This window comes from Pyxicephalus adspersus, chromosome 2 (genome assembly GCF_032062135.1).
Source record: "Pyxicephalus adspersus chromosome 2, UCB_Pads_2.0, whole genome shotgun sequence".
Lineage (NCBI taxonomy): Eukaryota > Metazoa > Chordata > Amphibia > Anura > Pyxicephalidae > Pyxicephalus > Pyxicephalus adspersus.
Window position 1 is genome coordinate 51,210,179 of NC_092859.1, and position 72,089 is coordinate 51,282,267.

Below are 72,089 nucleotides of genomic sequence, written 5' to 3' on the forward strand. Positions count from 1 at the left end.
GCAACCAGCTAAATCCTTCTGGGGAGAACTAAATAAGTATACTACCGTTCAACTCAACCCTTCTAGTGTCCTACTGTCCTCTATCTAATCTCTCAGAATGTGCTTCCTGTTTCCACAAAATACAGGTAGTCCCCGGGTTACATACGAGATAGGAACTGAAGGTTTTTTCTTAGGGTAAATTTGTATGTAAGTCGGAACAGGTACATTATTTTAATAAATGCAATTAGGACAGATGTTGTCTCAACATATTATTAGGCAGCATGGTGTCAGTTACTGTATATATTCCTCCCTGTGAGGTAATCACAAACAAAGCAAAAAAAAAAAATTAAAAAATTATGGAGCCTAGACATTCATTAACTTCTGGAGCAAGCTGTGCTTTGTTATGCAAAGAAACAATTGGAGAGTTTGTCTTGAACATTAAAGAGTTACAAGAGGTTGCAGAAAGAGTTCACTCCCCCCTAAGATCACCCTCAACCTCAGCTGTGTTTAGCAAAAGACTTCTTCTGCAAGTCATGTGAACCACCCCCCTTTCCCCTGTCAAGCCTCCTTCATATGTCAGATAACCCGGGACTACCTTTAGTAACATCACACTTTGTACCAACAGTGATCATGTACCACCTACCTCTCTGTTGCCCTCTTCAGTGTGACATAACCCCTCTATCCACTGCTCTTCTTTGCAATCTTACATTTGCTTTCCATGTGGCTGTTTTTCATTAGTTGTCATAATTTGCTCCAAATCTAGTAGACTGATCTAGGGTGAAAGAATATCTTGGAGAGCTCCATCCTCCTTAAAGGTAAAATACACACACAAAACTCTCAGATTTGCTCAAGGAAGTCTATACCAAATCAACCAAATCAACAATGGCAATTGCTGATTCCTATCATGAAGCAGGTAGTAGGAAATCTGATGGTGTGGGTGTTTTTTTCTGGTGACACTCTTGGTGATTTCTTCAAAGTTCAGGGCACACTTAACCAGCATGTTTACCACAGCATTTGTCAGCCACATGCCAACCCATCTGGTTCCCCTAATGTGAACATTGTTTTTCAACAGTGACCCACAAACGCACCTTCATGCTAAATATAAGCTACTTGAGGAAGTAGAGGGCTGTGTCAGATGACATAGTCATCACCTGACCTATTGAGATGGTTTGAGGTGAGTTGGACCACAGAGTAAAGGCAAAGCAGCCACCAAGTGTTAAGGACCTCTGAGAACTCCTTCAAGACTGTTGGAAAAACAATCCAAGTGACTACCTCATGAACCTGACAGAGAATGCCAAAAGTGTACAAAGCGGTCATAAAAAAATGGATACTTCTAAAATATACAACATATTCATGGTTTGTTAAACACTTTTTTGATTAAAACATATTTTGTATATGCTCCTTCATATTTTGGACGTTTTCAATAGTAAATGTCCATGTAGAAAATATTAAAGATAAAGAAAACCCATTGAATGAGAAGGTGTGTAAACGAAACTTGCAAAAGTGGACTTTTGACTCTATATATAGTGGACTATACCAAAAACAATGTAAATTTTACAAAACACACAAAAGATCAATGTGTAAAAAATATGTAAACTCGAATGCGCGTCCTTAGGCCTTGGCCTGAAATTTAAAAATCAAATAGCATTCCTTTTGCATTAGGACATAATCCACTCCTCTTTTATTGGGATGTACCATTTGAGGGACAATACATCCTATTACATCACTGTGATTAGGACACGTGTCTAGCTGCTGGTTAAAAGACTGTATATTGTATATATGGTCCCTGATTCTAGCCCGGAATTCCCTCTTAGTCTTTTTATGTGATACCCGCTATATTGACAAATAGATCATTTCTGTAGTGGTACAATTAGCAATTAGTCTACACCACAATAGACTGTGTCCTGGGATTTCCAACAGTGGGCCTATTTTTTTTTTTTTTTAAACGTTCATTCTTAACCAATTCTTGATTCCTAAAATGTTCTGTATTTCTTTAGAAATTTTGTCTCAGTTTTGTCACAGGTACTGTGTACCAAGTCCCTTATGAATGTGGCTGTTCTGTAAGTGATCCATGCATTAGATGGTATTAAGTCTAATATTTTTTTAAAGGTAAGAATGGTATTCTGAGAATATTGTGCTCTTATGATTAGAGTAAAAGAAAAATAATTGTACTTCAACCATCCTTCTACACGTTTTTGGTTTATACACTATTTAAACCTTGGACTTGCATGAGGTTCCCACTGGTTCTCAGAGAAGTACCCACTGAGCTTCATTTTTATGGTAAAGGATGGCAGCTGGAAGATAAAATAGTGTTCTCAGCTGTCCTATTTTTATATGGAGTAGTATAGGCTTAAATGTATTCACCTTTGCAGATATAAAGCTCAAGAAAAGGAATCTTTCTGTATTCGATATTGATAGTAAATTTGTGGTTTGTACTTTTTATTCAAAGTGTTTATTGATGTCTGTCAATAAATAGCACAGGTGCATTAAGAGATCATCAAACCCCAATAAAAAATCTCCCCTAACCCCTCAGGTACAGGCTGGCATGCAACAGGTAGTCCTGTTGCAGCCCCCTATAAAAAGCCAACAAAGATAAATATATTAGGATGTAGGTAAAAATAATAGTTCTAACACAAATTCATTATACTATATATTCATCTCCATTGAAATACATTAAATGGCCCAAAATGTATTTCCTCTACTGATGCCTCAATTGTGCAGACTTGAGGAACACAAGGCTAGAGTTATTTATCTTAAGAGCAAGAGGATTTATGTTACTTTTGTAATATACTATTGTAAATACAAACAACAAGCTTTGTTACAGTTTTTACTTTTTTTTGTTTTAAATAATATTTTATGCATGAATTTTGATTCAACTCTGAAGAACCAGAAAGACTATAGAAGTTAAGCTGAGTTCAATCTGTTCCTAAAAATGTTTGCCAACCATGTCATTCTGCTGAATGTGCTAATGAAGAACTGACATATGGGCTGAATTATATTGCATAATTTCATACTTTCATATTCGTTTATGAACAAATGCTTATTTAAAGGGCTAAAAAATTAAATACATCACGTCTCATAAGTTTTTAATGCATTTTAAAATATTTAGCAAATATACCTTGGGTGGCTAATTTGAAGACCCTCCTGTGGAATACCCCCAGATAGCATTAATGTGGAGATGCATATATCCGTTATCAACATTCACCAAAACACAGGGACAGCATAGGAGGTCTCCTTACGGGCAGTATGATACAGGATGATAAAAGACTATATGCACTCTTATAATGTGTGTGTGGGATTTCCAAACTCAGTTTTCCAGACCCATGTGGAAGAAAGTAAGTGATGTCTTTCTACATATCACTTTTTACTGCACGTTGGCACTACTTTTTGTTCTGCTTGTACACAAGGTTGACAGCCAGAAGAAGAGAGGTTAACAGAAAGTACTGGATGATAACCCAGCAATAAAAGATTTCCTAGAGGTTTTCCGCTGGATCTTTGTCAGTACATTGATAAAATATACAATTACATCTACATGCCCATTTTGATGAGATTCTCAACATGCTGTGGTCTTTTTTCCATAGGCCACATACTTAAGTTCCCTCAATGCATTTAGTACACCTGCTGGTGACATTGAAGTGAGTACAGTTACTCTATTGTAGTTGTGACTATGTTACCATGTACTGTAAATGAATGTCTTATATTTTTTACTACCTACAGACTTTTGGCTTCGAATATTTGTCCTCCCTTAACTATGTCTTTGCATGGGCAAATTGACTGTCACCAGCATGATCCTTCACACCAATCCTTCACACTATCTATGAGGAACTTGAGGGGGAATTATGTTTACACCCCTTGAAAAGCTTTGGTGATAGATTATTAAATGGATGGCAATTAGCAATGGATGGGAAGCACAGTTGCATGTGTTCATTTTTTTTTTTCTAAGAGGACTGTCCATCGTGGACAGTAAATACACATTTGTAGCCATAGATGTGGAGTCCTGTGAATGCTCTGTGGAATGCACTCCATCTTCAGGAACTCTGATATAGTATAGCAGATACTAACAGGGCAGTTTGTAAGCCTCTCCACAGTACCATACCTGAAGTTGCACCCACAGAGAGGCCTAGACTGCACTAAAAATGTATTTAGTATTTTTACCTATCGCCTCAGTCATGAAGGATGCACAGTTGACTGTGTGTTTGGCATGACTGCCAAAAAAAACAGAGAGTTCAGAAATGCCATCATGCTGCCCCTAGACAATAGTGGACAAGGTTATGAAAGTTGCCTCTGCCTGTACCATATTGTGTTGCAGTCTGAAAGCCCAAACTTTTATTACCTTTAGGAATAATAATAAAAATAAAAATGAATTAGCTGACATCCACAGTATGGCCTCTGCTGCAGGAAAATACAAGGACAATGGCTCTGGGGAGCAAATTTGCCAAATGTTTTGTGTCGCTGTTGTAGAGGCTTCCTTATAGTACTTCAAATAATATAAAAACATATAAATAAATAAATAAATATATATATATATATATATATATATATATATCAATAAATATCTTATCGTTATTTAATTTTATGCCTCAAATGCCTAAAATAAAGTCTCAAATGTTATTGGTGCAGCATCACAACGAGGTCGTTAGACAGTGAGGTTATGACCATACACTGTTTTATTATGGAACTTGGATGTGATGTTCAACGACCACCAATGGTTGCAGAGGGGATTGCATCACTGTGATCTTTAGAGATGGCCATGAGAGATAATATTTAAATAATTATGGTCATGGTTACAATCTGACTGAGGGAAGTAGGGTATAATTAAAAGCTAGAGATGCCATCACACTGAGTGGTTTCTCCTTCCCCGGCTGATTACAGAAGATGATAGGAATTCTTGCTGTTATGGGCCAATAATAGATGAGTAAGAACTTGTGATTAAGAAGTACCTGGGTGTTTTGTTTCATTCTGTATCTCTACCTGCCACTGATGATCCCACAACCCTTTCACCTTGTTTCAAGGTTGTAATGTAGAATGTGACAACTGTGGGGAGAAGAAGTGAAATATGGTATGTGAAAGAGCCATGAAAAGAGTTTGTGGGACTGCAGTGATGATGTTGTGAACTTACTAATGTATGGAGTAATTAAGGGTTGGTGTAAACCTTATGTAGATTGGGTGATATATCAATGCACACACAAGTACAATGAAAATCAGGAGGGGTGTAAATTAAATGATAGTGGGTGAGGTGTTAATAGTGGAGGCAAGAGTCTATCATTAAAGAGGTTTTATACAGTAGAGGTGTGAAAAGCATCACCCTATGTCAGTGGTTGCCAACCTCTTTGGTCCCATGGACCGCTAAAAGTACCGGCTCTGGGCTCAAAGGGGAGAAACCTCCCCCATAGTGGCGTCAGGATGCTATAACCCCGCCCACTCTCCAGATCTGAGCCTGCGATGGGAGAGAGGACAGGTTGTGTCCAGACTCAACCCACCCACTTCCCTGAGCCTGGGATTTGTACAGGGGACGTGGTCCGTGGCTCTGGCCGGTGCACCCCGCTAGGGGAGTCCTTCTTCTGACCATGCTCGGGGGGGCAACAGCCAAAGCTGCGCACTACCAAAATTTTCTCGCAGACCACCGATTGGCGACCGCTGCCCTATGTGACTGAATGTCTGTCCAAATTATCTGGTATCTGTCTTCTAAAAGGAGTTGATTTGTATGTAGCACACAAAAGTAAATTATTTGTAAAAGTTCTGGCTTTCTAAAACTTAACTTGTATCTTGTATAAATAATGACTAATAATAATGGCAATAATAACTATTGTGTATATTGAGCTGCCATGTGTCAAAGTTTTTAAATAGTTGGTATTCTTTCCTGTGATGTGTTTGAAGATCCCTGTTTAAAGCGAACCTGTGTTACCTGTGTTAGCTTGTGTCAGCTTGCATCCATAAAAAAATAAAACATTATATTTATGGCAGCAGCTATCTTGCATAGGGGACTTTTGATCTTGTCATCTATTCCTGACATTCTGCACTGCCCTAACTCCTCCCCCACTACCTAAGCTGCCCACCAAGGCCCTCCAACCTAAAAATTAGTGTGTTGTCTTCTGGGATTGGTTGGTGCTGATGTTATAAATGTTAACTACAGATCAGGACCCCACATCACACTGCAATATTAGATCCCTTTCTCGTATCACCATCCTTCTCCTCACCACCCAGTATTATTATCCCCTTCCTCACAGCTGAGTATTGTCATCATCTTTCTCTGCGGATCTAGTTGTCCCATCTGTAAAACCCGTTGTCACCTTCATCTGCAAAGCCATTCCCACCCTCATCTATGGAGCCCATTGTCATCCCCATTTGTGTTGTCACTCTCATCTGTTCTCACCCTCATCCAAGGAGCCCAATGTCATCCTCATTTGTTGAGCACGTTGTCACCCTAATCCATGTCACCCTCCTCCACAAAGCTAGTTGTCACCTCCATCTGTGGAGCCTAATAAAAATGAAAATTAAAAATAACTAGCAGATGAACTCTCAATGGAGTTGACTCAATTGACTCAACATTAAAAATAAACATAGGTTTTGTTTCTTTCCTGATGAAGCAGGGATTGGCCTGCGAAACGCGTCGAAAGTAAAAAGATTTCATCTAATCTATGCGAGACCATGTTGTGAAATGGTTAATATACATGTTTTTATATTATTATGTACCCACTGTGGTGCAGTTTTTATGTATATTTTTAATGTTTAAAAATAAAGGTTATATATTTTTTTGATTTATTTTACAATTTGTGCCTAAAAAATCCCCTGATTGGTCTGTGATACTTGAAAAAATTAGGATTTGGTATCGGGATGTGGCACGTTGGAGTAAAAACTTTATGATTTGACCCCTAACTACAAAAAATATACATGTCACGATTTGGGGAGGAAAACACCCGTCAAAGGGGCCAAGTTATATGGTATATTAGTTTGTACATATTTTTTAATAAGTTTTGCTATGTATTTGTGCACGAATACCTATTGTAATGTACCTTTAAAAGGATATTTGTTCATTAGATTGACTGATATATTGGGCGATCTATGTTTTTTTGTTTTGTGTGTTTTGTGAAATCTCTTCTTCACATGCTAGAAAAGAATCTTAAACCAATGCGATTACCTATAAATTAAAGAGGATTATACAAAAAGAAATCTATTGAATATTGGCATATACATTTTTTTAAAAAATATATTATCGAGAACTATAACCCTTATTGGTTTGAGAGTACAGATTTTCCCTAATATAAAAGATAATACTTCAATTAGAAGTGAATGGGAAAATACTTTAAGACAATGTTCCACCCATTTTATGGAAATCCTAATAAAATACCATAATGCAGAGTTAATGAAGGTAGAGCAAGAACTGGATAGATTTTATTCTGAGTATATGGAAATTATATCCTCTGAAGCATTTGAAACAAAAAACACTGAAATCAAAGCTTTTCTAGACAAAATCAATTCAGAACTTTTTTCAAACAAAGAAAAAAAGTTCTTAAAGGACCAGCAGGCATTTTTTATAGGTAGGGCCTATAAATGGCAAAATCAATCAAAACATAATTTTAAATACACACGTAGACAAAGGGAAGAACAATCAGATAACATGGATGAAAGCAAATCTGAAAATTCTTCACAACATTCTTCTAATGCAAAAACACTAAGCACTTTCACTCTATCACACAAATGGGGTGTAAAAAGACAAAGGGTGATTTTTCTAGTCAAGAAAAACAAAAGCATAAAAAACGAACAAAAGAACAACAAAAGGAAGAAAAGAGATATACAAGATATTCGGACTCACAGTATGGCCTCACATATCCAACACAGAAACACTCAAACAACACTCACTTACTCCTTCAATGACAACTTCACCCCAGAAACCAGGACGTATCGACCAATATACCACGAAACGACTCACTCACCTGACACACTAAATGTGATAAATCTACCACAAAATCCTTTATCCACAATTGAAACTGACGTCCTACAATTAGGCCTCAACTTCTGTCCGACAAATGTATTTGATAAATTTGAGTTTGTAAAAGATGTTCACCTATTTGCACGAAGATTGTTTTATTGTGTACTTTTTGATAAAAAACCACAAATGGAGGACAGGGCCCCAAAAGATTGGGCGAACTTTGATTCCATTGATTTCAAAATATTAAAGGATTTGACCTTGCTATATGAGGAAAATCAAACCTGGGAAGATACTCACACAGTTGAAAAGAAAAGAGATTATGAAAATATAAATTTAAAGGGGAGATAGCTCCTAAGTCAACCAAATTCCCAGACTTCAAAACTCAAACATACATGCATTTGTACGACAAGTAACACAGACTGTAACTGAATTAAGCATCAAAAAAGATTGTCCAAATAATAATACTAAAAAAAACTGCAAGCCATTGATAATCTCCGAAAAAATAAAACAATAAAAATAAAACCATCGGATAAGGGCGGAATTGTAGTAGTACTCGATAAAGATCATTATAAAAACTTATGTTTAAAGATTTTGAGAAATGATGACTGGTATAAACCAATTCCAAAGATCTCAATATAGCTCTACTATGAAGAATTTTAAAATTTGATTGGTAAAGCATATAATAACAAGACAATTGATAAAAATATGTTTGATTTTCTAAAAATAGAATGTCCTGTACTTCCCACGTTTTACGGCCTTCCAAAAATTCACAAAAATGCTATAGATTCTCCGGGACGTCCGATAGTGTCTGGAATTGGTAGCAATTGTTGATAAATATTTGCATCCCTTTGTTCTAAGTCTCCCTTCATATATCAAAGATACACCAGAACTTTTGAAAATGATAGACGACCTATATGTACCCCAAGGACCAATTTTAGCAGCCATTGATATAGAGGCACTATATTCTACAATTCTACATGAAAAGGGCTTAGATGCCATAAAAACCTTTTTGTGCGAAATTAGCCGAGATACCTGGCCATTAAATCAATTTGTATTAACCTTGTTAGAATATATTCTGTTTAGAAATATTTTCACCTTTGATAGACAAACATACTTCCAGGTGCAGGGAGTGGCAATGGGGACACAATGTGCTCCCACGTATGCCAACCCGTACCTGGGGGTGTGGGAAAAAGACCTATTTTCAGATGAATCCTTTTCGATGTACCTTCCCCGTATTCTATTATGGAGAAGATACATCGACGACGTCATCCTCATATGGAGGCTGATTCATCAAGCAAAATCGGAAGCTCTCTCGCGCATTCGTATTCTCGATCCGAAATCGTACGCCGTCGCGCAATTCAGCAACTGAAAGAGCTCGCGGCCGGAGCCACGCATCGCCGGCAGCTTTACACTGGCGAGCTTGCATTAAAAGTCACTGTTCCCCTAAAAAATCATTCTTTCTAATGGCTTAATCGCGCAGCTGAAATCTAATGAAGCATTAAAGATTCTAATTGACCTGTAAAGGACTGTAAACAAGCACAGAACAGAGAGCAGGTGTGCGGTAATTAATTGCTATGATCTCACCATTGATCTTAACAGATCCTTCTTAATCGCGCAGCTGAAATCTAATCGCCTTAATTGGTGGATGCGCGACCCCTGTTGCCCATTTTGTTATGAAGGCAAGCATCCGGCTTGGCAGTGAGATGCGAATGAACGAGCGCATATGACTCCAGCCCGCGGTAAATCGGCTCGATATAACTGCGCGAAAGTACGCACGACCAGCGAGCACGGATTTCATTGATAAATTAGGCCCATGGACTGGGTCAAAGTCTGAACTCAAAGAATTTTTTCGTAAAATCCAATTGAATAGATATAATTCAAAATTTACGCTAGAAAGCAGTGATTCGTCTTTACCTTTTTGGAATATAATGATAGAAATTAATCAACAAAATACTCTTACAACCAAACTACACCGAAAAGATACAGCAGGCAACACAATTTTATCAGCATCTAGTGCCCATCCAACCAATCTAAAAAACAGTATCCCTTATTTGCAATATTTACGCCTGCGATGCATTTGTTCCCAAGAATGTGACTTCTTGAGTTTGGCAAAGGATCTGCAAAAGAGACTTCTCAGTAGGGGTTATAGTAAAAAAAAAGTGTTAAAAAGGCCTATCAGAGAGCTAAATCACAAACCCGATTAGAAGCACTATTTAAGAGAAAAGATGACAAAAAAGAACCCCGTATTATTATTATACCCAGGTACTCAAAAAATCATAAAACATTAGGAGATATTTTGGAGAAATTTTGGCCACTCCTAAAAGCAGATCCAGAAATTGGAAAACGTATTCCAAATTATTCTCAGATAACATAAAAAACTGCTTTCACTTAGAGATAAGCTAGTGGAAAGTCACTTTTCGTCGACAGCAACTGTAAAAAAAAGAGCAGTCGCATTGGGCACTTTTGCTTGAAAAAAGTACAGACAAAGATCATTTTGACATACCTGTCCACTTTGCCCCTCGCTCACATATTGATTGTAACTCCATGGGAGTGATTTATTTAGCGTTTTGTAGCTATGGCAGATTCTATGTCAGTAAAACTTAAAGAGTGTTCAGAAAAAGAATTTATGATGTCTACAATATAACCAGTGGAAAAATTGTTACACCATTAGGTTTCCACATGAGAACCTGCCACAGCTACAATTGTAACGAGATGAGATTTGTAGCTCTTGAGAAACTTTTCCCAAAAGAAAGAGGTGGGATTTAGATAGAGAGTTGCTGAAAAGGGATGCTGTATATATAAACTAAAAGCCAATAAATTCCCAAGGTTTAAATGAAATTATTAGTTACAAACCATTTCTAGAGTAAAAACCTCTTAAATTAGATCTAGAACACTTCACATTATTTTGCCCTCTCTCAATAAATGACTAGGGAAGGCTAGACATTAAACGAAGGTGCACACAAGTAAGAGTGGATATGACATACAGAAAGGATACTAGAAATCTGTTCCCAGTTACATTTTTAGTTTTGTAGTTTGTGTTATTTTTTCATTTGGGTGTTTTGTTTGTGTGTGTCTTCTTTGTTATTTTGCTTTTTGCCCTTCGGTACACTTTCTATGATTGTGTAATGAATTGATAGATGCATCAGATATTTCCAGTCAACAACACACTTTATATTGTCAGGATATATCTGATTAACAATCGTATCATCTATGTTATCAGGATAAAATATCTGTTGACCTTTGTGTCTTTTGTAATAATATACAAATAATTCATTATTGTTATGCTCAACTAATACTTATGCTAAGTATATTACCAGTACTAAATATTTGTTGATGCCATAATTACAATGTTTAAATCACTTAATATCTCTGGTGCATGGAGAGCGCAAAGCCCCACAGTTGCCCACTATTTATATGGCCGACTCTGGGGCTTTAGTTTTACCAATGGCAGAAATCTTATTTAGAGGATCCTGCCATGGACTTGTTTTGCACCCCCTGTGTTCCCTAGGCATCTTCCCCCCTGTCCCCCTTCCTTCCGGATTTGGAAGTACCGGATTTGGGATATGTACCCACTGTTGTGCAGTTTTATGTATATTTTTAATATTTAAAAAAGGTTATATATATTTTTTTATTTATTTTACAGTTTGGGGCTAAAAAAATCCCCTGATTGGTCTGTGATACTTGAAAAATTGTTATCTTCCTTGTTAACTAGTAATCCCTCCACCTTCCAAATAATTAAGATCAGAGAGAGGAAACATATAGTATCTGAAATTCAGCTTATGTGACAAACATGGATGAGCAGGAACTCAGGAGAGAACCACACACCTCCAAGCAGAGAATAATAACCGCATGACCTGAAGTGTAAGGCCAGGCTAAATAGAGGAATAGTAATGATAACCAGCTGCAGCTGAGACCAGAGGTGTCATTACCAACAACAACACTGAAACAAGTGAAAGCAAAGAGACTGTCATATAACCTCACGTGCAACCGGTCTCTCAGATCTTCTAACCTCAGTCAGGGGAGGGACCGTGACAGGTAGACAACCCTTCTAAATAAAGTAAAATTGTTGTTGTTCTTCCTTCGACATCAAGGTTTTCTTCTTGGACATTTTGCGATTAATTGAAGATACTTCTGCAAGTTAGGAGGCCCTCTTTTCCTCACTGTCAGCTTGCAATGCTTGCCTTGAAAAGGTGACCGATAGGCAGTCCAATGTGTGACACATGTCAGACCAGGCCCAGAAAAGAGGAGGGGTAAAGTACCTGACACCTGTTGCTGTGTTACTGTCGTTGTGCCACAGGGCAGGATGGTGGACCTGGCGCAGAGACCAAGCATCTCCTCGGTCTTCACTAGAGCCTTTAGTGGTGAGGATTTTACAGTCAATCTGACATTCCCTCAAACATTCTCTGATAGGAATTATTTATTGCTGTTGAAACACATGGACCTGGAAGATGTCCACGAGAGAATGTTTGAAGGCATGTCAGATTCCCTGTTTTATAAATAGAGCCCTTTGTGTCAAATGTGTATGTCCAACATTATTGATAATTATCTGTGTAGAATACTGTGCCTACAGTGCAGCCCACAGTCCTGCAGGCTAGTCATTGGGAAAAGTGCAGCATTTGTTGATTAACCACAATTCTCTAATATAGAAGAACCTGCATGCTCTGCCGCTATTCTCCTGTCTATTCCATGCTCATTTTAGAACTGAAAACTGTAGTATTTTGACCATTGTTTTTGTTTGTTTGGCAAATGTTACCTGACTAAACAAAAAGTCTACTCAAAAGCTCCTGGCTTTGAGCTCAACAATCATGTATTTTTTCTGTTCTCACCAACGTCATTGTGCACTGATATTTCTGTTGCATAATATATTATTAAAACTCCAAGAGTGAAAGCATTGTGCTATTGATGGAACTAGGAAATTCAAAGCAAAAACTGAAGTGTTTCATTGCCTGGCCTATAGAAAACCTCACTTTGTAATATTGATTCTAAAGGACAACTATAGCCAAAATCATTTTATGTAATATCCTACTACAGATTTCCAAAGTGTTGTATTGTGTAATTTTGCCTATGAACTAATTTTCATGAATTATCCAGACTAAACAATTTGTGCTCACTCAAATTATATAGTGAATGTTGTTCATCCTATATGGTATAAGCTTTGAACCTTCAATCATTTACAATAAGTTCACTTTTATAAGTGCTGATTAACACACAGAAATGTGAACTGCAACAAGGGATGAGCCAGCTTTACTTAGGTAAAAAGCCAACTGCACAAACTATTGCAGCTGCACAACTCTGTTTGATCATACAGGTAACTGGTGGCTTGCTTAAATCTCACCTAGCCTAAATCATTCCTGATGTAGCAATACCATACAAACATTTCATGGTGCCTGTAGGTACCAATGCCAGCTTTAAAAGGACTGTTTACCTAGGAATAGGCTGTGTGTAAGCATAAACTCCTGATGTAGTGCATGGTAACCCCTTGCTCTTCAGCTGCCAAATGCCAAGGCCTCCATGTCCAAGGGGGGTAAAGTCATAAAGGGTCTAACACTAATGTCATTCATAGTCTAACACTGTATAGGCTGTGCTTAAGCCCAGCACAGCCTATACAGTGTTAGACTATGAATTCCTATAGGGAGCTACCTATAAAGGAACAAAAAGGCTGTTCACCAGACAAAACAAGCATTAATTATATACAAATAATGCCCTATTTCAGTTTCCTCGTGTATTCATTAAGCCAAATCCATTACAAGAAATTTGTCTGTTTTGTTAATTTGTTATTCACGATTTATTAGGTATTCCACATATATGTAAAATAGAATGGGTGCATCGTCTGGGTCCTTTTTGAAATGAAATCAAAAAGGCGAGACCTGTAATAGCAAAATATCTGGATTTTACAAAGTGTACTTTGATTTTTCAAACATATGAAGCTAAACGAACTTTAATTCTGGATGGACACTCCTTGGTAATTTTTGCAGATTATTCATCTAAAATATCACGTAAACGTAAAAGTTTCAGTATAATTTGTTCAGATCTTTATCATCATGGGATCCGATTTACACTAACATATCCGGCTACTTTGCACATTAAAGATCAGCAAGGGCAGAACCATGCTTTTACATCAATTTAAGAGGCAAATGAGTATAATAAAGATTTAAAGCGGGTAAATCTGGAAAAAAGCACAAGTTGAATCACAGGAAGATATACCTCTCTCTCAAACCTCTAAAATATCTACAGAAGTAGAGGCCAAACATCAAAGATTGATGGACAGAGCTACCTCCCGCAAACAATTAGGACATAATTCAGAAATAAAGTCTTTAAAATAGAAGGGAACACCTTATTAGAAGAAAATATGTAAATTTTATGCTATAATATTGAAGTGTCTATGTCAAAAGAAAAATTATTATATACGACCAGTGTATTTTAATGTAACTCTATATATATTCAAGCTAATGTAAGTAAGTGAAGATTGATGGTATATTAGTTATGTGATATTACATTTTTTGTGGGTATCTTGCTGCAAATGTTTTATAAATGCTATGGCGAGTGCTCTTATATGTATATAGAAATGCCTAAGGGATTTTTGGGGGCCTTTAATATGCAAATTATGATTTTGTTTAATGGTGGATATTTCTATGAGGAAAAAAGGAAGTCCATTAGATAGATTTTGTATGTTTGTATGTTTATGAATTATGTTAATAGCATCATTTGGGTAAGGTTTTATGTGTTTTTTTCACTGTTTCATACCATTGCCTAGGAAATTTTTTAAAGTCAATCAAAGATAGATGTCTTTAGACACTACTTGCATTGTTTATATTGGTCATTTGAGAATAAGATATGTGAACAGATATACATACGAAATGTGAGAGAATATAATATAGAGGATAGAATATACATTGGGATACACTCATTTTATGAAAATAGTCTCATGGAATGTTAAGGGGTTAAGATTCCCACATAAAAGAATGGCTATATTAAGACACCTAAAAAAATTATGTGCTGATGTAGCACTACTACAGGAGACACATTTAGACACCATAGATTTTCATAGAATGAGGAAAATATAGGTGGGAGAGAGGGATGGGTAACCAGCTTTCAGGCGAAAAGCAGCAGTATTGATGTTCTTGAATAAGCAGATCCAATATACAACGCTATCATGTTCCTCAGATCAAGAAGGTAGAATAGCAAGGTTGGTACTGGAAGTAGCTGATAAGAAACATTCTATTTATAATATTTATGCTCCTAACGCTCCAACCTTGCAATTCTTTTAAATGATATCTTCATGGTTTTTACAAGATCAAAATCAAATAAATTACTTGGTGGCGATTTCAATATGATTTTGAATCTTAGAGAAGATAAAACACTGAAAATTTCAGTGGATAGGTTGCAGAGACAAACCTTAGCACATAGTAATGAAGCAACGTATTTAACGGACTTTGTACAATCCATGGGTTTACATGATATATGGAGGGAGAGATACCCGATTGAAAAGCAATATAGCTTTTATTCACATGTACATGCTTCTCATTCATCATTAGATTTTTTCTTTTGCTCCATGCCACTACATTCTTTGATTAACCGCCCTGAAATTAGTACAATGGTAATTTCAGATCATGCTCCAATTTTGCTAGATGTCATAGATATGATACCTAAGGGAGATACTTACCTATGACGATTTCCCCTTTTATTTATATAAGGAACCAGAGTTCCGGGCAGAAATACAAACTGCTTGGAATGATTTTAAGATAAATATTACAAACATGTATCACATTTAGCAAATAAAATGTTGAAGGATGAGTGGTCCCCAGTTCTGTATGAGTTTACAATAACATGCGGATTTCGGGTAATTATTTTCATACGGACAAAGAAGCCTACAAGTTTTGCCAAAAACGGATAGAAATTCTACGTTGTTAGAATCATTTAGGCCAATTTCATTGATAAATGTGGATGTGAAAAATTTGTTGAAAATCATGGCTGAACGGCTGGCTTCAATACTACCACAGTTAATATCCCCTTCCCAAATGGGATTTGTGCGGGGACGCACAGCAGTGACAAATATCCGGAAAGTACTGGCAGTCTTGGAAATTTCCAAAATACAGCTGGACAATGATATCGCAATTTTGGGGATCGACGCTGAAAAAGCGTTCGACAATGATAGTATAAAATGGTTGTTTAAAGATCTGCAAAAAGTTGCTTTTAATGGTGCATATCTGCAATTGATACACAATATATATTCCTCACCTAAAGCATGAATACACACACCAGGATATATATCAGATACATTTGATATTCAAAAAGGCACACAACAGGAATGCCCATTGTCACCTTTGCTTTTTAATTTAGCCTTGGAACCTTTAGCAAGTACGATTGAGGTGACATCTGAATTTCATGAGGTAAAGATAGGGAAACAAGAAATAAAAGCTGCTTATTTTGCATATGATATTTTGGGGGCTCAAGCTTCTGTCTCCAAGCGCCCAGCGCACGCCGGGTGCGAGCCGCTCTGAGGACAGTGACAGGTGGGGAGTTTGACTGGGGCGGTACACCTGTTAAAAGGTAACGCAGGTGTCCTAAGGCAAGCTCAAAGAGGACAGAAACCTCCCATGGAGCAGAAGGGCAAAAGCTCGCTTGATCTTGATTTTCAGCATGAATACATACCGTGAAAGTGGGTCCTCTTAATCCTTCCCATTTTTGGATTAGGAGCAGGAGGTGTCAGAAAATTTACCACAGGGATAACTGGCCACAGAGTGGCACAATGGCAGAGTCTGGAGGTGGCGGCAGCAACAGGAGGCTACAGAGTGGCACAATGACAGAGTCTGGAGGTGGCGGCAGCATCAGGAGGATACCACAGACTGGCAAGGTGACATAGTGTGCAGATGGCAGCAGCATCAGGATTTTAAGAATGAATACAGACCCGGAGGTGGTGGCAGCATCAGTAGGCCACAGAGTGGCACAATGACATAGTGTGCAGGTGGCGGCAGCATCAGTAGGCCACAGAGAGTGTGGAAATGGCAGCAGCAGCATAAGGAGACCACAGAGCGGCAAGGTGATATAGTGTGGAGATGGCAGCAGCAGCATCAGGAGACTACAGAGCGCCAAGGTGACATAGTGTGGAGATGGCAGCAGCAGCATCAGGAGACCACAGAGCGGCAAGGTGACATAGTGTGGAGATGGCAGCAGCAGCATCAGGAGACTACAAAGTGACCCGGTGACAGACTGGGGCGGTGGGTGGCAATACCAGTACCCGCTGACAAAGGTGGGTGAAAGAAGGAGCACTTGGCATCTGATGTGTGGCATCAGGCGGGTGGCAGCATCAGAGTAGTAGCTGAGGCAGGTAGCCAGAAGAAACCTGTCTCTTTTGTCAAGGTTTGGGTCAGGCGCCATGGATCATCTAATCAGATGCATCAGGCATTGGTGGGTGGAAATCCTGGCTGATCCACGCCTGATTCATCTGGACAAAGGTCAGTCTCTCCACATTTTGGGTGGACAGGCTTCTTCTTGGGGTAACTATGGCCCCCCCCCCGCACTAAACACCCGCTCTGATGCCACACTACTGGCCGGGCAGGACAGCTTTTCCAGGGCAAACTCGGCCAGTTGCAGCCACAAATCAAGTTTGGCTGCCCAGTAGTCCAGCCGATCTTCAATGACGGCTGGCAGGGTGCACTCCAAGTATGCCACCACCTGCTGGTTCAGGTTCTGCTCTGTCTAGCTGCTGGTTAGTAGTTTCTGCACTATGCGGGTGTAGAAAGCTGCTCATCAGCAACTCTAGACTCAGGCTGCTGCTGATGGAGCTGGTACTGCTCCACAGCAGCCATGGCAATGGAACGTGAGTGCAAAGGGCCTCCCCGGTCAGACCTGCGAGAGGATGGACGATGGCGCAGATAGGCAGCAGCCAACTGACTACAAAGGATGTCTCTGTAGTAGTTCAGTTTGTCCTCCCTCTCAGTGGGTTTAAAAAAGGCCCCCATTTTGGACCGGTAGCGAGGGTTTACCAAGGTGAAAAGCCAGAAGTCATCCCTCTGCCGAATCGTGACAATTCAGCTGTCACTGCGCAAGCAAGTGAGCATGCAGCGGGCCATTTCTGCAAGTGACTCGGAGGGACTCCCTGCTTCTATCTCCACTGCATACTGCCACGGTGTGTCTGGGTCCTCTACCTCGTCCTCTTCATCTCCCTCTTGCTCCTCTGGCTGCTCCTGCTCCTCCTCTCCTTTCACCTGAGTAGAAAAACTACCCATTTCGCTATAAATTGCCTTTGATCCAATGTCCTCCTCCTCCAGTTCAGCCCCCACAAGGCTCATGTGGCCGTGAGATCTAGGCGACACGTCTCCAGTCCCCTGACCAGCCGGATTTACCAGCATCTGTTCCAGGACATGAAGTAGTGGAATGACGTTGTTCATCGCGTAGTCCTGGCGACTGCCATATAACGTGGGAGTACTCCTATCCGCTTGGATCATCAAGAATTCCTTGATGGCCTTTCTCTGTGTGTATAGTTGGTCCAAAATATGGAGGGTAGAATTCCAATAGGTGGAAACGTCACATATCAGCCTATGTTGGGGGATGCCGTTCTGCCGCTGCAGCTCAGGGAGGTTGTGCTTTGCGGTTGAAGTGCATGCAAAGTTTCCTGGCCATTTTTATGATGTCTTGCAGATGGGTGGAAGACTTCAGGAACTGCTCCCAGGCCACTTTATGGTGACGCTGCATATGTTGACGCAGGGCCGTGGTGCCAACATTGGCACCCTGGCCACTCTTCACCTTCTGCCCACAAATTTTACATATGGCCATGTTAACCTCCTCTGGCGGCTTAACAAAAAACTGCCACACCGCCAAGTAGGTGATTTTCCCCCCAACACTCCACACTGACTGACTGCTACCGCCGCTGCCTCCGTGAACCCCTGCACCACTACTACCCGGGCAGGTAGGCTGCTGCGAAGCAGGTGGTTTACCCTGGGCATGTTTGGCTCCTGACCTCCCACTGCTGCCACCCTGCTGACCACCAGCCATGCTACCACCTTGCTGGCTCAGCCGCTGCCTCACGGGCAAGCTGCCACCCTCTTCTCCTGATGATGATGAAGCCCCTTCTTCAACCCGCTCCCAAGTGCGATCGGCTTCATCAACGTCGAGTAGTGTATGCACGTCACTGATGTCCTCCTCAACGGTCTCTGGGTCAGGAGCCTGACCGCTCGCAACACCACCTCCCACATCACTCTCCTCATCACTACTTGCCCGCCTAGTGGAAAAAGCGGCGGATGTCTTCTCCAGATCTTGGCTGGGCAGTAGCTGCTGACTGTCCTCTACTAACTAGTCCTCGCTGTATAGTGGAGCTGAGCCCATAGCAAACAATACTTCTGTGGCTGAGGGAACAGCAAAGGACAGAGGCAAGTTGAGGACAGGTGAGGGCACAGGGTCTGCTCCCAGGCCATGCCAACTAAGAGTTGTGTCTGACGAACCCAACGACTGTCGCCTGGGGGTGTCTGATGTCACTTGGGATGAAGTGGATGACCGAGTTAACCAATCAAGAATAGCTGGGTTGCTGGTCAAGACACGACTGCTAGATGACACCGGGAGCTCAGGCCTCTTGCTGCGACTCCTGCTGACACGCCCCCTTACTCTGCTGCGACCTCTGCCTGCGCCAGAAACATTTAGGCCTCTGCCACTCCTCTGTGCATGGCCTGCCACTTCTCTGTCTGACATACTTTTACTTGAACTAAATACATTTAAAGCCAATTAAAACACACCTAAAAGCGACGAATATATTTTTATTTTTGTACAGAAATAGGCCACTAAACGCTTTTAGCACCAATAACTGCAACAGGGAACTGCGTATATATTTTTCTTTTTGTACTCAAATATGTCACTAAATGCTTTCACCACATATAACTGCAGAAGTGAACTGAGAATATGTTTGTACTTTTATACTGAAATATGTCACTATATATATATATATATCACGTCAAATTTACACGTGGATGTATATTTTTCTGGATATATAAATTGATGGAATAACAGAGCTGTATAATGGGTATTTGGATCCCCAAATAATCTTTCCCTGCACTTGTAAATCAGTTTTCTAGCACTGTCCCTAGCGCCTTCTGACGTCTCTCTCTGCACTAAGATGCTGTGAAATTATCCCTTCCTATCCTTTCCCTGCACTTGTAAATAGCATTTCTAGCACTGTCCCTAGCGCCTTCTGACGTCTCTCGCTGCACTAAGATGCTGTGAAATGATTCCTCCCTATCCTTTCCCTGCACTTGTAATTTGCTTTTCTAGCACTGTCCCTAGCGCCTTCTGACGTCTCTAAGATGCTGTGAAATGATTCCTCCCTATCCTTTCCCTGCACTTGTAATTTGCTTTTCTAGCACTGTCCCTAGCGCCTTCTGACGTCTCTCCCTGTGCTAAGATGCTGTGAAATGATTCCTCCCTATCCTTTACCTGCACTTATAAATCGTTTTTTTTGAGTTTTTTTAACACAATCAGGTTTCTCCTAACACTCTCCCTAGCGCCTGCACATGTCTCTCCCTGCACTCAGAATGCTGTAAAATGTCTTAATTCAAGATGGCTGAGGCTATTTAAAGAGGTGTGACATCACAGGGTTAGCTGGCTGCTGATTAGGTGCATGCATGGCGTTATGGGTCATCCCACCTTCCCAGAGTTTCTTGCCCCATGTCCTCACATGTTTAGCCGCCAATTTTGAAAAAATTGCGATCCGTTTCAACGAATCGCGAGGAAATTCAAATTTGTTGCGAATCTCATTTTTTTCTGAAATTCAGATCAAATTCCACTTCGTCAGCTTCAATTCACTAATCTCTAACCAATATCATTGTTAGGCACATGCCAGTTAATAAAAACGGCCTCTTTTGGAAATTGCTCTATCCTGTGAAGACAATACCTCTGTTATTAAGGCATAAAGATATACAAATGTTGGATATAGAATTTAGTAATTTTCTTTGGCAAGGTAATAGAGCTAGCATATCGTTAGCTAAATTGAAATTACCAAAGGAGGAGGGTGGGGCCAATTTTCGCAGCATAAGATTTCACAATCTAGCGTGTCTTACGCGCCATGTAGTAGACTAGCTAATAGATACATCTAGATATTCCAATGTTGACTTAGAAAGAAATATGGTATTACCATGGGATTTTAAAGCTTTTTTGCATTGCAAAATAAGCCAAATTGCCAGACCATTTGAAACATAACTTGCTAATTAAAGATACAGTACTTGCATAGCGAAGGGTTGGGTGTAAAATTAAGTTACCCACAGGTGTGTCCAGATATCTCCCTATTAGTGAAGATGTGTGGTGTATTTCAAATATGGAAACAAAAAAGGGTTATATTATTGGCAAGATTTATTAGATGAGGATATGCATCAGGTGTTGACATCTCAAGCTCTTAAAGAGAAAAATAATTTGCCAGCTTGGTCAATTCATCCGTTAAATTATTTGCAAGTGGTATCTTTTTATAAAGCATTGATAAGGCCATACTCCCATGTAAACCCAATGCAGGGAGGTGTTTTTGAAAGTTTACTTACCCTGTCTCCTTTATCGATATCAAATTTCTATCAAAATTACCAAGGAAATTTTAATAAGTTATTGTTTCACACTAATGTAAGACAGTGGCAAAGAGACTACTCGAATGCAGAGTTGGTAGAGCAAATTCTACAAGGTTATTTGACAGTACGGATATGTATGAATAATAAAATTTGGAGAGAGACCCAATTTAAAATAATGCATAGAGGGTATAAAGTCATTAGGAAAAAGGAACAAGTTGGGATGGGAAAAAACATATCTATATGCCCAAAATGTAGTGAATCACACGATACACTGATACATTATTTGTGGAGTTGCCCAGTGATTAAAATATTTTGGGAAAAAGTATAAGATTTGTAAATAAAACTACAAATCAATCATTAGTGATAGATTCTATATTGTGTGTTTTTGGCTATTGGAAGCAGGTATGCCCACCTATTGTGGGTACAAAATATAAGGGTTGGATCACTATATGTTTATTGGCAGCCAGGAGGGCTATCCTCACGGAATGGATTAATTCAGGTGCACCTACTTTGCAAGGGGTAATCACAATGTTGAAAACAGTTTTTGATAAAGAAAATTTTGAAGCAGAAAGAGCAGAAGATGCACAAATCACTTGTTTTTTTTAGGTGTGGTATAGGTTTATAGAGAAAGTATTTAGTGTTCAATAAAAAAGGCTTATATATGATTTATAAGATTTAAATATTCTTCTTGGGGTGTTACACATGGTTTTTCTTAATATAAAAATATAGTAATTACAATCAGTTTAATTTGGGTGTTATCTATAAAGTCACAGTATAAGTTTTTTTGGGCAATGGATTATGGTTCTTATTTGAAATGACCTTTGGATTAGCAACAGTATAATTAAAGGAAAATGCAAAGTTTGATGTAACATCTGCTATTTAGCAAAAAGAATAATGTAAATGTCAATGTTAATTTTGAAATACTGAAATTGATACTTATTGTATGTCTTGTATGTTTTTGCTATATTGTTTCTATATAAAAAAATTATTTATATAAAATGTAACTGTTTTGAACTGAGATTTCATATTCAGGGTTAGAGATCTCTAATTTGGGGGATCATTCATGCCAAGAGTAATGCGTGTGCCATGCATAACACACATTTGTAAATGTTGTGGTATGCTGTGTTACTAAAGCCCATTAGATTTTATTGAGCCCGCATGTAAGAAAAAAGTGATCTATGGAGCCCACATAAACTATATCTAAATCCAAAACTTTTTTAATTGTGGATGGCCTGTGGAAGGATAAGCAGTGCCATTGTTTACAGCACCATCTGCTGTATTCCTGCCTGCCACTGACCCTGTCCAATGGCCATCAGGAAGACAGAGCGCCGACAGATAGAGATGAAGCTGGAGAAAATGTTCAGCTTGATGATATATCAAGGAATCTGCTTGTCACTATTGGGAATCTGTTATTATTGGTGAATCAGCCTGTCACTAGGGAACACTGGTGATTCAGTCTATGACTGGCGCATCTAGCATTGGAATCTGGGTCATGATGATATATGCCTATTCTTAAAATACAAATGTCTTTATTTTTGCCCACCCTTAGTAAAATCTGCCTGTTCCTAGTATTTTGTTATTAATATTTAGCCGTTCCTTCATTATCTGCAAGTGATTGGGACCTGGCTGTTGCTGTTAAAATCTTCTGGTGTTGATAATTGTGAGCTTGTCAGTGTTACTTGGTTTACTTACTTCAACTTGGCCACACCCATACATTGTACTTCCCCTCCCCCCATTACCTACATGACAGCATGGTCACATGCCCACATCTCCCTTACCTGTATACTTTGTAATAGGTGTGAGTGACAATAAACCATACCCATTTTGTCATATGACTGTATTTTTAATAGCAAAGTATCGCCTGTTGTATTATCTCGTAATAATATGTAATTTTAGGACCAAAACTTTGTTAGTAGGACTTGTAAGGGCAAAGACCACACAATGACCTCATCCAGCTCAGATTCAGATTTCTGCAGAAGCTACTGTACGTACTGACATGTTTGAACACCCCTCCCCCAACGTGCTAGCCCTTCCTAAATGAAAGGTAAAGGGGAGGGCGTGTTTCCGGGGGGGAGGCGGAAGTGACGTTCAGAGCGGGAGCGAGTGTTGGAGCGTTGGGAGGAGTGCGAGCAATAAAGGAGGGGTGTGTGACGTCACGGCCGCCATTACACAGAGCAGGGAAGGCTGGGAGGTGATGAGCCGGCTATTCGGGGAAAAGAAAATCCTGGCCATCGGGGAGACTAACGATTGATTTTATTTTTTCCTATTCGCTTCTGTTCGGAATTACACTCCTTTGGATCGGTTAGGATTTTCTATGTTTGGGTTGGTTGGCGGAGTACTGGTTTCTGGCGATTGTTTCTGCCATTGCGATTAGTGAGCCTCTCCCCTAACAGTGAGTGCGGACTATACAGCTCATCCACTGCTCTACATAGCCCGGCTGGCCTTGTAGGCCCCGGAAAATCTACAGAAAGTCTCAGCATGGACGAAAAGGCATTCACCAAGGAGCTGGATCAATGGATCGAGCAGCTCAATGAGTGCAAACAGCTGACCGAGAGTCAGGTCAAGACCCTGTGTGAGAAGGTTTGTATAGCCTGTCTTGTGTTCTGTACCGATAGATTGTATGTCTATATTCTAGCCTTGTGCCTTCTATGGATCTATAACCAGCCTGCTTGCCTATATGGGAGCCCAGGGATGGCACAGGTATCACTGGTGGGGGAAGTTTCACATTTAATACACATTGCAGGAGTTGGCCACTTTATTTCTTAATATTTTTCAAATTTGACATTTATGGTTCAGGGTTTGAGTGGTGGTTTCCAGGTGTTTGGCTTCTAAATAAAGAAAAAGGTGTTTGTAGAGGCAGCTTGGATAGGCATTGACAATTGATTGCCAAATCAGAAATGACAGAACAAATGGTCATGGTGGTAATGTCTATGGATGAATGTGTTTGAGAAGTGGTAACAGCATTGTTTCCCAACAATTTGTGTGAACTTTGTCTTAAATAGGCCTGCAATATTATCTTGTTGACAATACCACTAAGTAGATTGACACTATGGTGAATGTATACAAAGCCATATACCTAACTAATGAATGGTCAGACTGTTGGTGGTCCGCCTAGGTATTTCTAACTGAAATGTTGGTTTTTTTTTATCTCCAAACTCTTCTAATGGTCTCCATTACAGTTGGCAGGCATGGTCACTTCAAAGTCTTGATCCCTACTCTGTGGCTTCAGCCAGTTAAAAGGAGCAACTGACCTGACATTTAATGTTCTTGTGAAAATATTGCATTTTAACAGTTGTGTTGGTCTTATCCATGGTGCAATATTTGGATTGGTACATGTCACACTTGGTGGTGGTGGTGATTACAGAAGCTTTATTAGTCTCATGCCAATGTTCAAAGCAACTTACCTTTTTCTAGTTTTTTTCTAGTTCCCTGGGTGGCCATTTTATCCAGTACAGAAATTGATGGGAAATCAAACATTTCGGAGTTGTCACACGAGCTGTGAAGTGGAATAGCTTTGACAGCTATTCTGGTGACAACTATCTAAGGGTATTTTCCGTTGCTTAGAGAGCTCTTCTTGCTGTTACAGGAAGTAGAGGGAAGTCTTCCAATTGGCACACAGACAGGAATAAAAGCACTAGGAGTCCTATAAATATCTGGCACATTAATTAATTTCCTATCCTCCATTGTTGAAGGTTGCTGCAAGGGATGCACCAAACAAATGTGCATGGAGGCTGCTGGATAGCCAAGATTAATGGAAGTGGTTTCTGTCGCAGTCATGCGTTTAGACCTTACACTGCATTAGATGTTTGTGTGGCTTATTAGTGGATGCCTGCACCTAATATATTTTGCTGTTATTCTTGAAGGTTTATTTATGAAGTTACCAGCCTAGGTTATAAGCCAGGGTCACACATTTGCCCCCTTTGTATTAAAAACCTGATGTTTTTTAATATTTAACATTTCCTTTCCCTTATTAAATTTCACATATTTGACAGATCAGGGGCCACAGTCCATTGAGGAGAACTCCTAGATTTACACTTTACAAAGTTCTTCCTCCCATAACCATTCAACTTGACATTTACCTTTTTTAATGCTTGTACTGTAAGTTCTTAAAAAATAATCACTTGCATGACTATCAAATTGCCAACATTTTGAATTGTGGGCCTTAAAATCTGTTTCTTGACATAGCTGTGCAGTACTAGCACCATCATGGTATGGTCTAATCAACTATGCTTCAGGAACACCGGTGTGTTGGGTTCTGCCATTCTTGGCATGTGTAAAAATATTTGGAGTCATTTTGGGTGCATTATTGTGTGTATTTATTTGGAAATATGACATGACAAGTCAGTCTGTTTCTCTGAAGAGGTAGGACAGTAGCTGTTCATGGATACCAGCCATGTTGTATTCCAACCAATGGTTCAGGGTTGTGGAACCCATGAAAGAGACTGGGACCTAACCAGCTGGCCCATAAATACAATTATATATGGGCTAATGAGTGCACCACATAGGTGGCAATGGGCAAAGGTTGGCATTTTCCTAGAGGACATGATTTATAGTAACACACGGTGTTCTGCTTAAGGGCCCGGGGGATTGGTGATTTGTAAAGCAGGAAGTATTTTATAAGGCAACAAGATGGCTGCTGCATAAAATGATTTGGCTGTAACAAATGAGCACGTTCTGCATTCATTATCTTGGAAGCTAAATGCATCAGCAGTAAAGGAAGTCAGTGCTGCCATGTTGTGCAGTTCTAGATGTGACTGGGGTGCTAGTTGGTGGATGAGCAGTCAAACCTTTATATCCTGGCATGTGAGGGGGCAGAATACGTTCTATACTGCACGGAATAATATTCATGTAACACTCGGCGCTGTATTTTATAGGCGGCATTAAAAGCCATTATTAATGGGACCGCTCCTCATGGGGAATGACACGATGATAGAGGGTGATGACTCCCATATGCAGCCACTCCTAATTGTACCCCCTGCGGCCCATACAAGCCCAGCATACCTCTGCTGTGTCCGGGCTTGTAAGGGAAGGGGTAGCCGGTGTTTATCGGCCAGAGTCAGTAGCTAGGGCTTTCCTACTCCAGCTATAGTGCCAGCCGGCGTATTTCTGAGAGGCTTCCTACAATGACCATTCTCCGCGTTTTCTGCCATCTTAGCCGTGTGGTGGCCCCACACCGCGGGCTTCTAGTTGTCTGTGTCCTTGAATATGTTGTTCCTCAGTTTGTACATGTTGTAGTGTTTAGGTGATCTACTTTAACGTATCTGTCGTTCTTTTACTCATATTTTGTACAAAGCAAAGACTGGTAACACAGGACTACACGCCGTGGTGGTTGCCTTACACTGACGAAGCTATCGGCAGTCCGGCTCATGGCTGCGGCCCCTAAGATGGCGGCTGCTCTCTTTCCCCACCCCCTCCGCAGGAATGCACGGGTTGTGCGCGTACTCGTGAGATCGCGTCTACAGCACGTGCATTGCAGCCTGGTCTCTGCGGCTCCTCTCACCGGTGTCCTATGAGATAATCCTACCCCGCGATTTGTGCTGCTCCCCGCCCACCTTGTGAAATATTCCTACTCGTACAGCAGCAAGGATCGCTTGTGATCTATTACTATGCTAGAGGGCCTTGAGTAACCTCATGCCTTGGCAGACCTTCTCAAAAATAAAGTGAAACTTCAGGAACTAAATAAAACACTTCGCTACATGCAGTGAAAAATCTAAAGTATTATATGTACCGTACTGTCAGTGTTGGGTGAGCGCTGCTGGATGTCATGGCCTTGTGTTTATATTGTAGAATACCTGCTTCCAGTTTTTCTGTCCCCCAGCTTTCTGTGCAGACCCACTGCAGTCCAGTAATATGTGGTCTTGCTCAGTGTGCTATACCAGGTATCCTGGCATTCCCTTTCACACCAATGTGCTTGTGCAGATCCTGGAAGAGAACGGCATAAAGAGTATGGTGCAAACAACGGTGTGATAGTAAAATGTTTTTTTTTATTTTTTTATTGCAAAATGAATGTTACCTGTGCCTTCTGTGATAAGGAACCTTACTGTTTGTCATTTTTTAATTCCACTTTGAAGCCCAACTAATCAAACAAAATTGTAATATTGAGTCTCATCAGTCCTTAGATATAAGGGCTTCCCTAGGTTTGCCTTTTTAGTTGTTGTTTCATTTAAATGTACCTGGTAAACTTGCCAATACCTTGCCAAACACTGCTTGTCCAGTACAAATTGATGTTGGTTTGTGACTAAGGCTGCGTACACACGTGTAATAATTGTCCTTGGTAACGTCCGATCAACAACAGAACGTTCAATAATTGGTAACAAAAAAAAGTGCACAACAACTGTCCCAGCCGATCTGATTGGGCGAGGATCGTAATCTATTGTGTGTACGGTCGTTCAGTGATCATGGATTGTTCTGTGATACACTTTCTCCTGTACATATCACGTCCTGCATTGTTTGAATGATCGTATCGTTACAGCTTGTACAGAATTGTGCACAATACGATCGTTCAAAATATTCGGGAATAATAGTTGATTGTTCGTTTTCAAACAATAATTATTGCACGTAGTTACCTAGCCTTACATATAAACTGCAAAATAATACTTGTTTTGTTTTTTGTTAGAATTTGCAGTCTGGGTTTAAATATACTCATTCTCCAAAAATGTATGGTTTTAGCTTTGAACTGACCACTGAATATATTTGTGAGGTGTTTCCAAAATCTAAATGAGGATAGCAACAAACCATTCTTGGTAAATCCCGTGGCTAACTTGCCTTATACACATTGGTTCATCATCTGAGTACACGGAAATAGAATTGTATCGAGAATAATGTTTTAATGTGTGGGGACTTAATCAACTCAACTCTTAATCACTCAAAATTGAAACATTAAAAATTGATGCCAGACAGGCAAAACCTTTTCATCAGTGTCACCTCTTTACCATTTTTACAAAATATTTAGTATTTGCTTTATTAAGTGAATGTTTGTCTGACCCTGATTCACCATCAGACAGAATAAAAAAAGCTGCTGCTGCTTTTGATGTTTAGATTGTGCCTTCATGATTTGCTGCTGTGGTCACCATCGCCTGCCCAGTCTCCACTATTGCTTCCTAGTTCAACTGCATGGTTTCTTTCCCCCCTTAGGCAATGGTGGTGATGATAAATTTTCCACTAGCCCATGTCGTCTTAGAGAGGTGGCTTTGCAAGCTCCAATTTTAATCAGGCTAATAGTAATATGCCCTGGCTATTTATCAATGGTGTGCCATGCAGCACAACAGGCTCTATTCTTGGCTGCTATTTGGTATCCTTGTGGCTTCCTGTAGCACTGTATTTGGCTAGTGTGGTCCAGCAGATTGATTTTGGTAGTTTAAACCCCTCCTGCTAATTCTAAAATCATGTGGGTTAGTCACTAACTTTATTGATAACTAATTAGGAAGTTGCCAGCAGTGGTTGAATGTGTTGTGTGTGTTTTTAGCAGTGATTATCTGAATCTTTTGGTTGTCATTTTTTTCTTCTTTCTGTAATAATTCTTAATAACAATGATAATCTGGGTTTAAAAGTAGAGATGAGCTTTTCTATATGCGCTCTAATATTTACTACAAATTAAAAAACAAAAAAACAAAACATTTAATAACTCTGTTTTATCTTTAACAGGCAAAAGAAATTTTGACAAAAGAATCAAATGTCCAGGAAGTAAGATGCCCTGTTACAGTATGTGGAGATGTCCATGGACAGTTTCACGACCTTATGGAATTGTTCAGAATTGGAGGCAAATCACCGGACACAAATTATTTATTTATGGGGGATTATGTTGATAGAGGTTATTACTCAGTGGAAACTGTCACATTACTGGTTGCACTGAAGGTAAGAACAATAAAAATAAATGTTGGGGGGAGGGATCCAAGTTTAAAATCCAAGCGGAAGTAAATTTAAAAAAAGCTCACTCACCTATACTTTCACAGATCCCTCAGGCATGCACACTGAAGTAGCTTTACCCCCCTGTGTCTAGCCCACCCAAAAAAGTAGTTTTTACCTTACATAAAAGTGGCTTTCAATTATAAATTTCCAAGGACTACTATATGGTGATTTTGTTCCCATTAAGTATAGGAATACAATTTTTAACACACCTTTTCGAAAAAGAAACCATGCAACTTGGAAGTGTCAAATATGTATTGATAAATATGGCCACTACTAAGCTGATTCGTTTTTGGAACACTATCCAATAACTCAATACCTATTGTGTTCTAATAAAGTATTTTGGAGCAGTGATCTGTGTGCTAAGTCGGTGTTTGATTTAGAGAAGAAACTGCCTTTGGCCAAAGTAGGCACTCAGAACTGAATCATTAGGGATTTCAAAGAGAGTAACTTTTGCTATCTACACGTAAATTTTTATTGCCTTAGTTTATTGAATAATACTAGTCTGCTACACAAATGTTTCATAAAAGTGCTTCTTAACACTTTTACTTCCAGAGTTCTTTTTAGGCCTTTTTTTATAACTGAGTTTAAAAATGTTGGTAGTAGCAAGTTTGTGTTATACTATGAAATAATTTTTAATGTTCATCAAAATCTCCATTTTCTGCAAATTAAAAAACTGGATGAAAGGATACCAATTAATTTAGAACTTGAAACTGCATTCCACCTCAAAATTGGATACAAAATAGGATGCCCAACATTTTCCACAGGCAACTTTTAAAACCCCTTAGAACTTATTAGTTTAAAGTTAACCATTCACGATGGTCTTCAAGTTAGGTAGATAAGGCCATTGCATGGGCTGAAGGTAAGAATATAAATAGTCATACTTTAAATTAGACTTAAACACAAATTTTTTACTTTACGTAAAAGGATACAGAATGGGAGCGCAAAGCTGCCTGTGATACCGATGTCGCACATCCCGGGAGGCTCTTGGCTGCCCTTTCATTTAATGGAAGAAAAAATTGCAGATCTCACGCATGCGCAGTGAGATTGGCAATATTTTTTACCCCATCTATGTCACCCGATCTCGGGGCTGCACAGTGTGAGATCGGGTGATGCAGGAAGAAGAGAGAAGGTCAGGACAACATGGGACCCAAATAAAAAAAACCTCCTTATGATAGACGGATCCTTGGGATTAAAGCTAAATGCATCCTGGAGAAAAAGTGAAATTCAAACTGAGTTTGTATACATGAGTTTGTTTACATGACACTGATGTCAAAGGTACATTTGTAATGAAGAAAAAGTTAAAACAATCAATGCAGTACCAATTAATGTCTCTAAACTGTGGAACTTTGCCTGTAGAATGTTATCCTTGCTTTTTTATTTTTGCCTAAATTATTTATTTATTTTTAACAGGTTCGCTATCGGGAGCGTATTACAATTCTAAGGGGTAATCATGAAAGCAGGCAGATTACACAAGTATATGGTTTTTACGATGAATGTTTAAGGAAATATGGAAATGCAAATGTATGGAAATACTTCACGGACCTGTTTGATTACCTTCCTTTAACTGCTTTAGTGGATGGTCAGGTATGGATATAAACTAAAACAAAATGTCAAACACTAACCCATTACTTGGCTTTTAAAGCATAAGCACAGGAAAATAGTTATTCAAAGAACACAGATTGTATACCCATACACTTACATCTAGACAGCAAAAAAAATGTTTCAACCATTTGCAATAAATGGCTGGCTTGCATACATTGCTGGCTAGCAACACTAGCCCACCAAGGCATTGAATGAAAATTTATGAAATGGCTGCAAGATAAAAGGTATTGATATATCTACCCCCTCATCACAGATGGTCTGCATTTGGACTGCATGACAAAATGGAAAGGATAGATCTGCAACAGATCCCCATCCCCCTCCCCTTTTCTAGGTCCTATAGCTTGATAGTGAGTAAATTCAGCTCTTCAATCTACAGAAACATACTTGACATAAGTTAGCTATATGATAAACTCCATACCAAACTGAATAATCTCAGAGTAGAAAAAGTTTACCTCCTGCTATTTTATAGATTTTGCAGAATCCCCAACAATTATGCATTTCTAAGCTAATAAATATGTATGCATTTTTTTTTAATCTTTTAATCTTGGTATAGAAAGTGGTATGGTATATAGACTGTTTGGGTAATTTAGTGAAAGTGAAATGACTGAGCCTACTATAACTCCAGGGGTGAGCAAACTTGGCTCAGGCCACAATAGGTTTTAACATTTATTGGTGGGGCCAGGTTAGTATCAGAAGGATGGAGAGTGTTTGAAATTACATATAAAAGTCATTACCTAAAAGTCAAAACCCACATTAGTGTTGGGTATTTACAAAGGTAGAGTCAAATAAAACTAGACGAGTTTGATTTTGGCTCTGTAGCATTAAGTGTATGGTAACAATTGTATTTTTTTTTTTAAGACACATGTAAGCAGTATGCTGCAGATCCTGTAATACTGGCTTGGTGTTGGCTTGGCACCAATGTTAAGGGACAAAAACCAGTATAAGTGATACTTTAGATTCTAGTTTCTTAAGTTTCCTACATCTCTTTAGAGAGTGCATGGGATGTACTGCATTTGTTTTCAGAACTGGTATTTTAAATTTTGTCCTTTGTTCTGCAGATCTTTTGTTTACATGGAGGATTGTCTCCATCAATCGATACACTGGATCATATTCGTGCACTTGATCGTCTACAAGAAGTTCCACATGAGGTATCCGCATGTCTTTTAATGCAAACTTCTACTGCTAAAAACTCTTAGTTTAAAAAATCATACTTGCGTTTAATGCTGCAACCAATGTTTGAGCCAGTAACAAGACATCTGTAAAATAACCCAGAGATCTGTTTTCACTGGCTGGTATAAACAAAATGTTCTACCGAATTTATTGCAATGTTTTCTGCTGCTGAGCATTGAACCGAATTGGATGAGCTGCAAAGGTTGTTGTTTGATGGTAGAATTTTATGAAAGCCTAATTAGGCGTGCATGTAAATAGGTGTGTAATCTTTAGAGCACTACTTTTTGCCACAGAGCTGACACACACAAAAAACAAACAAATACAACAAATCATCACCAGTATTTTTCTGAACAAAACTGAAGATTTGATGTTTGTGTAGGGCCAGGTAAATTTGCAAAGGGTTTTGCAGGTATTTTTTGTGTGGTTTGTTTTTCTTATGTTTAATGCACGTTCAGTTTTGTGATGCAGATGGCCTTTAAAAAGTACAAATGAAAAGGATGACATTATTAGTTACATATGTGCTTTAATGCAACCAATACCTGAAGTAGTATAAATGGCTTTGAGGGTGATTTGGGAATTGGATTGAGGGCTAGTTATTCCAAAAGTTAAATCTTCTCCTGTTTTGGGTGTAAGTAAGAGTTTTTTTTCCCATTGCAGACCTTCCAATATGTACACTTTTCCTCTGTGTTTTGTGTGAAGTTCTCAAAACAAGTACATTGCTTTAGGAAGCACTTCTTTCAGATTTTTTTCCCACTCTGTGACTGGTATGCTGGGGCAATAAATCAAAGTGCAATATATTCAAATTTACTCTCTACTAGTCTACTGTATCCCCCCCCACACACACACACACACACTTTACCCTCTTATATATTTCCTTGGATACAATAGTAGTTGTATGATGGGAACTATTTTTATGAAAACTTATGTAGGAAATTATGATTTGGGTCCTCGTATTGTATTAGTGTGCTTACGGTTGACAATTCATGCTAATATTTGCATATGGCGACATTTATTTCTGTTTTTCAGTTGTTTTCGTCATGCTAATATATTTTACTAATATTGGTTTTAAATTGCTAAACTGTACAGTTTTGATATATTTCTAAAAACTTCAAGAAAAACAACACATGATAATTTTTTCTATTTTACAGGGTCCAATGTGTGACCTCCTGTGGTCTGACCCGGATGATCGTGGTGGCTGGGGTATTTCTCCAAGAGGTGCTGGATACACATTTGGACAGGATATCTCTGAAACCTTTAACCATGCCAATGGCCTTACTTTGGTTTCTAGAGCCCATCAGTTAGTGATGGAGGTGCGTGCTAATAAGTTAAAATCTCTTGTAACAAATCCACATGTTTACATTTACCCAATCATTAAATTCATTTTTATTTTCTAGCTTATTTTTTATGTTTAGCACAACAGTACGCCAATTATGTTGCTCCATAGTTTGTGATGTTCAGCATTCATATCATTGCTGCACAAGCTTTGAAAATATTAGCAAAAAATGCTACAGCAACTACATTTTCAGATTGAAACGTGTATAAATCTTGAACTTCAGATGAGCTGTTCTGCTTGTTTACAATTTAGGATTGCCAGGTTTTATGGCACTTATTACATTAGAATTATGTTTTCCTTTGGTGTTAATTTTTTATTCTCATACATTTATCTTGAGCGTACAAACTTCTCAAATAGAGAAGTTGCTTGATAATATTCCAGTCCCATCAGAAACTGATGTTTTAGCCTGTTGTGGTTTACTTTCTGGAAATTGGCTTTTGTTGGTCCACTGTTTTTAATGTTTCTTTTTCTGTTAAAGGGATATAACTGGTGCCACGACCGGAATGTAGTAACTATCTTTAGTGCTCCAAATTATTGTTACCGCTGTGGCAATCAAGCTGCAATTATGGAACTTGATGATACTCTTAAATACTCCTTGTAAGTAAAAATATATATGACTTGATGTATTGTAAATGTACTTTTTTTGAAGTGTAAAATGATTGTATCTTAAGGTTTATGGAGAACAATATTCATAGTGTATAGTCTATCCATAGACTAAACAAAAACTTTTCACCATAGCAAATGTTTTGGGAGACCCAAGATCTTGATCCAATGGTCTTTGTTGGCAAATGTATACATTCTTCCTGCCATACACAATGTACTTGAGGCCTTGACTGTGATCCCAATAAGTTGCCTTACCATCACATAGTTGCAACATGTCTGATTCTAAACATGAGGAAAGCCCCACTGTACCAGGTGCCTCCTACTCTACCAAATTCATTTTATTGTTGGACCATGTTCTTTGATTTTCTTCTGTTCGCTAATAGTGAGCATGCCCTAAAGAGCGGAGTTAAACTTGTGTGGGGTGACCTTGAATTGTCCAAGATAACTCTAAATATAGTAGTATAACCCATGTTATGGAATTTGTTGCTCTGTGTCTTTTCATTTTATGGGGACCATAAAAAATAAAAATCTGTGAATCAAAAAGTAATAAAAAGCCAGGGGGGCACCCTGCTACACTAGGAGCACAGAATACTCTGACACATGGCAAAACTATTAGAACTTATACATTGTTGTTAGCTTACAGAAACCATTCTAGTTTGTGTTCTTTTTATATTGCATTTAAATAAATGTTAAACAAAGCCAAGCATCTCACTGCATGCAACAGGTGACCTCTACTGCAACACCTTAACAATTTACAATGTTTGTTCATTCCCTGATTGAGTCCTTTGAAAAAAATGTTCTTTGTGGGGTTAGTTGATGGTTGGCTCATCAGTGACTTATCTCATGGGGTGAGCACTGTACCAAAGCCAGACTCTATAGCTAGCAGTAAAAAAAAAATCATTCTATGTAACTACAAAAGTAGTTACATAGAATCTTCACATGGCCCTGGTGATATGTGAGGAATAGTAGAAAAGTTGTGAAGTGTAAAATGTGGATCACTAGTTAAACTTACTCTTTGTGACAAATTATTTTAGGCTATAAGAAGGTGTAAGCATAGTCAGTCATTTTATCTGCATTCTGGTTGAAGGCTTGTGGCATTACATGTGTATTGGCTAGAACGAACGAGTAAAGCCCATTATAATCTTAAAATATATTCATATTAAAACTTTTGTACTAACCTGAATGTGTATTTTTAGCTTGCAGTTTGATCCGGCACCTCGCAGAGGAGAGCCACATGTGACCCGTCGTACCCCAGACTATTTCCTCTAAAGAAAATTTCACACTTGTACAGTATTGCCACAAGCAGGATATTTACCTGGGAGCCGAGAAGAAAATCAGAAATTTCAGTCAGGAGAGAGCATTTGTCACTCATGTACTGTTCTCAGATGGACCAAAAGATGTGCCATATACTAAAGCAAAGCCTCTCGCCTCAACAGCCCCTGACCATATTAATAAAGACTCAGGTCATTGCATGCGGAAATGACCTTGTCAATAAGAGAAAAAAAAAAATCAGTTTCCTGGCATAGCACTACTTGTAGATACTTTTTGCTTTCTCAGACTGCAAAAAAAATGTATGCGTTAACACCTCGTGAATACAATTTAACTTTCCATTTAGTAATTAGCTTTACTCGGCATGATTGTAGATAAGGATAGGAACTGTCTGGGGAAAACCCCTTTATCCTGATTGGAGGCCTGTTGCCTCAGTAATTGGTGTGAAGGGATTTTAAGGACCTTTTGGAGAATAAGTACTAAGGCCTACATTGCCTCTTTGTGACTACAGAAATGTTTATTTTCAGGGAATACATTCTAATTTAATTTTCTCACAAATGCCCAGTTTGTTTTTCTTCCAGTTTGCGTTCTTTCTGCCTCTTAAATCGTTTAATGTTAGTTTTGACCAGAACATTTTCTGTTGTTGCAGTCCAAATGCAGCATTTCTTTTTCATAATAAACTTGTGAACGAAGTACTTGGAAATGTGAAACTGTTAATTTTTTTTTTTTCATACTTGTACATGATCAAATGCAATGACCTGGTTTGTGGAATTGTAAACAAGCTCCAGAAAACCAATAAACTTCAGATCTTTTCAGATGTTCTAGGAGTTTGACTCAAAAAGGTTAGTAGTAATTTCTCCACTTCCAATTATTTTAATGATAAAAAAATCCCTTTACTTACAAGATTTTGTCTGGTTTTCAGCTCTTGCATCCTAAACTAGGTACAACAAACACCCTAACAACTCTTTCCTGGAGCCATTATTCAGGTTCTTTAAAGAGAGTAATTGCTGACAACCTGGTTAATACTTTTTAAATCTCATCAGTTGTATCTTGCAGATTAAAAAAAACAAAAGCAGTGGCCTGCAGCTACTGAGCAGTATATCGACTGTAATACAGTTAAAACTATATTAAGGGAAGAGGTATCTCTAACTTGTATCTAGAAGCAGGGAGCTCTTCCTCAGCTGGTAGATTAAGCAAATTGGTTGACCTATGATCACAAGTTAGATTCTCATCAGACAGAACAACCATTGGTATCAGGCAAGAATCGTAACCTGTACAGCAGTCCAACATCATTCATGGATCTATGAACAGCCCCTATAGAAATTGAGGCAGGAGAACACGGCGAACTACTGCTTGCTTGATTCTCCCCTCTGCATAGAATGGCGCTTGTTCATCTGTTGCTGGAAAAATTTGCAAAATATTGCCCTATTGAGAGCTTTTTGTCAGTTCCCATTTTTTGACAATCTGACTTCAGAACCCTCTAAAGACCCCCCCATTTTCTGGTGGAGTTGGACTGTAATATAAATCTTAGTAAATAGGGTGTGAGGCTTTCTGTAAAGCAAACCACTGAAACCAAATACCTTGCCCTCTTTTGACAAGGGAAAAAAAAGTGTGAACGTGAAATTGTTGAAAAGTTTTGACTTCATGAAGGTTTTATTTCCTTAGTGATGTGGTTTACAATAACAAAATTGATGCACCTGCCCCAATGTTGTTGGGTTTTGGTCTTGCATGCATAATGTGTTCTCACCATTGTCTTGTTAAATTTTTGAAGACACCCTGATAAGTAATTTCCCTGTTCTATATTTTTTTTCAAGAACTTTACAAAAAAACTTTTCCAATTTTAATGAATGGTCAAACAGATAAATCCTTGGACAATTATTAGTTTTAGTTTAGTGCCACACCCCGATCGATCATCTTGAATCCATACATTAAAACATTTTGAAAAAGACTTTTTAAGGCTCTTCCAATGTAAAAAAAAAAAAAACATTTTATCATTGTTAAAAGATATTTTTCATAGAGAAACAACAATGGCTAAAACAGTGAATAGGTGCAAAAAAATCAACTTTTTAAACTGCAAGATAGTGTATAGTACCTTACAAAATAATGTACTCCATCTACTGTGCATACACCAGTGCTGTACCATATAGTAAGCAGGTTGATCAATAGAAATCCAAAGGTGCATTCGCTGTGTTTCAATGTGCCGATTTCCCCCCCCCCCCCCCCCAAAAAAAAAAAAAAACAGACATTTATTTGTGAATAGGATAAATGTCTGATCAGTGATGTGGACTTAGACCCTCAAATGTCACAGGGATATCTTGAATACTACTCTTCCCCAGACTCCGTTTGAAGCAAAAGTTAACAGGGTAAGAGCAAGCCTTTCCTCCTGTCACTTAGGTGAAACTTTAAATCGCATAAACAAGCACACTGGAATGAGTAGTGTAAATTCATAAACAAATGCACTTTGGTGAAAAACATTGGAATGCATCATTAAAAGCCCATAAGGATGTCGCATGATTGCTGCTGCAATCCTTTTTTTTAATGATCATTTCCAGTAGTGAAAAACCAAGCGCAGTACACAGTGCTGTTCTTCAGAGGTGGAAAGAGGACCAGCAAATGGTGCTTACCTCCATAGGTATGAACTGCAGTTGTTCCTAATTGTTCATATGTGAATGTCAGTTTTTTGCCTGACACAAACAATTATTTGTCTTGGGTGTGTGTATGTAGCCTAACACTTCTATTTATAAAGCTTTGCTCTCCAATAGTCTCAAGTATGTCAGATCAAAAGGTTTTTTTTTGTTTATGTATTTCACTCCCCTTTGTAACCATAAATTTGTAGGTTTTCAGATTTTTATGTTGCCTGAAAAAGGTATCTATACAATACTAATAGGACCTGCTTCCCTGCCTTTTGTTGGCATAGGGTTGCTTGCAAGACCTTCTTACCTTGACAGTGGATGAATGGTGGAGATGAGGAACAGGTTTTTGGGTCATGGCACATGTAATGCATGGAGAGGTGGCAGAGATTGATGGCCACTCTTCGTTCCATGGTCAACATAAATTGTTGCAGAGTCTCAAACTTGTTTGGGTAATTAGTTCCTTATTTTGCAGTTGGATTCTGATGTAATGATGATAGTGGTGACAGCAGGCACCAATGGCACCATCACAGTCTAGGTAAGAAAACCTAAATTTGCTTCCTTTTCCTGTGGGACACCAGGATTGTGGTTAGTCAAAATACTTCATTATCAGTAACAGATGGTACTCTTTTTCCTTTGAGTTGTTTTTTCAGGTGAACCAATATGGTTCGTTTGTGTTTTTCAGACCAATGCCACAACTTATTTGGGTAACAGTTGAAAGAAATGCCTACATCAGGGGCATATTGAGAATATTATCAGTAATTATTTCTCAGTTGTTTGCAAGGATTACCTTTCCATTATCAACAAGGATCAGTCTTTCCATTTCTCTCTTCCTAAACTCAGACCAATAAACCAGCCAATTGCGGTGCCCTCAGTTTTTACTCCGAGTAGAAGATATCTAAATCCTTGTGTGAGCATGGTGGAGCTTGTAGGATAAGGACATTAGCTCAGCCAAATCTAAATTTTAAAACAATATCTGAAACACTTCATATCCAACAAATGTTCCTTCTTTTTTCTGGTCTACTGGTGTTCACAGAATCTATAGAAAAGTGGCCTACATCTCAAACAAGTTATTCTTAAGCATAGGTTTGAAACCGTTTTCTTTTTCATGATGACCCAGTGTTCTTGTGATAGTAGGGACTTGATTTTATTCTCCTGGACAAACCAGGAAGCAAAAAGGACTCGATAGGTGAAAAATTGGGGCACTTTGTACCTTTTGTAGGTCAAGATTTATCTTGCCCTTTTTATTTGGAGATTCTTGAGTGAGGGTTACATCCTAGTTTTCAGATCCACCACCCTCAAGATTTTTTCTTACTCTGAAGAATCAACAGCCTCTGCTCTAATTTCTTGGAGTCTAGTGGACCAGCATGTGGCAATTCTAGTACCTTTACTTGTGCATGTTTGTTTGCATTTTATTTTTCCTAAAGTTTAAAATGCTTCAATTTGCAAAAATTCACATAACTGTCATTCTAAGACATAGTTCCCCCAGCCTCTTTCTGGTAGGTTGGGGGCCTGGCAGTGGTGCCTCCCCCTCCCACCTCTTAGCAGCAGCTCCAATCCTCTGAACGGATTACCGAGGAACAGGAACTGCTGCTGCATGCTAAACTGTCATCTGTTCAGAGGAAAAGAAACAGGCCTGGAGGTTCTCAATTTACATTTTCAATTTTGTGCTCCCAGTCATACTTGCCTTTGAAACAGCAATCCTAAGGTTCAATTTTCACAAGCTTTTAAACTTGTGTCCCCATATCTTAAAATTCTTTTAAAAAAGTTGGTTACTAGTAGCTACGAGGGTCATCTGTATACCCCAAAACTTTCAAGTCGTGACCAATGGTTTAGGATATATGAAGGTCTGAACATGAGTTGTTAGGCTGTAGAGGATTTGAGCAGCTTTTACAGAGAAAGTTATCGCATGGTACTGCTGGTGATGTCATTACTCATGTCGACAAAATTCACAGGAAATTTTTTTTTTTGTTGTTGTTAAAATGGGGTCAGTGAAGAGGATGGGACACTGACTGTCCTGTCTCCATCAGCTAATGTGCTGGGGAGTGATTAGAGGGGGACACTGGCTGTTGTGACCTCATTTTACAATCACATGCTTGATGCCCTTAAATCACAGTTGTCAAACACAAGACCTGAATCCGGGCCAAATCCAGCACGTATGGCCGTTTTATGTTGCCCATAGTCACTGTGTCGCATCTAAGCGCCCGACATTTGCAGGCAGGAGGACCCAGAAAGCCAGGTAGAAGCAGGGTGGTCCACACCAGTGCCTGACCATGCTTTAGGCAATAGGAACCCATCCCAGAAAGCTAGGTAGAACCAGGGTAGCCATATAAGTGCCTGGCCATGGTGCAGGTAGAAAGACCCCAGTTGCATCTTCACACACCTGCCAAGACCCATCACTGCTCCTGCTGCCAGTAGTATGCTGCTGCTGCTGCTCCTCCAGGTATGGAATCTCAGTCGAATGCTACATTAGCAATGTCTTCAGAGACAGAGGCCTCCACCGCAGCACAGTCAGTGGCTCAATTCCCCTCACATAAACATGCCAGGATAGGTCAGGTACACTTACCTCAGAAAAAGCTGCTAAGAACAAAACAGCAATCACACCCAAAATGTCCAACAAGGAAAAAGTTGATGCAGAAGGGAGACAATTTAATGAAAGATGTGAAAGCGAATACATGTAGTCCCCGGGTTACATAACAGATAGGGACACTAGGTTTGTTCTTGTGTTGACTTTGTATGTAAGTTGGAACAGGTACATTATTTTATTAGATGCAATTAGGACAGATGTTTGTCTCAAGATATTATTAGGCAGTGTGGTGTCAGTTACTGTCTAAAATCCTCACTGTGAGTTAATCACAAACAAAGCAAAAAAAAAAAAAAAAAAACTTTATGAAGCCTAGACATTCATAACCCTCTGGAGCATGATGTGCTTTGATATGCAAAATGAAACAACTGCAGGGTTTGTCTTGGTTATTAAAGAATTACAAGAGGCTGCAGAAGAGCTCAGTTCTTAAGATCAGCCACAACCTCAGCTGTGTTTAGCAAAAGATTTCTTCTGTAAGTCATGCAAACTGCCCCTCCCCCCATCAAGCCATGTCCTGCACTTGAGCAAGCAGAGAAGCCCCATTCGTATCGACATGCTGTATGTCAGGTGTCCTTCACTTGGGGACTAACTGTAAATGTTCATGCTTCATGAAGACAAGAATGTTCTTATTTTCAGAACATGATTAATGCACGAGGATGGCATGTGATATAGTGTCTCATGGTGAGGAAGGATCTATACTGAGATCACCCTTAAGTGATTTGATATTGACACCCCAGCTCTAAAGCATCACCACATTTTTTAACATTTTATAAAGATTGACTTTCCCCTTCCCCGTTTTTTTTTTTGTTTTTTTGGGGGGACCCCTTTCCTTCCGTCTTTACTGCCATGGTGGTAAAGGCTAAAGGGGAAATCTGCAGACTCCTTGGATATTTGTGTCACATATCCCAGGAGGCTGTGGACTGCTCCTTCTGCACATGGCTGACATTGGGAATGCATCATCAGGGGTTTACCTATAATGTAAAAAAAGAAATGTTCAATTTCACCCATGTGCAGTGAGATCGACACTACCGGTAATTTTATTTTTCTTTAGGAAGATATGTCACTGGACCTGACACCTTCGCAGTGCAAGTTCGGGTGACATGAGGAAGAGCCTTGGAAAGAAAGCCGAGCCAGCCTTTTCAAATTTTTTGTATTATGCCCCAACTTTTGTGTTATGCTGGGCTCTGTTTGTGGATGGATCAAGTGAAAACATTTTTTTTTCACGGATGTCCCCTTTACCTAGATATAGCCCTAGGAGGCCACATCTGAAATTAGACCAATTTCACACTGGCTGCAAGGTTGCATTTCATGCTTCCTGATGCCAGGAACCATGGCTGCTTGAAAAACTAAGCCTGAAAAAGCAGTTTCCAGTAGTCACTCGAAAGCGGTAAATGTATGAACTATGCCTTAAAACATGGGGACACTAGGAAGTTTGACCAAAGTACATGGCACTGGACAGTTGGGGCATATTACAAAAAAAAAAACTGGACATGTTAAAGGGGCAGGCATTAGAAAGTTTGAACACAGTAGAGGGGGCAGGTAGAACACTGACACATTAGGGGTTGCTGGTGACTTGTGGCGTAAACAAGTAGGAGTACTAAATTTGCTGTGCCTTGCCTGCCCGCTTTTTGACCAACCAGCTGAAAAAAATTCTGTGGAGAACCTTGCTAAAGTTATATTTCTCCTTTTTCATTTTTTTAAATTATTGGATTCCAATCCAGGAAATAAATACCACATTGTCAAGAAATGAAAAGAAGAGGTTGGGCTATGGTGGAATAAACTAATTTTACATGTTTTAGTCCACACCTTGAGTGTAGTACCAATCAAAGTATAGTCTATAATTTTTCTTTGAACATTCTGGTTATCCCAGAGTGCACTGATCAAATTATTTGAACTAAACATACATTCTGTTAGCACCCAGCACCTTTTTTAGGTGATTATTGTCCTGATCAAATAATTTCTTCTTCTTTTAATTACAGTTGGGTTTATACTGAAGATGCCCTCACAGAACTGTTATTACATATACGTATAAAGCAGAAGCATATTACCTAGCCCTATACAACAAATAGGTGTTGAAGATGACAAGCCTGCATACTTGACAAGTATAGACAATGACATGGGAGAAGGAGATCCTTCCCAACAGGGCTTAAAGTCTAAGATTTGGGGGATCATACAGTAGTACAGTATATTGTAGGGGGAATAGAATAATAGCTAATTATTGATGGGTTTGAGACAAAATAAAACGGGTAGGCAAGTTTAAAAAGGTTGGTTTTATGTCCTTTATTTTCAATGTGCTGAAGGTAGAAGCCTAACAGGATGAGGAAGTTGTTCCAGAGAGTGGGCAGCTCTAGAGAAAGTGTGCATGGGAAGAGGATGAGTGAGGAAGTCATTAGGTTATTGAAGGAGTGGAGGGGGCGACTTAGGATGTATCTGCGTATCAGGTAGAAATGTAGGTAGAACAGGACATGTGGAATAATTTGAGAACAAAGTATATTAGCTTGAATTTGATTCTTAGGTGGACTGGGCCACTGCCACTTTAGAGACTGTCAGAGAGAGGGGCAGATAAGCAGTGGGAAGGATGGATAGGTCTAGCTTCAGCATTTATTTAGGTCTAAAGATGTGAGTGGAACTGGTTAGTGGAATGCCAAAGAACATATTCTTTTAGTAGTCCAGGCAAGAGATTAGCATGTGTATTAATATTTTAGTGGTATCTAAAGACAGGGTCACATTTTGAATATTCTGCACAGGTGGAAGTGGCAAGAGCTAGAAATGTTCTGGATGTGGTGAGTGAATGTTACCATGTTACTGTGCCTGTTGTTTACGGTTTGTTGTTGTTTACAGCTGAACTGATTTAAGTTAGATGAGATTATTATCAATTGAACCAGAGGAGCAGTAAATTTCATTTGTTCATTCAGCTGGAAGACTGAGGTATCTCTAGCTAACAGTAATTGTTTTATTACCTGGAGTAGCCTCTTGTACCTGTTCTAACCTTCTCCAAAAAGTTCTGTGTTTTCTTAGTTCTTAACTCTTGTATTTTTAGACATCCTATTGATGAGTCTCTCAAATCGTTAGGAGAGATCAAGGAAGTTATACACTTCAAAATAAAACCGTGCATATGTACAGCTTACACTGCTTTGCTTTTCTCAGCAGCTCCGCCTCATGACAGTAGCTGAGAATAGCAAAGCAGTGTAAGTGAGCTAGTGTGCACTGACAAGTGGCGGAGCTGCTGAGTAGGGCAGAGCAGTGTAAGCCCTAGATTTAATTAATTTAAGTCTCATTTAAGTCTCAGGGGGTGTTTCATTTTGGGACTGCATTGATTGACTTATAAAATAGAGTCAATCAAGTAAATATTTTGCTAAACAATATCTGCTCTTTCAAAATATATTTGTACTCTGTTTACAGGGAATGAAGATTTTAATGGGCCAAGCTTTGCCCTGCCCTTTATTTTACCCATTTTGCTGCTCACCATTTTATCAGCATCTTCCAAAAGTGTGTCTCTTTGTATTTCCACTCTCTCTTTTTAAACTTAAATTTTAAAAGCTTACTGTATAGTTGGTGGTTAAATTATTCTTTTACAGTTCAGTAAGCTGCAGGGATGTAAGATAAATTGAAAACTTTTACAATAACTTCATGTCTATAAGCATTTATTCTCCCACACAAAGTCTCAAACAAGTCTTATAAAAGTGAACCCCTCTCGGAGGTGCGCATACGCAGGCCTGATGGATGGTAGCTTCCAGAGTCGGCTCCGCTCTACACTGGGACCTACAAGGCTTTTTCAGGCACATCAGTCAGCGATTCTGGTCCTGTGAGGCTTCTTAAGCATGGGCACAGCAGCGTGAGGTCTGAGGAGGAAATTCCAGTTGCCTACCTGTAGCAAATGCGGGCAATCCCGAGCGACAGTGCAGGCAGCCCTAACACACGTGGGAGCTAAAATGGCGGATTCTTCCCGTCTCCTGAGTTGGGAGAAGTGATGGCTCTAGTGAACCTGACCTGTTTGCAGAGAGCTCTCCGTTCTCATGACCAGCTATACAGCACCAGCCCCCAGATCAGAGAATCTTTTTAACAGATTTCAAACCATGCTACACTCTGCTTTGGAAAGTACAGCTAAGAAAATTACTGACCACTTTACTGGCAGTTGAGAGAGTTGGGTCAGCGTACAGTTAAATTGGAGGGGCGCATGGATGATGTCACAATGGTCCTGGAGGGCCATAAAGAGGACATTGAACATCTGAAGAAGAGGTACTGTCCTTGCCCTATTCACTAAGATTTTAACTACTGTTTTGGCGGCTCGGTTGGGCAGGGGAATCGGTGATATTGTTTCAACATAATACTGTCCGGTGATACTAGAACCCTGAGGTAGGTAGTCCACCAACAGAATACCGTCTTTGTCCCAAAAAATGGCACTGTGGCACCAATTCTTTGACTGTTCCTTGGTTTCAGGATCATAGAAGTGGAGCCAGGTTTCATCCTCAGTCACTAACCTAGCCAAAAAGTCCTGTGCAGCTTCAAAATGGGCCAAAACTGCTTTGGATGCTTCAACTTCCTTCTTCTTCCTCCTCCTTCTTGCTTCTTGTTCCTTCTTCTGATCAGTGTTCAAGCATTTCGGCACCCACTTCGCTGAAAGTTTGCGTATGTCTCGTATAGTGGTGCTAACAAAGCTAACATGCTCCCGTGAGATGTCAAGTATCTGGGCTATCTTTTTGGTGTATTTTCGCCGGTCTTCAATAATCTGCTTATGGACAGCATCGCAGCCCACTGCGGGGCTCATCTTCAACGATGAAATGCCCAGTCTTGAAACAAGATATACAGGCTTTGACAGTGCTGTAGGAAGGACACTTCTCCCCCAGTGTTTGTGACATCTTAGTGTGAATGTCCTTTACTGACTTTCCCTGGAGAAACAAAATCTTCACGACGGCCCGTAACTCCAACGACGTGAAACTTACTTGTGCCATCACAGCTTCCCACTAAAAGAAAAAAACTGTTTTAGGAATCGCAATGACCTGATATTTGCACAGTTACATACCAAGATATTAGGCTGTCATATGCCCCCACACTCATTTTTCTATTTTATCTGGAAGGGGCCAAAGCCAGGAATTTCTCAGCACCCCCTTGTATGCATGGTACTTGCATCATGCAGCCCTGGAAATCCTCATGTTCGGCGAGAGCTTCACCTCTCGGCGAATCAGAAGGCTGCTCTCACTTACATTTTAGGTAAGCGAGAAAGGCCCGATTTGCTGCAAGATCAAACTTCATATTCTCGCTCGCTCATCCCTAGTAGTTAGTCAGTCATCATCTAGTGGTAAGGTTTTTTGTTTGTTTGTCTTTGCTACCTTTGTGTAAATATTTTAAATAGTGTAAATAGAAATACCAAATAAACTACTGGTGCTGGTGAAACAGACTTGTCTTGCACTGCGCCTGTCCCAGAAGGCTGAAATCTCTCCCCCTATCCCCTCATCACCATGCTACAACACACATTTCCATGTATTTCACAGAGCTTGTCCTATTTAAATACTATAATAAAAAAAAATAAAATCCAAGCTTAATCAAAAAATGATTATCTTTTCACTTTACCTTAATTGAGCCTAGATTTTAGGCAAGTTCAAAGTGGGTTTCGACTTTAAACCTTAACAGTTTTCTTAAGAAAACCATTTATTTCAAGATGCTAGACCCCATGTAGTAATGATCTCTTTTATCACCATATTTCCAAATTTATCACAGAGATTGGCATATATAGATTACAGTCCATAGTCCACTTTTGCAGCTGAATAATTCTGTTGAGAGCGCCACCCTTTTTTACCTTTCCACACATTGAACAACTTTCACAATACCTGTCAGTTCCCCACTAAACTGTCCTGCAGTGTCCTGTGCATGTTGAGTAGTACAAAAAAGTTCAAGTTCAATAAATGTCAGGCTTACCCAGTTATCTAGTTTCCACACTCTTACAGCACTATAGGTCAAAATACCTATCACACAGTCTCCAAGCTGTTGATACATATCACTTGACTAATTTTCACTTTCCTTTAACCCTTTCCTTCATCTGTGGACATAGAGCTAATGGTTCTAGTTCCAGTTTCATCTCATCTGCCCAAAGGTCATTCTACTAGAGGCATTGTGGCTTGTTAATATGCACTTTTTAGCAAATTCCAGTCTGGCTTTTTTATGTGTCTTTGAACAGTGAAGTGTTCCGAGTCTTTTAATAAGCCCACTGCTACTGAAAAATCAGACACTGGCAGTTTCAGGCAAAAGTGCTTTTTTGCTCAACAAAAAGCAACTTACAGGTGTCCAAAACACCCTAACACACCAGCATTTGTAAGCTGTTTAATTCAAGTCTAGGGAGGTGGTTTGGCAGCAAAACCTCCTCTGGATGCCGCAGTAAGCATTGCAGCTTGCAATTGCTACCTCCTGAAAACACCTGCAATACAAAAGGAAAAAAAAAAACAATAAACCTTGTAATATATTAATACCCACTTGTTGGTTTTAAGCATTTGCAGTTAGAAAAACGTGTGCAAAACGTCTGAACCTAGCCTTAGTCTTGCATACAACTTGCCTACACCAATCTTACTTTTGACACACACATTTAAAATATGTTTAATTCCTGCACAGTAGGAGTATATACTCACTGCAGAAAGCATGTATGACATTTCCTTACAGTATTGTAAGTTATGAGTGGTCATTTTGTGATGCAGCAGATCCCTATTTTCCTTGTGCATGTCCTTTCTTGACCAACTCCTCACAAAGATTTAGTCTTGTTTTTTTTTGGGAATATATATTTCTTTTTTTAGGTCAGTCCTGTGCACCTTAGTATAAATGTAGTCATTAGGAGTATTTTGGCAATATAGCATAGACTCTGCAGTTTATCTCTTGCCTATGTATTTATTACTGTTGAGATGTTCATTTGCCTGGGCCCACTAAACTTTTGCTCTGTGGTAGGAGTTTCTTAAGGCCCTAATTTAGTAAATTCTTGATAAACTTCTTGATGATGTCCTTGAAGAGGGTTTTTGAAATTCAGATAAAGACTTACTGGTAAATGTATTTACAGGAACCCTAAAGGACAGTAGTATTTCCACTGTTGTGTTATAATAATTTTCCAATGTACACAGTATATTTTCCTTCAGATTAAGTACATTAGTTTACATTTACTACTGGCCAGTTTGTGATGCTTTTTTTGTTTTGTTAGAATAGATGTTTATCTCTTGTGTCCTTGAAATAAAATTGTTGGTAAATCAAATCATATCAGATGGAGCCAGCACAACTCCATTATTAGCCAGTAAACAGTGTTTTTAAACTAATACACATAATAATCAATATCACCACACAGACTCTAGTCTGAGCGCTCCTTTCAAACTCCTTCTGCTTTATAAGTGGATTACAGTTATCAGTAAAATGCTTAGTAGGACCAAGATGGCTTAACATACCACATTCCATAAATAATCTAAATTATTTTGCAACAGCCTAATGAGACATGCAGAATTTTAAAGGTACAGAACAAAATATTCCTACACCACCTTACAAACTGTTAAAATATGACATTTTATTATTTAGTTATGGAATGATACTAGTTAGAAATCACTTCACTTCTTCCATATCAATTCCATAAATAATGGAGGAGGATACTTAGCTTGGGGACCATTAATTAGGACCTTTAAGGTGTAAGAACATCTCAACATCCTTTCATGCACAATGCCTAAATTATTAGGTATCTTTTATATGCTTTTTGACTCATTAAATTCAGGAGAGTGAGAACAATATACAGTTCTAAAGATAAATATAAATATACATACATGGACAAATAGTATTCTAGCCCATTTGTAACAAAAAGGTCCAATGTATTAGCACCATATACAAATAATCACAATCTGTTTTATAAAAGAAAACTCTCCCTTAAGTTCCAGTATAAACTAAAGCACGTTTAGATTAAATACAGCAAAATATGATCACATACCAATACTTTTACCTGTGCAGACCACAATCCCAAAAATGAAAAAAAAAAATAGAAACATCCATCCATGGCCCCAGTTTTGTTCATACCCTGTGGCCTGAATGGCACCAGGAATGGTGGAGGAGTACGCATGGGGACAAGTCCCCATTCATCCCCTGTTGTAGTGCCCAGAGAGTGTAGTGGAATCCCTAAAGTCCTCACACGTGTAGCCACCATTTCAGGAAAAACTGTGATTCGTTACCACAAATCGCAAGGAAATTTGGATTCAGAGCGAATCAAATTTTTCCTGAAATTCGGATCGAATTCCACTTAGTCAGCTTCGATTCGCTCATCTCTATCAGTCACCTGATCTGAACCCAATTGAGCATGCATTTCACTTGTTGAAGACTAAACTTCGGACAGAAAGGCCCACAAACAAACAGCAACTGAAAGCCGCTGCAGTAAAGGCCTGGCAGAGAACTAAAAAGGAGGAAACCCAGCATCTGGTGATGTCCATGAGTTCAAAACTACAGGCTGTCATTGCCATCAAAGGGTTTTCAACCAAGTATTAGAATCGAACATTTTATTTTCAGTTTTCTAATTTGTCTAAATACATTTGAGCCCCTGAAATGAAGTGATTGTGTTAAAAAAAGGCTTTAGTTCCTCACATTTTTATGTAATGTTTTTGTTCAACCCACTGAATTTAAGCTGAAAGTCTGCAGTTCAACAGCATCTAAGTTGTTTCATTTAAAATTAATTGTGGTAATGTGCAGAACCAAAATGAGAAAAAAGTTGTCTCTGTCCAAATATTTATGGACCTATAAATATTTTTATTATTTACTTTTAAATTTTTAAATTTTGTGTCAAAACTGCCACATCACAAATTATTCCAAAGTAGTACAAAAAGAGAGTTCCATAGCAACGTTAAAGGCAGTAGGCATTTTTTTATAAGGTTAAAATCATATTTATTTCAGTGATTTTTTTTTTAAACACATATTAAAGACAAATATAAAACCATATCTTCAAATATCCACATTCAATTATACAATTCTCACCCACCCAAGAACAAATGTATAGATATAAATCTCACATATACAATATTAGTACAGGGGCATACAATCAATGTAGGATGTCAATCATAAGAGTTTCAATGTGTTTCGCAAAAATAAATCGACTTTATCAGGAAAGAGTGTATATATGTAGGAGTGGGTAAGTACTAAAAGAAAACACAAATGATATCTCAATGAGTCAAATATCAAATTTCATCAAATAATCCAAATCATAGGAAAGAAAAAAGCACATAGCTATATACAGCTTCACCGCTACTTAAACCTGGATAGAAGAGGTTCAGGAAGGGGTGCTGCAACCACATATGTAATCAAACCTACAGCACATGTTTTGATATTCCAAAAACATTTATCTTGCCTTCAAACTCAGTGCCCAAAACAATATGATTGACATGCTACATTCATTGTATGCCCCTGTACTAATATTGTATATGTCAAATTTATATCTATACATTTGGGTGGGCGAGAATTGTACAACCGAATGTGGATATTTGGAGATATGGTTTTATATTTGTCTTTAATATGTGTGTGTTTATTTTTTTTAAATATTCACTGAAAAAAATATTTTAACCTTATAAAAAATTGCCATATAAGTCCCAATATAATTGTCCACACCAGAGACATCTATGTAGATATAAATTTTGTAATTTATAGTATGTGTTTTAATGATATGATGTTTTTTTGGGAATTTATGGTATATATTTTTGTGATTGTACATCTCCTTTTCCTTGAGAAAGCGGATTCCTTTTCTGAAAATTGCCTAGAAAAGTGGGACTACCCTACAGGAATGCCCCAAAAAGAGATTCTAATTGATTTATGATGGTTATATTTATGTATTTTTTAGGTGTTCATTTTTAAAGTTATTTAATAAAGTAAGTTTTAACTATACGTTGCAAAACATTTACAAAACAAGAAAATTTACAAAATTGCAAAACAAGAATTTAGATAAAATCTTCAAAAATACATTCAAAAACATACAAAAATCTCCATTGACCCATGCGGTTGTGGTGCTTTATCCAATGTATATGTACTAGATAGGTAGAACTTCATCCAATTATATCAAAGAGTAGACATTCCAACAATTTCAGGATTATTAATTCAAAGTGTTTCCCAGATACAAGTTAACATAATCAGGTACAATGGGGAGTACTGAAATATAAACGACTGCTTTTGAATATCATTTTGTGAATGTCCTTTTTTTTGGCCTCCAAAAGAATCCTAAATATGAATTGCAGCTGGCCCGCCGCTGCATTAAAACAGCGCCGCTACTACAATTCCTGGCATCACTCGCTTCTATAGACCAGCGGCCTCTCTGCCTTTGCATGGTCCCGAATAGGACTGTTTTATAGACGCAGGGAATTGTAGTAGCAGTGCTATTTCAGTGAAGAGGGAGTTCCAGCCACTCATAACATTAAGCCCCGTATTGGATGCAGGGAATTGTAGTAGCAGTGCTATTTCAGTTTCAAGTTTGGCCCACGACTTTGTCTAAATTTTTAATTTTGGCCCACTGTGTATTTGAATTTGACACCCCTGACCTAAACCAAGCCCCCCCTCAGCCCTGGTAGACTGATTGCGTTTCCAAGCACACAGTTGCTTCCAGAACTTGAAAGTGCACTAGGGATAGTGTCTGGGGAAGATCTGTCAGGCAGAGGACCAAAAGGCCACAGATAAAAGAGCACAAGGATTTTACAAAGACAAATCAAGAAAATAAAGCCAAAGGTCGTACACAGGCGACCAGTCCACCAGCACAGGGCTGAGATCAGGAACCACTCTCTCTTAGCACAACTCTAAATCCCCTTCAGCTGTACACAGACTCACATAAGGGGATGCTGAAAAACCATTTACAGCAAAAGGGAAACCAGGGATGCAGAGGACTGACAGTTATTTTCCTGATCTTCCCTGCTGCTGCAAGTTACGGCAACAAAGAAAATAGGCAGGGCACACTGTCCTGCGGTGGCCTACAGCACTGGATCTCCAGCCAGATAATTGTCTCCTAACAATATGAATATCTCTTAAAAGATTCACCTATAGCAAACTGATGTTTAACAGATAGGTCTACAAAGTTACTGCACAAAGTTACTCTGCACACGGTAGAGTAGAAGGGGGTTAAATCAGAGACACTAAAATCCACAGGCGAAAGGGACCCAATCTCCACCAACTAAAAGTTTAGCTTTAAAGATACACATTGCTTAACACCAATTCATAAAGCTGTCAACAGAAAAGAAAAATGTATATATATACAGGTATTCTTCGTTTAGTCCCTAACTTTGGACTCTACCACAGAGCTGCTTAGGTTGCACAACTCTCTTGTACTGCATTGTTATTTATTAAACCCCAATAGGTGGACATAGAGGCCCAACCCTGCACAGAGTCAGCAATTGCCTCTTTCATGTGGACCCCCTCATGTGGAGCTGGAGGAGTGGACCGAAGTAGCCCTTAACATATCCAAAGTATCACCTAATGTTGGTTTGAATGAATTAAATTATAAGGTTTTGTTACGCTGGTACCTGCTTACGATCTCTGCTTTAGGGGTTGTGTCAAAAAGCTGGGTTTCAGCCAAAGGATATGGGTCTTACAGCAGGATGATGACCTAAAGCATACTTCAAAAAGCACCCTGAAATGGTTTAGATCTAAAAATTTCCAGATCTAAATCCTATAGAGCACGTTTGGATAGATCCAAAAACAGCAGTTGGGAGAAGGAAGCCTTCAATCTGAGAGACTGAGCAGCTAGCAAAGGAAGAGCAGTGCATAATCCCAGTAGAAAGATAAATAAAAGACTGGAGTTTGCCTTATTACCAGCCTGCTATTTGGAGCTAACCTCCACATTTGTTGTTTCAGATGCGGGCACAGCAACTGCTTCTGCTGATTTTAGCTGACCAGTAAGTTGGTTTTTACTGAACTGCTTTCCAAGTTGTGCTGGGTATTCAACTGTCAGCTCACATTTAAAGGAACAGTGCCTCAAATTTTTGTTGGCCATTATGGAGGAAGGCCTTGATTCAAAATACTTCTGCTCTGAAACATGCGCACCAGCAGGCCAACGCCACATAGCAAGAAACCAACAGACAGCCCAGTTAGCCAGTATTGACACCCAGGTGATTGTGCTGGCCCAAGCTTGGGACCAACAGCTAATAGCTGATGTGGTGCAGCAGTTGGCAGCCCGGGTCCCAGCGGATGTTGCCACGCCTGTGAAGGAACACAGGACTGTGCCAGGAATCCACCTGCTACAGAAAATGACTGCACAGAATGAGGTGGGAGCATTCCTGTGCACCTGGAGTGATTGTAGTAGCGCCACTGTTAGTAGGAGATGCCCAGCTTTTTTTTACTTTTCTGTTGAGGATGCCTAGGACTACAACAAGCTGAAGTCAGGAAACCTGCGGTGATTGGGAGTTACCACCTTCTTGCAACCACAATTGGGGCTTCTGGGTTAAGGGGTCACCCAGGTCTTAGATGTATGACCTCATCAACCTGGTGAAACACTGGCTGCATCCGAAACTTACGGGGCCCCAGATCGTGAAGAGGGTCACCATGAAATCGTATCTTCAGGCTCTACCACCAGAGCTACGGCGGTGGGTAAGCCAAGGGGACCCCAAGACAGCTGGATAAGTTGTTGGAACATTATATTGCTGCTGAGGACCTCGTAGAAGTCTCCACATATGCCCGCCCACAGAACCCAAGTATGAATAACCCAGAAAGAGAGGCAGTAGCTAAGTCACCAAAAAGGAGGCACGCAATGGCAGCCTTCGCCAAGCACAGGGACTTCTTCAGTGCTGGCGATGCGGTGACTGGGGACATGTGACTGCCAAGTGTTCTACCACCCCAGAGCCCATAGAGTGCAGAGTAGTAAGGAAATTATTCATGTTTGCTCGTCTAGACCTGACTGCTGATCCTGAGGTAGCTACCCGTGTTGTACAGGTTGGTAAGCATACTGTTCATCCTTTACTAGACACGGGGAGCCTGGTCACTTTAGTGCACACCTGCCTGGTAAAAGACTGCCACCTGAACTGGTGCCAGGTAGGAGTGGTGTGTGTGCACAAGGACACTAAGATATTCGTCATTGCCCTGGTAACTTTTGTGACCCCTGCAGGAACTGTTGTTGTTACATAGCATAATCTTGGGTGGAGACATTATCCTTTCCAGGAGCTCTGCCAGGAGGAGCAGCTGGCTCCAGAGTTTTTGGACAATGAGGAGCACAAGGAAAAGGGACTCAACCCTTCTAAGCAACATGTTATGGGAGGGAAAAGTGGAACTGTCTGGTACAAATGTTGTTGTGAATAATTGCTAATTACAGGTCAGAAAATGGTGAGCTGTTTTCCCTAGCTGTACTTGTTAATGACCCTGAAATGTCTGGGGAGACCACTTGGGAGTCTAGCATGCCAGAGCTAGAGGTCTCCCAGGATAACTTTAGCACCGCTCAGCTAGGGGACCCAACACTGGGATGAAGTCGTGGAACAGCTTGTGGTGCCCCAGGCATTTAGGAGGACAGTGCTTAATCCAGCCCATTTTTCATCCCCTGGACGGGCACCTGGCATCTAAAAAAAATAAAAAACTGTTTGCTACAGCGGTTCTTTTGGCCTGGGGTGCACGCTGACGTAAAGAACTTCTGTGAGTCCTGCCCAACCTGTCAGATATCAGCTACAATGCTGATGTTGGATATTATCAGAGGTTTTTCCCATATTTTGCCACACTAGCACACTAGCAGCTCTACTTCTAGACCTCACCGGAGGTGGAAAGAACCTTCCAAGATCTGAAGGCTGCCATGTGTAAATGCCCAGTAATAATTGCTCCCTACTTTAAGAAAGAATTCTTGGTGCAGACAGACGCTTCAGAAGTAGGCCTGGGGGCAGTCCTGTCCTAGGTATGCCATTGTAGAACATTAATTACTTTGCCATCAGGTGGGCGTTGGAGAGCCCCAAATATTACCTGTTTTGAAGGAAGTTCAGGCTTATCACTGATCATGCCCACTGAAATGGATGGCCCATAATAAAGAGAAAAATGCAAGGGTCACCTGTTAGTTCCTCTCCCTACAAAACTTTCAATTTGTGGTTGAACATGGGCCAGGAACAGAGCAGGGAAATGCAGTTGCCCTGTCCAGGGTCTATTCAATTTTCACTAGCTGTGCTCAGCCCCAGGCTTGAGCAGAAGAGGGATATGTAACAGAGGGACAGAGAGGACACCTGTGTTACTGGGAAAAGTCCTGAATGGATTGTATGTGGGACCACCGTTTCTCTGATTCTACCATGGTAGAACCAACAGAGATTTGTTGCAGGGAAGCTCTAGCTTTCCCTGCTTGTTGTTCAAAATTTCTGTATTGGGGTTGGTTCTACTGGTAATCTGCAAGAGTAGTGTGGGGAAGATTCCCAACTTTGGGTTTCACATTTTCCGGGGACTCACGAGCCTATATAGCACACGTGTCACAGAGAGTCTGTCTCACACATTTACAGCATTTACAGCAGGGGCTGTAAATGTGTGAGACAGACTCTCTGTGCCCGTGACTGGTTTTGAAGCCCGCTCCAACCGTTTGTTTTGCCAGGATGCTCTTCTTTAGTTCAAGAGACTTTTTGGTGTCTCTGATTCAACCCTCTTTTCTCGTGATGCGGGGTAAGTGGCTTTGGAGAATCATCTTTGTTTAACAACAGTTTTCTTCATACAAGTCCTTAAAGAGATAGTCATATATTTTGTATAGGTTTATTTACAATGATCCTAATACCTATCTATAGGTGTACATATACTGTACATTGTATATAAGAAAGTAGTTCCTCACCTCACTTTCAATGGATAATGTTTTTAGAGCCACCTCTATGTGGAGCAAGTATATGTAGATATAGGAAAGTGTATTGATTGAGTATTTTGTCAATACAATATGTAAATCCACATATATACATTATTTACCTCTGCCCTGTAACAATTCAGAGCACAGGGGATTGGCATACTATTTATTGTAATACCTAGCAAAATATAGTTTAAAATAAAGGAAAATTGTTTTTTTATAACCGTATCATGTATTCGCCTCGATGGGCTTCCTCAGGGATAGTTATTTACAGCGTGCTTAATGGTCTATATGTGCATATACGAGTGCATAATATAAGTGATATATATATAATCATAGCATAAGATAAAACAATTTAAAACATAGGTATATAGGTAAACAGATATATGACTTAACATGGTGGCTATTGGTAATAATGATCAGATATTCATGGGTATCGACAATAATAATCACAAATTGGTTGTACAATTTAGTTGTTGCTGTAAGTTTTCTTTAAAGTTTTACATTGGAAAGTGGGGTAGAGGGATATTTTATTGAAAGTGTTACTCACGTACCCGTCACTGGAATAGTGACCCAAAATAGTCAAATTGAAGGTAAATATGTAAAAATTGAATATCAATTGGATCACAGCTGTGAAGGTTGCTGTAAATATATAGATAAATAATAAAGTAATTTTGGTTGGACAATCTTAGAGTATAATTAGGTAAATATACTGTCATATCAAAGAAGCTTAACAATGCGAAGGTAATGATAGTTGTAATACATACCAAGTATGTTCATAAGCTCTGCATTCCAGAATGCGGTTGATCAATATATACACATTTATATATTATTATATATTCACAAGAAAACTTTTTTTAAATGCAACAAGCAAAAAAACATTAAAAAATTATTACATTAAATTTAGCTATTTAAGTTTGATATTGCCAATGGCAAGAGATTGTGTCTCTAAAATAACATTAGAATATTAATTTTAGAGACACATCGGAAAGCTGGAACACACTACTACTCTCAACATAATTAAACCAATGTTGGTACAGTGTATTTGTCACACGTAGCCCTGATAACTATAGACCAACTACTCCACATCCTCCCAACACACACACAGCTGGCTTTGGGTTCATAATTAAAGAGTATGTATTAAAAGTGTTGTGCAGTTCATAGGTTTCATTGTTGATGAATAATGTATCCATACCTGTAATTTTATTTTTTAATTTTATGTACAATATGAGAGATATCTGGAGTGGACTCATTTGGGATGTGAACTCAAAATACATCATATAGGAGACAAATTTTTTTTTTTTGTAAAATTATTTGAAACTAGAACAAATAGAGTAGTTGTACATGAATACAATTAGGTGCTTCATAATCCTAATGTAGATTAAATAGAAGAAATTAACACATTTTTATTTTTAAACACCTTGGCCAAATCTGTACAGTTTTGCTTTACCTCACCTGTCGCTCACACAACTTCTCATACTCCTTTAGCAACACTCTACTGTCACCTCTGTAGCTTTTGGAGCTTGGGGACCATTAATATGAATTTTCCTAAAAAGATGAATACATTTGTACAATAATGATCTTCCTAATGGTGCCTGACAAGGACTGTGGAGGCTCTGATTCATTGATCAGCTCACGGTAAAGTGAAGTTTTACTATTGTTACTAATATCATAAGTTGCATTTTCTTTGGCATTGCTAATAAAATGTAAAATATTAGTTTGAGTTTTCTCACTCATTATGGCTATATTTCATTCGAATCTAAGACCAAACAAGAAATGATAGTTATCAAAGTCAAACTGATTGATGCAATTAAATATACCAGTTAAAGAAAATACACAGTTAAGGTCATACTTACCTAAAGGAGTATATGAGAAATAAACAAAAATCAAACAATCGGATGAAAATTGGTGTTCGTGGAGCGGGGTGACTGTTGAAATGGTCGAAACAATACTGAAGTATACGGCTTGACAACGGTTGCCTCATACAACTTAAGACTACACTGACATCATGCTGCGCCTCCCTTGTTTTTTGTCAGTTTGTGCAAAAAAAAGGCGAAAATGGTCATTCAGAATATAAGAATTTTTAATTTAGCAATAGATCACATCGAAAACAAAGCACCCACCAAAAGAAGTCATGAACTAGCAAATTTGCATTATCAATATAATCTCCTGGACACCTTGCAAGACATTAATCTTTCCTCCAGGGATTACACTCAGTATTCCACAGTTCATTAACATAATACCAGGTCATATTTTCATTCATTCCTCCTCTAACCCTACTCTAACCTTAGCACGCATACTATCCTCCTCCTGGTTGGATCACCACTCACTACTTATTCAACTGCAGCGGCTGGGGAGCACTCCTCTTTGAACCACTGGAGACTGAATAAATCTCAGTTAGTTTATAAATTAGTGTGTACAGAATTAGATCGACCGTGGGTTTATTTTCCCTTACTAATCCTACTGTTACCACATTTGGCCAAATCCAGTAGCTTGTGAGGTGGAAATGTTTTGGGCCAGAGGAGAACTCTTGCTTTCCATGCAGGGATGTCCATGCCAAAAGATTGGTTTCAGTGTTCCACCGGGCACATTCTTAAAAATCCAGTCCTAGGGGCATCCAGAGGCTGCTCAGGGGAGGGGCAATGTTACCACTCTATCCGCAGATCATCTGCCCAGCAAGCTGCAGGATCACCCGCATCCCTGTAGCCATGCATTTTTCATTGGTCTTGGCATCCCCAGCACAGAAACTGGGGCTGTGCACAGCTGAAGGAGACTCTAGAGTGGGTGCTGCAGCCAAAAAGCAGACTGTTCAATCCTGTCAGGGGGGGGGGGGCAACTTGTAACAGAAGGACCCAGCCACAATGACAGTCTTCTGGGAATGGCTCACTATTGGATGGACTTACGATCTTTGTACAAGATGTTCAGGGAGGGTATTATAAGTGGGAGATATCCAGTCCCTGAGTAGCACTCCAGTCTCTGTACACAGTGCGCCACCATCATCATTTCCTGCACCTGAGCCAAAGGTACCTTTGCCGGATGGAGGCCAGTTTCGGGCCTTTTTTGCTCATGTTTCCTTTATTTTTCCCTGCATGCCTGAACCTTTACTGAGGAATGTACCAAAGTGAGCACAGTAATTTCCTTACTTTATTCCAGCCTATGAAAACTGGAGACCCAGCTCTGTCTGATGTAGTTTCTCTTTTTGAAAGACTAGCAGAGCTTTATGATGAGCCCCGCTGAGCAGCCACATTTAATTTGTCACTATGCCAACTCCACCAATTTCGCATAGGTCTGTCTGAATAGCTGGATGAGCTGAAAGATGAACTAGTACGAGTTGGAATACCAGATTTGTTATATGACCTTATCCCACTAGCTACTCAAATTGGCCGGGGGCTCCGCAAATGTTAGATGGAAAGAGTGGATTTACCTTGTCTCCTGTGGGCTCCCCTTGCTACCTCTGTACCTGTCTTCAAGCCAACCTTTGCCTGTACTGTGGTGGATCAGGCCACTTCCTTCACAACTGCCCTGTCAGTCCCCTGGGTAAGAATGTGATAAGAATGTGGTAAGAATGAGATGTTCTCACTGCTTTTCCCAGTCCTGGCTATGTCCTCCACGCATGTGTCACTCCATTTCTCCCTAGAGGGCTCCAACGGAACTGTTGAAGTCCAAGCCATTACTGATTCTGGGGCATGTACATGTTTCCTTGATGTCGCCCTTCGTCACAGATCCCTACAAGACCAGGGGATCTGTGCCCCCTTCAGTGTCACCCACCTTACACTCCCCTGCTCCCAGCACCAGCTCTGCTAAGGGATCACCTCCACAGTTCACTTCCTGGTCTAGGTCATCTGACTATCTGACCTATCAGCAATCACCTGCCTATGAGTGCACGGGGGCTGCAACCTGGCAGTTGCCTGCAGCGCAACACCCTCACCCCTAGAGGCTCTGGTAAAGACCGCGCAGCTGCTTAGACTCTCTAGCCCACTAAGCTGGTGACACAAAGGGTCCACCATCCTGCCTTACAGCACCGTGACACCCTTGCTCAAAGACTCCATCTGCCACTGCGCACCAAGGAACTACCTTTCCCTCTGCATTTCGCTGGTGGTTCCACAATCAGGTCCAGGCTGGTTACCCAGGAATCTTCCCCAATCTGGAAAAATATTTTTCTTGACCATCAAGAATTTTAAACTTTGACATCATCTCCTCTCTGCTTTTCCCTGTTATCCAGGGCATACTCTGGTTGCAAGCTCACAATCCAAACATCAATTGGTCCACAGGTCAAGTTAACTTTTCTTCAGAATACTGCCACCAGTTTTGCTGGTCCAAATCCACTTGTCTACTGTGTGTGGATGTTCAAAAGGAGGATTTGATCATACTTGTGTACCAAAACTATGTGGACGTATTGGACAAGAAGGAAGCAGATTAACTACCCCCTAATCATATTAATGATTGCCCTATAAAGCTTTTACTAGGGGCCACGATTCCTTTGAGTGCAATTATACTCTGTTGAAGCCAGACCTTAACACTCTTAAGCTACGTACACACTTCCAATTATTATTGTTGTTAAACGAACGACGAACGATCCTGCACGATATCTGCGAACAATCGTATAGCACCGATCCTGTACATACAGATAACGACACGATCGTTCGTAGATATTGTACACACAATAGATACGATCGTTTGAGCGATACAGGGAGTGACGTGCACGACAGGAAGTGAACGAACGTTCGTTCATCACGCATGCTCAGACCATGGACGATCAACGAACGATCGTACACACGAACGATGGTCAACGATCGTCGTCCAATCCGATCCGCCGGTCGTTCATTTCCAACGACTTTCCTCGTTCGTCGGCGTCGTTGGTTACTTTTTTTACGAACGATTTTTGCCCAATCGATCGTTCGTCGTTCATTTTGAACGATAAAAATTGGAAGTGTGTACGCAGCTTTAGAGAGTACATTGAACAGAATCCTAAGAAGGGGTTTATTTTCCGGTTTATCTGGTGCTTTATCTTTGTTGAAAAGAAAGACCATACTCTGCGGCTTTGCATTTGATTAAAGCGACCTCAATCAAATCACTATTAAGAATCATTTGCCTCTACCATTGATTCCAGAACCCATCCAGCAGCTAAAACAAGCCAAAGTATTCACCAAGTTGGATTTGTGTGGAGCACACAACTTTGTGAGAATTCGACAGGAAGACAAATGAGAGACGGCGTTTCATACCCACTTTGGCCATTTTGAATATGTGGTGATGCCTTTTGGACTTTGCAATGCCCCTGCTAACATTCCAACATTTCATGAATGACATATTCAGGTATTTCCTTGATGTTTTCATGGTCGGTTACCTGAATGACATACTAATCCTTTCTTGAAGAACATCGGGGGCATGTTAAAAATGTTTTGGATTGCTCTGTACTCATAGACTCTATGCTAAACCTGAGAAATGTGAGTTTGAGAAAGACACTTTTTAGTTTCTCGGTCTGATCATTCCTACTGAACGAATTTTCATCCTGAATCCTGAAAAGGTTTGTGAGGTTCTTATATGGCCAGCCCCTGTGGACAAGAAAGAGAACTTCTCCGCTTTTGTCTCTGCTCCAACTAAGCTCACAAGTTCTCACGTTACCTTTTCATGGTCAGAAGAAATGCAAGAGGCTTTTGAAAGACTGAAACAGCTCTTTACCTTGGAGCCCATCCTGATTCCTCTCTTCCCTTAACCTCAGGGGTAGATGAATCGGAGATTGCAGTAGGTGCATTTCTATCTCAGTACTTTGGGCTTAAGGCCCTTCCGCACCCTGTCTCCTTCTTTACACAGAAACTCAGTCCTGCTGATAGAAAATATATTGGCAACCGTGAATTGTTCACTATTAAAACGGCTTTCAAAGAATGGTGCTACCTGTTGGAAGGGTCACTCACCCAGTCCGGGTCCTCACGGACCATAGGAATCTGGGAATCTGAGTACCTGAGAACAGCTTAACACCTTAGACTTAGACAGGCTAGCTGTGCCCTTTTCTTTTCAAGATTTGATTTTCATGTAACTTTTCGACCAGGGTCAAAGAACATCAAAACAGATACCTTGTCCCATATGTATCCTGATAGTCCCTACTGTTCCTGACAAAATTTTGTCTACAAAGAATTTCCTGAATGTTCAACCAGACAATGGTGTTCTTCTGACTTATCAGGACATGGTCTATGTGCCAAAGGATCTCCAGTTGTCAATCCTCAAATCCTGCCATGACTTTCTGTTGGCCGGGCATTTCGCGGTGTCTAGGATTGTAAGTCCTTCATGTCATCCTGTCCTTCATGTGCATGCTTCGAGTACCAGGGCCAAACTTTGGGGGCTTCTCCATCCTCATCTTATTCCAACCTGCCCTTGGACTGTGCTGTTTATGGACCTAATTGTGGAACTACCTCCATCCAGGGGTATATTTCAATTCTTGAAAGAATTACAAAAATGACACACTTTATCCCTATGAAGGGCACACCTTTTGCAGTCCCCACTGCTAAAGCTTTTTTGCGGGAGATCATCCGACTCCATGGGGTTCCTGATGAAATTGTATCTGACAGAGGAGTCCAGTTTAATTTTTGCTCTGTCGACAATTGCAGATCTGGATAGCCTTATCCTCAGAGTACCCCCCTCAGACCTGGTCAGACTGAAAGGACCAACCAGACTCTGGAATTACATTAGATACTTTTCCTCAGCATTCCAGGATGACTGGTCTTCCATCCTTCCTATGGCCAAATTTGATTACAATAATACCATTCATTCCATTAATGCTCACTTGCCATTTTTTGCAAATTCTCAACTGTCCTTCTCAAGCCATGGAACCTGAAGTCCAAGACCGATCTAACTTTAAGTTCAACAATCTGAAGATTCTCCATTCATCCCTGAACCAGGCCCAATCTTGTACCAAACTAACTGCAGACAAGAAAAGGATAACATGGCCACATATTAAGATTAGGGATCTGCTTTGGCTTTCTACTGAAAATTTAAAGCTTTTTTTCTTGTTTTTTTTTTCCGTCCCTCTAAGAAGTTGGGCCCTAAGTTTATTGGACCCTTCCAAATTGAGGACATCATTAACCCTGTAGTGGTTAGGCTCTCTCTACCAGAAACTTTAAGGAACCACCCTGTCTTCCATGTTTCCTACTTGAAACTGGTCACACAGAATCTATTTGGTCTTTGGACCCCTGCTCCTCCTCCTCCTATCATAGTCATAGCGGATGAATAATTTGTGGTTGGGGTTAATATGGACTTTGGAAGAAGATCTGGCCAAATCCAGTACCTTGTCAAGTGGAAAGGTTTTGGGCCAGAGGGGAACTCTTGCTTTCCACCCAGGGATGTCCATGCCAAAAGATTGGTTTTAGTGTTCCATCAGGCACATCCTGAAAAATCCAGTCCTAGGGGCATCCAGGGGCTGCTCTCAAGGGAGTGGCAATGTTACCACTTTGCCCGCAGACCATCTGCTCAACAAGCTCCAGCATCATCTGCATCAATGTATCTGTGAATTTTCCACTGTTTTGAGATCCCCTGCACAGAAACTGGGTCTGTCGACAGCTAAAGGGGATTCTGGAGTGGGTGCTGCAGCCAATGAGCAGATTGTTCAATCCTCTCATGTTGGGCCTTTTTCAGCTTTTCCAGTTCCAGGCTCAGGTTGCTATTCCTGTGCATTTCCTGCCTGCCTGGCAGCTGGGACTCTGTTTGTATTCTTTTTACCTCAGTTTGACTTCAACTCTGCCTTGTCTGATGTCTGCCCTGACCTTGGCCTGTCACCTCGGCCTGTCAGATAATCCTGCACCCATCAATGCTCAACTTTCTTTGGATTTTTTTTTCTTTAAGATTGTCCTTTACAAGTTAGACACCTTCCATGGATACCATAGAGATCTGCCGTGGCTTTCACTATTGAAGAAACTTTGGAGACATTTAAACATCCTAAATCAGGTGGAGTGCCAGGTCCAGCTGGCTTTCCCAAACTCTATTACAAAAAATTTGCAGAAATCCTAGCACTTCACCTAGATACTTATTTCTATTTCATTCAAGAGGGTAATGTCCTACTACACGAGCATAGTTCTACTTTTAACAGCATTATTCCCACTTCCCCCTTGCTTAAGCTATCTATAGGCCAAATTTTGACTTGAAAATCATAACTAAAATTCTTTTGATCGGACTTCTAAGACAATACATTTATCCAAATCAGGTGGACTTTCTTCCTTTTCATCAAGCCCCAGACCAAACCAGAAGTCAATTATTCTTATCAATTCAAATTGATATTTGGATACACAAAGATAAGCTGCCTTCAATTTATGTTCAGAAAGTGTTGTGGGACCATTTATTCTGTATCCTATGGGATATGGAGTTTGACCCCCATATTATGCCTACTTTACTCAGCTTTTATGAAGCTTGCATTTCACTGAAATTATAAAAATCCTTGTTAGTAAGTATTATAAGGGGGATCAGACAAGATTTTCCTCTCTCCAGTTACATAGTAACCGGAGGGTCCCTGGATCAACAGTCTCTGTTGTCTTTACTTTAAAATTTTAATCTCCCGTTATATATTGTGCTTCTAGTTAAGCATCCAGCTTTTTCTTTAGGCAATATATACCGTAGTACTTTTTTAAACTACTTTCTGCGGGAGCCAATTCCACATTTTTACAGACCTTATAGTGAAGAATCCCTTCTTTATCCAGAGCTTAAACTTCTTCCTCCAGACACAGAGTCCCCCCTTGTCCTTTTTAATAACCTTATCAAATTAGTAGGTAATAATTGAAAAGTGAGTTTTTACATTTTTTTGTTCTGTTTGTGCTTGTGTTAGCACCCCTGACCTTAGCATTTAGAGCCTTAAGGCATACATTGAGGCTTATTAGAACACAAATGTGCATATATGTCACTGCCTAACCTAATTGATTATCTATCATCATTCGATTCCTTCTCTGCCCTGCATATCAATAGAGCTAAATCCAGGTATATGTGGACCTTGATAGCTGGTCATTAGCCCCCCCTCCCCCTTCATGGCTTGGGAAGATTGTCTAAATTAAAATTAATGTCTATCTCTCTGGTGTACGGAAAAGTAAGGAATGTTCAAGTGGACACCAGTAAGAAAAAGATGTGACCTCACGTATATTCATAATGGTATGCGGGCTTGTAAGAAAAGATTTGAGCAAGAACATGCTCATATTTGTGTGTGTCAGCAGGGTGGCCTATTTAAATTCAGTCTTGAGCCTACTCTTGCTGACTGGACTTCAGCCTTGTATGGACCTGACTTGTGTTCCTGGATCACGTGTGATAACTCACATTGTACCCTGACCCTGCTCCATGGATTACTCTCGTTTCCTTTTTTCGACTCTCTCTAACCATTGATGATCTTTGCTTGTGCCTTGACCTGCTTTTCCACCACTCCTGTACTACACATGCCAACACATTGCCAACCCTTTGCTTGTTTCTTGACCTGCCTCTAATCTGCACTGCTATACCTTATTTACAGGCACTCGTGCCCTCACTGTGCTCAGTGCCCCATGTCATTACCATTTGGGGCTCCCATGGCCAGATTGGCAGGAGAAGCCACCGTTATTGTCTAGGACAGCCTAATACATGACACTAGGATGCTATATTTATTTTGCACACTCTTGATCCCTTTTCTGTAGCATTCCCCTGTTTTTTTAGCAGTGAAATTTATTTAAGGAAACAAGGGTCTATGGTAAATAAATCCACACCTTAGGCTTCCAAACTATTTGGGAGTTCTGAAATTGCTACTCTATTATATGGCTGCATAAATCCAATTATCACAGACCATATTCAACCTCAGTAGAAATATCTAGAGGCATGTTCTTGCTTCCAGGTTCCATCTTAGGGTTTGATGTGGATTCACTCTTATGCTGGAACAGGAGACATAATTGGAGAACAATGTGCTCCCTTAATACACCACTCACTCCCATATGGCGCTACCCTGAGTTTGAACCCAGACTATACCCTAACCACTTTCAGAAGTGGTTGAACAAAGGTTTTTGGAACTTTATAGGGGGTGAGACATTGTGGAGTTGTAATTCCTTATTAAAAAACATGGTATTCTCATAGGAAAATTGTTCCATTAAAGACTAGTCTGCTTCTTTATTAAAGGAAAACTCAAAGCAGAGTCCCCTGCAGCTTTGAATAGAAATGGCTATGGTCTGAATATCCATACTGTATCAAACCCTGTTCACCCCTCCTGGTGTGTTTTCCTATGTGGAACTACAGGAGTTTGGCCTGGGAGGTGGAGGACTAGGAGAATGTCTCAGAGGTTATTCATAAACTTGATATTTTAGCCTCCACTTTATACTTTGGGGGATGTAACCAGAGATGAACAAATTTTCTTATTTGGTGGACTTGTACTTAGGTATGGAAATTTATCATTAGAATTTATAACCTCATCTTCACTGGTATTGTGACAGAGAATCTACTCAAGTCACCTAAGAAAATGGTTTGTTTAACAAATCTGCAAAAACTTGCCCATTCCTAAATATTTCTCATGTTTAATTGACTAAATATTGTTAGCAGTTTGCATCACAATAGCTAAATATTGGAAGCCTCAAAACTAGCTTTTGATTATGCCAAATCCAGGGTAAGTTGGATCATGATTGATGATAAACTCTTCTGCACCCTGAAAAATGATTTGGCTAGTTTTCAAGATGTGAGACCCATGGATTCAATATTTAGCTTGGCTAATGAACCATCCTCAGTTGGAATCTTTTATTTCCCTTCTTTTCCTGTCCCTTCTTGTTGTCTGTGCTTTCTTTTCGTGTCTTTTTCCAATTTACTGCCACTATCCATATTTCAAATGACTTAGGTTGGGTCTACACAGACAGTTTCCCCAGCATTTTAACCTGAGGCTTTAAAAGCCCATGTTTGAAATTCAGGCATTTTTAAAGCTTGCCTTTAAACCACTGGAAAACATCTATGCTGTGTTTTACCACAATTATGTTTTCAAGCATTTAGAAATGCAGATAAACACCCCCATTGAAATCAATGAACGTGTTTACCCGTGTTAACCTTGTGTTTTAATTTTGAAACGCTGCAAACAGCATTATCTATAATGCTCAAAAACATGCTTCAAGGGAACACCCTGGTGTAGACTAGCCCATTGAAATGTATGGGAATTTGAAACATGGGCTTTTAAAGCCTCAGGTTAAACGCCAGGGAAACAGTCCGTGTAGACCTAAGCCTCAAATATAGGAACTAAATATATGATATTGTCACTTTTTACTCTCCTATCATTTAGGAGTATTGGCCCATCTCATTTGCAGGGACTGTTTACGATATGTTGGACAGTTTATTTGTTGCCTACCTCTGTGAAGGAAAGCTGGTATTACAGATAGAAATATTTTTTAAGGCAATAAATTTCCTAAAATATTATTGTTGACCTGGGACTTGCGCAGAAGGAGCAGCCAGAAGCCTCCTGGGATACGTGACATAGGTAAGTAAAAGTGATAAGTCCCCTTTAAGTGATTAAGAATCTTTATTTCTTTAGCACTAGTGAGCACTATTTTGTGCAGGAATGTAGACCCAGCCTAGCTTGATAGAGATGTGTCTATATTACCACGGCCTCACAGGATGTGGCTTAGATCAGCGGTCGCCAACCTTTCGGACCTCACAGGCCACTACATAATTTTAAATCCCACGCTTGGGCAGGGAGCCGTGTGAAATCATGATGCCAGAACCTGCCCACTCTCCCATCGCAGGCTCAGACCTGCTTGCTAAACATCCTGGGGGGCCTGTGACTACAGAGGACATGATCAGTGGGGTCAGGGGAAGGACCCTGTTGGGGAACACCGGTTGGCCACAGCTGGCTTAGGTGACGCTGGGAAAGTAAAGCAGTGTGCAGGGGAGCTGTGTTTTTTTACTACTAACAGGCAATTTATTTTTTTAAATGTTTTTTACAGATATTTATAGAACCAAAAATATTTAAATATACTGGAAAATCTATTTTTCATTGCATTCAGTGCTGTAATAAAAAGTAAATGCTGCCAAGACTAAAGGACTGTGTCCTTTTGTGACACAGAGATAAATAGCAGTATTCAGAGTGCAGCATGGGAACCAAGAATCCAACACTTCTGGAAGCAGAGAAGTATTCACTTTTTGAGGCATTTCATCATTACAGAGGGTTTTGGAGGTTTTTAGGGCCTTTCCATAGACTTGCGTACAAATACAAAATGTCCTTTAAGGGCCAGGTGGGCAATCTTAAAATTGGTAATTTTTTGTCAAAATTGTTAGACTTCCTGATAGTCTGGGTGGTGGTGATGCACCCTTACTGGGCAAGCCAGCAACATCACTGTCCCTTTACTAGCATTCTCCCCTCGTATTGTGTGTTACTTCCGCACCTTCTAAATTGTAAGCTCTTCGGGACAGGGTCCTCTCCTCCTGAGTCACTGTCTGTATTTGTCATTTGCAACCCCTAATTAATGTACAGCCTTGCATATTATGTTGGCGCTATATAAATCCAGTTTATGAATATTAATCATTATCAATAAAATAAATGAGGAATTAAAGAAACTAGTGGAACCATTACCATTGACAATATAATCCTAGGGGCTGAGTAGCCCATAGTGTACAAAACCATTTTGTAGTGTTCTTTTGGCTATATTAGCTTTTTTTGGTAATGCAACCTAGTTCACTGTCCTGACTAAATGTAATTTTACAAATAGGTCCAGACATGACTTAGCACTTTTATCTGTGTCTCCGCACCCTCTGCCGTTGTTAGGCAAAACCACTGCAACAAACGCTCGCCAACCACACTTCAGCATTTGTTTCCACGGTATTACGTAACCTAACCTGTTTATCTAGGCGTCTAGTACACGGACGCTATGCGCTCGGAAATGTATGTATTTATGATTGGCTGATGCAGAGAGTTACGCCTTAGCGCCAGGAAGTGTGTCTCTGGGGGATACAAGCCCTTTCCGCCTCTCCCATTTTCTAGTAGACCAAGTTCCCTATCGCATCTGGTAAATAATACACAGAAGGATTTCAGGACATGGTGGTTAGCTGATGTTTTAGCTCTAGTATTTTACCTTTCCCATGTTACGTTAAACCCCTTCTTTATCGCTGCTAGGATTAGGTGACGCAGTTGTGTGAGAGGAGGAGCAGTGTGGCCGGCAGATAGTCGGGAAGCTGAGGCCTGGTCTGTGGAGTTCGTGCACGTTCTTGGTCACGGTAAATATGTGGCTTTACTGTAGGTCTGTTGGGTTACTTTTGATAATGACCTGGTATATACTACGAGTGTGCCTGTCACCGTACTGCCTAATGTTTTAGTGAGGCCTTATACAATTATGGGGTCATTAGGGCCTGTTCAACGGGTTCTTGTGTTATGGTGATAATTACTGCTGTGAGGGTGGGAATACCGATAATGTTTTCATTATCGGCTGCCTAGTACAGGGTGTAAATACATTGGTGACATGTTAAGTGACACCTGAAAGGACCCCCCCCCCCCCCCCATCCTACATAGAGCTCCTTTATTACTTCCGGTTGTATTTCCAGACATTGAAGAAACATCCATTAAAGCTAAACCCTGGGAAAAAATAAAAGATGTCCTTGTAATGAGGTTTCCTAAAACTGCAATTTGTGACTGTTTGTTTTTGCCTAACGTAAAAAAGAAAGCACCTGCTTTCCCTATCCTTTTCTCCCTGAAGAATGCTTCTTTACCTCTTTAATTTAATCTCCAAAGATATCAGCGTTGTTTTCTCCGCAGTGCCCTCCATTATGTTCTAATTGCTGGCAGTGTATGCAGCGCTGGTGGGATATCTGTCCAGTGGCCAGGATGCACATGCCAGCTTTTGACTGACATCTTCTCTCTAATAGCTTGGTGTGACATGTGCAAGCACCATGACAGCTATGCACCTAAATAGAGACTGCACTATCAACAGCAGATAGGAGAGTTACTTTATCTTTTCAGTTCAAGGAGGTCAATTAAAATTATGGTGTTTTTTGGGGGTTTAACAATTCTTAAATGATTTATGAACAGCCCAGTTTACTTTTCTTTTCTCTCTATCATTTTTGATGCATCCATTTTGTGATGTCCTTCTGTTATGGGCTGGAAGTGTGTGGAGGTGTTTGATACTAATAGGTGATTGGATGTTCATTGACTTCTGTTTGTTACATTATAAGGCAAACCATCTTACAGTGTAAGCCAGAAGCTGGAATGTACTGGGTATCCATACAGCCAACATGCTATTTTTGACAAAGGAAAGATCAGGGCAGGGTTTTAATGTAATATATAATATACTTGCCTCCCTGATTACAAATTTTTAAAGTGGAATTTTAATTCCACTTTATTTCTATGGTAAGTTAATGCACAGGTGTGGTTAATACACAGAACTCACTGGAGGTCTTGCAGCTTTTGGGTTTGGATGGCCATGGATTCCTTGGTACCCCTTGTCCCAGGCTATAGGTTGTCCAGTAGGAGGAAGTGGGAGCATCAGTACTATAGTGTCTGGTACAACCAAAGGAGGTAAGGGTGGATTATTTAGGTTTTGTAGTTCTGGCTACAAAACTACTTAAGGACAGCAGTAGCTTCTACTGATCAAAAGGTGGAGGTGGCTGCAAATGTGTTGTGACCTGTGTTTGGGAGTAAGTCTCAGGTTCTGTGTCTTCCCAGGTCTCTTATTCTGAAGCTGGGAAGATAATAGAAACTAATAGAAAATCTTTGGGTTTTTTGACCTTGGGTGATTAGGATTTAGTGGTAACAGGTAATTATAAGTTGCCAAGTACATGTTTCCATGAGAAGAATTTAAAAAATTTAGACTAACTATTCTACTGAAACATTAAAGAAACCAGATTCATCTTTCAAAGATTTTGAGCTACCAGTGGACTATATGGATAAGAAATTACTGGTCTTATTGTATAAAGTATTATAAGCTGTAAACCATGGCCCTGAAGCCCAGTGTTTCTAATTGTTTGTGGCTAGGAAAGTGTGTGTGTAGCCCAAAGTGTGTGTGAGTTTTTATTTTTAGGGGTAGGGAAAAGTTGGAACACAGTGAGACATGGCTACAAGAAATAAGTTAATGGGGTTTTACCACATGTAGTAGGATAATGTAGACAGAAAAGAAGGGGCTTAATGGTGATATATTCAATCTATTGTATTTGTATTAGGATGGATTTAATATATAGCCTTTAAGCCCCTTTTCTGTACACATCATCCTACTACATGTGATAAATTTTGGGGTGGTTATAAGATTACCGTATATAGACATACACAACCTAACAACAAGAGAAAAAGAAGGGATGTGAAATATTTGTTTATTTACATTTGGATGAGGTTTTAACCCATCTGTATCTGAAAATAAAGAAATGTATTTCTCGGCTCCATATGAAGGGTAGTATAGCTAAAGATCCAGGTAGTTGATGCTACCTACAAGATCTTGTTTTGTGGAAAACCATTCATGGAAATGTTATTGTTTGGTGGCAACAATTGGCCTTTATACCAGAACTGAATTGCAATTTTTAATGGTACCCAAAATGCACCTTCCTCATTCACTACATCACAACTTTTTCAATAGTATTAGGAACACAGACATTCACACATATTTTGCTACAGGTTGAGATGTTTTAAAGGATCATTACCATCCTAAATCTTGACAATTTACTTATCTCAATTATTTCAATGATATAGGTCATTGAAATTAAACCATGACCCCTCCACATCTGCTGCAGTAGACATTAAACCTGAAAAAAATGTTTATTCAAGCTTACTCCTTAAACAAAACATGAAAATAGCCAGCTACATTTTTATCAGAAAAGTGACGTCTGTACTGGCCCCTCTCTGTGGTTTTTCTGTGCCCAGTTACCTACCAGACCCGTAGTAACCTTCCTTGCTGTATGTAACCACATCTGTACAAGCTTTACTAAAGAACATAAGGAGCTTGTTGAAGGCGTAGGGTTTTGGGGAATTCTGTTAGTTGGGTACCCATTGTCAACACCTGTAGGAGCCTGTGGCACACACTTGTTTGCTATGGTAGTATTGTGTACATGGCCTTAGTTACTTAGTAATTGCTCTTGAATATAAAGCATGTTTATGTGGTCAAGGGAAATCGATGTGCATGATGGCGCAGAACCTTCACCTTTAGTACCCCTATCTTAATTGGTGCAGAGATAAAGTCACTTTTTTTATTTCAGATGCCTTCAATAAAGTTGCAGAGTTCTGATGGTGAGATTTTTGAAGTAGATGTTGAAATAGCAAAACAGTCTGTGACAATCAAAACAATGTTGGAAGGTAAGTTGTCACAAAAGCGTTATGTCTGGGTTATTACATTATTTAAAAGTATAGATTGTCGGATGCATACAGCTGGTGGAGCCAACAGGCCAAATCTTCCTCATCAAGGTTCACTTAGAACAGCAACACTTTATGGTGACTCAGACTCCAACCCTTTAATATAGTAACTATGTATTTTTTATATTAATGGAAAGCACACAACATTCAAGTCCTTGTTTGACATGCTGCTTACCAGTTTTGTGAAGACATAGTGTAAATTTTCTTTGCACTTTTATCTAGTTTCTCTGGATGTAGCTTGCTAAAGACACCCAGCAAGGCCGTTTACCCAGTCACATTTACTGACATAGGGTCATTTTGCCTTTACCCTCTTGTTACTGCACTTCAAGCGAGGTAATGAGAAGAACCATGCTGAAGTACAAATTTTGGTAGGGGCATATGTTGGCAAAGGTTTCCTTGTGGGTGGCTTTGGGTACATCCTAGAGCGATGGGTGTAATTGTCAAAAAAAGGTGATTTTCTGTTGTGTATTCTGAAGCTTTGTGTTTTATGTTCACATTTCAGTGGA

The 72,089-nt window shown here is 39.7% G+C and overlaps 2 protein-coding genes across 2 annotated transcripts in view; both read left to right on the forward strand.

Annotated features, from left to right (window-relative positions):
• Positions 1-23,602: 23,602 nt before the first annotated feature.
• On the forward strand, positions 23,603-36,027 carry PPP2CA (protein phosphatase 2 catalytic subunit alpha). The gene is made up of 7 exons (XM_072400767.1): positions 23,603-24,027; positions 29,092-29,301; positions 30,766-30,939; positions 32,016-32,105; positions 33,276-33,437; positions 33,939-34,057; positions 35,260-36,027. The coding sequence occupies exons 1-7, from the start codon at positions 23,926-23,928 to the stop codon at positions 35,330-35,332; spliced, it is 930 nt and encodes a 309-aa protein (XP_072256868.1). The 5' UTR covers positions 23,603-23,925; the 3' UTR covers positions 35,333-36,027.
• Positions 36,028-68,338: 32,311 nt separating this feature from the next.
• Positions 68,339-72,089, forward strand: part of SKP1 (S-phase kinase associated protein 1) — a 6,474-nt gene continuing 2,723 nt past the window's right edge. Inside the window, exons 1-2 of the mRNA XM_072400768.1 lie at positions 68,339-68,471; positions 71,430-71,526. Of these exons, the coding sequence (XP_072256869.1) occupies positions 71,430-71,526 (97 nt within the window). The 5' untranslated portion in view covers positions 68,339-68,471. The remainder of the gene's footprint in view (positions 68,472-71,429; positions 71,527-72,089) is intronic.

What these genes read in the sequence shown, in the direction of transcription:
- PPP2CA (XM_072400767.1), top strand. Translation starts at nt 23,926, where the DNA reads ATGGACGAAAAGGCATTCACCAAGGAGCTGGATCAATGGATCGAGCAG. An exon ending in CTGCTTTAGTGGATGGTCAG is followed by an intron (nt 30,940 to 32,015) that starts GTATGGATATAA and finishes TTTGTTCTGCAG; the next exon opens with ATCTTTTGTTTACATGGAGG. An exon ending in GATACTCTTAAATACTCCTT is followed by an intron (nt 34,058 to 35,259) that starts GTAAGTAAAAAT and finishes GTGTATTTTTAG; the next exon opens with CTTGCAGTTTGATCCGGCAC.